Source organism: Aythya marila, assembly GCF_965140915.1.
Source record: "Aythya marila genome assembly, chromosome: 4".
NCBI lineage: Eukaryota > Metazoa > Chordata > Aves > Anseriformes > Anatidae > Aythya > Aythya marila.
The window spans coordinates 39485958-39558046 of record NC_139045.1 but is presented as its reverse complement, the minus strand read 5'-3'; the positions used below and the strand labels follow the sequence as shown (position 1 = coordinate 39558046).

Genomic DNA, 72089 nt, shown 5'->3' with positions numbered 1-72089 from the left:
ACTATAAAGGAAATTAACTATCCAGCCCAAACCAGGGCAATATTAGAGACAAAAAAAGAGAGAGGAGTGAACACGTTTGTATTCAACCAAAGATCACTAAAGAATAAGCAAAACTTTCAGTATATCCAAAAATTGCTTCCTTATTATAGCTGGGAAAATCCCAGATTTCAAGCAGTTTTAATGCAAAGATTATTGATCTTAAGAGTTAAGATACTGAACCTTCAGAATTAACTCTTAGAATGTCTCCGTGCTGAAGGGAGCATGAGCAGTACCAGCACAGAACACTTTCTACCTTCACTAGCTGTTCCTTGGTAATTGCACAAGCATAAACCCATAATCTCACACAAGGGAGTTTCAAGTCACCCTGTCACAACATCGGAGAATACATAAAAAGCCAACTCCAAAAGCTCTGCTGGAGCAAGTGGCAGACTGCATCCTGGGTCACTGCCTATGTGGATGAAACAAGGAAGGTCTGTGTTGACACCTGTGCAGTCATTTCAGGAGCTTGCAGGCTCAGCCTATACACAATTTTTTATTTTATTTTTTTTTTTAGATTTACACAAAAAATATGTAACTTATAGGCTTGAAGTTAACAGAACCCCATGAAAGTGAGAGAAATAAAAGTTTGCACGAGTAAGAGTTCTAAGATATACAGAAATCCAAGGACTACTACATGCAAGAGATATTTTTCCTTATTTAAGGAAATTTTACTTAAGACTTCAGAACAGTTTCGCCATTACTATGGCATGCTCAAAGCTACCCAGACAGGAAAAAAATACTCTAAGATTCCTGATACTGCTAACGCAGCACATTTTAAAAGGAAGGCGTGTAAAACCAGGGGGGAAAAAAGTGTTGTCTTAATTCAAGAAAAAAGCCTGAACAGTCTTTCTCCAAATCACCTACAGTCCTTTTTCTGAGGCAATACCAGGCCTGCTTCCAGTCTTCTCTTATAAGTACCAAAATAAACGTGGCAGGTAATTTACAATCCACTGTCATTACTACATGACTTAATGTACAGAATGAAGCTGATGAAAATAACACATTTTCCATTGCTCATGATGTGGTCAGAACTTCAGTAGTTTTAGCATAAAGCAACCTAATAGGATTGTGTGTGTTTAGGTGATTTTTCTAATAGCATAGAAATTAACACAAGGACCTTTAACAGAAAATATGTAACCCTCTGTAAAGGTTGTTCTCCGTCCCCCCCTCACCCAGCGTATTAGCAGCATCGTTTGTTCTAGAATGTCTTTGGACCAACCAGCTGGCTCTCTTACATAAGAAACGATTAGAGTTTAAAGGCTATTTGGGACCTACAGATCCCATTTCTCAGGAGGAGCTACAATCAGTTCCAGAAGGAAAAGAAAAGGGAAGATCTGTGATCTAACTTTAGATTTTTTTACCCCACAAACATATTTCCATAGAAGAGAAAGCTTCATTGTTTTACTGTATAACAAGACTTTGAAGGACAGAAAGAATACATGTAGAAAGAAGCACAGAAAGATACATGTATCTTTATGTTAAATCAGAGACCTAATCCTAGGAAATCGTTATAATGTGAAATTCTACCTTAATAGTGAATATTGAAAGCATTCAGCAACTTCCAGCATTTGACTTGCTATTTTTAAGCAGGAAAAATGTGTGATCAAGCACAGCACCACTTGCCTTTTTTGAAAATTGATTGCTCTGTCTTTTCACTGGTAATAAATATACTATCCTAACTCATTTACATAAAAATCTGGAACCAAGACAGCATAAAGCTCAGATGCAGAACAGCAAATCTGTGTTTGAGTGACCTTTATGTCTAATGTGCCCACAAAAACCTACTAACAAACAAAAGCTTTTTCAGGGCTGTCAGGTTTTGCTGACAAGTTTAGAAGGAATAAATCAAGATGCAACAGAAAGAGGTAGTATATTGATAGGAAAATATGAAACAAAGCACTCTTCAGAAGGCAGGTTAGAGAGAACCCAGCCTTATGCCAGCTCTCATCTACTTGGTTTAGTATCCAAGTACCTGAGACACTAATCATTTACATTTCAAAGAAAAACTAAAGCTTGCTGATGATCTTCCACAGAGTGTGGGTGAGAGCGCCTAATTCTGTGTGACCCGTATCCATGGAAGCAAGGAAGCACCTTCCAAGCCCACCCTCCTTGGCATCATTCGTGCTACATGAGCACTGCCTTTCCTCACCTTAAGTCATCACATTTACCAAGAAAAAAACAATTCAAATGGATTGAAAAAACTGCTTCACAAGGTCACTGGTACACCATTTTCCAGCAATATCTATACATCAAATGGAACTGAGTCTAGAAAACTTGTACAAACTACAGTAGGTTTCTCACCTGCATAAGAAGAAATGCAGAGGAAAAGTGGAACATTTCCAGCTGGTATGCATCTCTGCTTCACTAATTATTTCTGGAAGTGCTGTCAGTGGAACCAAAAGAACAAATGAGTGGTCAAACTGTTGAGGTTTGTCTGTTCTTTTCAATTTGGATACCTCTGCAGCAGCAGTTATCAACATACCCTCTAACTTCACCTAGCAATTTATTTCTCAAAGGAAGAACCAAGTACCTAACTCTCAAATTTCACTAATTTTACCTTAACACCTTTGGAAAAAAAGCACAGTTTAAGAACAGAAAACTTGTCAAGTGGGCCCAAATTGTCAATCCATTTTTCTTAAGACAACATTTCTAAAAACAGCATTTGGTCATGCTTTTTGTTGAACTCTAAATTGGCATCCAGTTTAGCACACATCTGAGAAAGGTCTGCTTTGGTTCAGTTTCTTGGCAGGTTTCTCCCTTGTTTGATGCTTAAAAGCAGATCACATGAAATTAGATCTCAGAGGCTTTCTAGGAGAATGAAACTATGTCCGAGTTGTTCTCTTAAGAAGTGTGGTTCTTTGTCAGACAATACAAAATCATATCTCCATATGGGGATAAAGAAGGCCACTCATTTTCCCTATTGCTCTAAAAGTATTAATTTATTATCCAGAATTCTTAGCTGGAAAGCTTCTTTTCCTGTACACTAAGAAATCACATATAAATTGATATAAACAGATTAAGGTATACCAACAGAAGAACACAACCTTTATTTCCTCCTTGGTTTCTTAATAGCTTCCAAAGAAAGCCTTTATTTGAGCCTATCCCTGCCACTGACAGCAAAAGGATGGACTTCTGAAACTTCAGAGTCCCATTAAAGTAAATTGGGACAATAACTGTATCTATTTTCTCCACTGCAATTTTAAGTTCCAGTCCTAAAATAGAGTGCAAGTAGGGTGCCTTATCTTCCCCAACTCAAGAAGCCCCTCAGTCAAAAATAGCCTTAGCGGACTCCATATCCACTTAAAGGATAAATGTTAATATTTGTTTTATCCAATCTGCCTTCCTCCAACTTCACTGCATTTAAAGACTACATCTGTCTAAATAATCATTTAAATGTACTTTTAAATAAAAGATGCCCTTTTTTTTAAAAAAAAAAAAAAAAAAAAAAAAAAAGGTGAACTTCTAAACTCTGTTCAGACTCCATGGAAGCAACCAAAACAACATTCATTTTTCCTCTCCTTCACATCTCCTTTTCTTTCACAGGAGTATCCCTTTTGGTTCCCAAAGTACTGTTCATATTCTGAACATGACCTTTTATTTCAACAGGTCTATTGGCTCCACTACTTTCAGAAACTAAGGTTTTCTCCCTGGCTCAACAGTGACTATTTTAATACTCTCTTCAGACTCTCTTCATTGCAATACTAATAAATGCATTCAGGTTTATGATGAAGAGAGACCGTACCAGACAAATGGCAGCAAGGTTACAAGCTCAAGATTGTGACCTTCTGAAAACTTGTTTTTCAGAGCTGCCTGATGGGGTGAACATTCCAGTGATGTTATTCATTGAAACAGGAACTCCAAACATTAGCCTCTTCTAAACAATGTCATTTTACCTTGACAACATATCATCATCTGCTTTCTTCTGCTCATCTCATAGGTCAGGAAAGAAGGGTGAACAATCTATCAGTCACAAATCCCCAATTTTAATGCAGATATTAATTGATATTCAATTTACATTGTGTATAATATTCAAAATATATATTCACATACATATACAGTGGCATTGAGACACAAAGGCTAAATATATCTGTCAGATAAAGACCTGAACTGGGATGTAGATATAATATTTTCAACTACAGTATGAAACACTAGTGAATTATACTTTGCTAATTCTTGATTTTTCTAAAGCCTTTAAGCCATGTAACCATTACAAAGTAAACAGCTTAACAGAACTTCCAGTTTTATAGCTCATTTGACTTCAGTTTGCAACAGTTAAAAAAAAAAAAAAAAAAAAGGATTATTTCATGTAGGTTCATTTACCCTGAATACTGCAGGCCTGTAATGATTCGCGTGCTTTCTTTTCAGAAGGACTATCCTCAACTTGGATTATACCCCACAGAGCTATACAAGGTGTCCTTCCATATGCTAACTTCCCTCTCCTGTCAGATATTTCACTTCCAAGATATTCCCTGAATGGCAGAAAGGACCCACTGTCATGTTGTCCCACACTGAGAAAGCTGATGCTGATACACTTCAGATGCATACATGTTTCTTATTTGGGTATTGCTGCCACCCAAATGGCAAATCTGCCTAATAGAACTTCAGGTATTCCACTTTTCTGCCTGAAAAGCAGACATATTCAGTCCTTACACCTTACATCCTGAAGTGCCACCTTTGACTTCCCAGAAGAGATTTAGAATTTCAGTTTGCTTCAGCAAAGAGAATTACAGGGTACATCTCCAAGCAAATTAATAACAAACCAGGACTAGGAAAACAAGGTCACAGTGTCTTCAGATCTGAATAGGATGCTTACAGCTTAGATTCCTGTGTTAATATTTTCTTTGAAGGCATGCTTTTAATTAACTATGGTAGAAAGAAGTGGATGCACCAGGTATGGACAAGTTTCATGTTCCCCTATGCGCTGTATGTTAGAGAAGTGAACAAAGTGAACAGAAGTGAAGGGAGTTTGGCTTTATGGCATCCTTTTCAGCTAATCCCTCTCCAGACCACTGAAGGAAGCTCATGCTAGGATACATCGTGAATTACAGAAGCGGTATCTCCATCTACAGAGTGTCCCAGCTCTCTATGGCTCTCCACTAAATCTATCAGATATCACCAAGGAAAGTTGCCAAGCTCATCCTACAGAACAGGGGACCACAAAAAAAGCAGAACACTTATCTACTTCATCTTCCTCTAGATTAACTCAGGTTTTACAATATAGCTCCATGTAACTTAGGTATGCATTTATATCACTCCTAGTAGACAGGCATACGTTTTCTATTATGTTCAGGTAAGTGGGTGCATAAACTGCTAACTGATGCTCTACAATACAATCATGTAGTGTATTTCTTAAGGAGGACTTCCCCCCACACCCCCTTTCAATATTAACATAACCTGTTTTAGTACCAGCTGCTTCCTAACAGGATCTAGTTTATAACTCAACTGGTACACCATAAAGATATTTCTTTAAAACATTAAAATTCAGTGAACCTGTGGACATGTATAATCTTTTAAAACTACTTTTATCTACATCAACCCTACACCTGTATGGCCTTGAACTGATGTAGTTAGGCAGTATCTCTGCTTACTGTTATATCCCATACAAAGGAGCCTGTAACTGAGCAATGGGAATAAGTGATATCTGGGACATTCCAACAATGCAGAGAGACTCTAAAGATCAGGATATAATAAACATCAGCAAGTTCACTGTCCATGTCTCAGTGTAAAACAACACAGAAAGTCAGTGAAGAAGATCCTACAAAATAAGCAGCAGGGCATATATGCAGAGATGTTCCCCAAGTAAATGGGGTTAGGCAGCTCCATTTGGGATTTGAGCTCTTCGCATCTAAATGTCATGTTCTCCAAGTCTGTCATTTAAAGACTACTGGAATGTTAAATCTGCTAATAAGGCATTTTCTTCTTCTACCAGAGGAAGATGATTTAGTTGTCCAAAACTGCACAATTTAGAGCCTTATGGCTAAGAACAACCCTTCATAAAACAATCCTTTAAAGTGAAATTAGAAGTATTTAGTATCATTTAAGCAAGCAGCTCTTGCCAAGTGTCTGACAGATCAGAACGTTGTGCAGTACACTTGACAGAAAAGCTAGCATAGCAACAAGAAACCAACCCAAGATTTAGTACTGAAGCAATTCAAGCACTGCCAAAGAGGATTGCACGAAAAGCGCACATTTTAACAGGGCTTTTAGGATTTTCATTCATGCATACCTAGAATCCCACAATTAAGGTCTAGCACGCTACTGTTTCATGAGCTCCTCAAATTTAGCCTTAAGACACATACTTAGGCTATCTTTAACAACAACAAAAGAATCTATATTTTAAAGAAGTAGAAAGATAACTAAAAATAAAGAACAGATCCATCACCCCCAAATGCTTGGGAACAATAAGAGCATAGTATGACTACCATGCTTTTACAGAGCTACTCTAATCTGAACAATTACAATGTTTTTCCATAACCAAGTAGTTCTTTCCTGTTTATAATTTAAGGGCTTGCTACACTGCACTTACTCCACATCCCTTTCCCACTCAGCCCTCTCCTTCCCCAGTTGTGAACCAAAAATACAGGCACATCATATTGTTCTGAAACCAGTTAGATTACCATGATTAGTCATTCAGATGTATATTGTTTTGCAGTGTCTGCATTAGGCAAATGCACTGATCCTGCACTGAAGTACTTATATAAATGCAAATGTCTTTGTTGGGACATGGTATAAACTGAAAAGGAAAATATAAACATTTTGGTGATTACAACAACAAAACATGTAAAGGTGAGGCATTGAATACAAGAGGAACAGAGCCGGAAATCAAATTAGCTTAAGGGCTTAACTACACCCTTGGAATGAAATAGTATGCATTGTGGCAGACACAAAGCAGACTCTGACAAGTCTAATTAATGAATAGAATTCTTGCATCTTTTACAACGGACCTTTAAACTGCTCCTGCTCAGCAGGCTCAAAGTGATTTCACTGGGGGGTACAGGGGCTAGCGAGCTGGAATAGCAGCTGTTTTGCTTAGCTCACCTCCCAGCATACCAGAATCCCAGGGAGTTTCATACCGCCTGCTAGCATCCCTCTCACCCCTCCCCTTCAAAAACAAACAAACAAAAAAGATAATCATAATATCCAAATGCAAATCCAGAGAACAGTTCACATCTCTATGCATGCTGTCTAACAAGCTTTCAGATACTAATATGGGTTTCACAGGTCTACTTCTCCCTCCCTGATCTCGCCCAGGCACACATCAGCAAAGTAAAACCTTCGCATGTTCACAAATCCCCATATTGATAACTATCTAAATGCAGGTCTGTGAGGAAGAGTTTCATGCTTAAGTTTCCATTCACCTATCAAACATTTTCTGAACCCTGTAAAAACTGCTAAAGTGAGACAGGTCATCTCAAGTTTATTAAAGCATCTGTGTGTTCCAGCATGGAGTTCAGGAATCTTGAATGCAACATTATTCAGCCAATTTAACAAGATTAGCCAGCCTGCTTTTTCCACTTTCTGTCATTTCTACTTCCATAACAAGCTAGCTTGTAGCTAAGGGAAGCCAAGCTCTTTTAAAGCTTTATTCTTTCACAGCCAGTAAAGTACAGCATTTACAATTGGGAGCTATCATGTCAGAAGCACAGTAGTTTCTCACGGGTCATTCAAAGTGTGCTACACAAACTGAAAACAAGAAAATAGAAAGGAAACCAGAAAGAAAGGAGACTAATTAACAGTTCTAAATTTTAGTTAAACTCTGTTCAACCTTCTGCTTCTCAGATCCAGCTAGACAGCTAATAAGCCTTGTGGAATTCTGCCTCTTAATTAACACACAATTATTTCTCCAGAAGGATTAGAAGTTGCACCAAATGTTCAAGAAGTCAGTTTCCACAGCTCAAATTAGATTACTGCCTACATTTGGGAGCAAAGGTTACTGCTCTATATTCTATTTGTAACAGACTTGTTTTTAAAAAAAAAAAAAAAAAAAAAAAAGGTGATCATATCCTTACGGAAGAAAAAGAATGCCTGCATTTTCATTGCGCAAAGCTTCCCTCTGTGTAAACATGTAATGTTCCCAGGCAATAATTCAGTTGTTTGACAGAATGATAATTAATGTATACCTTGGATGCTTACATTAACCGTTTGAAAGCAGAACAACCTGTGAGCAGCCACCTTTCTGAGGGCCAATCCAACATCTTTGCAGGCCAAGGCCCCAGACTCCCAGCTCCCTAGCAGGGGAGCTGATCAGCACAAGCAAAAAATCTAAACAAAGCCAAACCAGCTGCTCCAGCAGATTACCCCACTAACTTCCAGTGTGAACCACGTACTGTAACATAACTACGAGCTATGTAAATGGCACCTCTCTCGTGGCAGTCCACCTTCTTTGTTGGCTATTAGTCATTCCCTGACTTTTGGCTAAACTCATAAAGGCTGTTTCAAAGTCCTGCCTCAGTTTTGTGAGCCTTTTGCCCAGCAGAAGGTACAAGTTTTTCCAAAGACAACGTTGAAGAACTTGTCCTTAATGCAACAGTCCAAACCAAATCCTTTCTCTTGCTACTTTTTTCCATCTACAACTGTCCTCAAGCCAACACAAACTATCCTAGTCTTATGATCTTTCAAGTTTCCTGCTCAGTAAAAGAGCAGAAGGACTTCCTTTCCTCTAAGGAGGCTTCCTGCTGCTCCTTTTGGCTGCGACTTTGCCATCTAGGGCTGATTTTTCTTGACAATTTAATACATATTATCTCAATGCATCACTTAGAGTGCATCAAACTGGGAATGCTTAACAACACTAACAGATTAGACCAGCTTTAAACTTAGAAAGCTTTACTAAATTCATTCAATTGGCAGCAGCATGCTAATAATTAGTCCTTTTTCTTGTTAAAGATTTTTAGTGCAATTCAGAGCTGTCTGCCTTTCACACCTCTATCCTAAATGAGCTGTGAGTTAGCTCCGTGGTACGCATGCTGATGGTGGTTCTTGGTTGCAGGGAAGGTGACCAGGTCTGACCAACCGCAAGAAGAGTGAGAAAAACAAGGGCCCATTTCTCTTCTCTGCTTTTTTATTTCTTCTTTGATGTTCCTATCCAACTTGCTTATTACACTCAGGCCCTTCCAACAGGAGGCCTTACGTGCTTCTAACACTGCCTAATTTCATTTTGCCAGTCACCCTTGTGAATTTGGTCAGACAATGCCTTTATTTTTCAACTCTTTGGTATTTGGATGTTTCCTACATGTAAGTATACTATCTTGGTCACCTCACTGCTGGTTACATTGCTCACATACATATATATTGTCTAACTACGCTATCAGTGCTACAAAACACTTAAACTGGTTTTGGTTATACCATTTTAACATGTACCATCTAGGTTCAAGGCAACCTAGTATTAATCATATTCCTATTAACACACTTATAATTTAGAGGTGTCAGGGCTTTGCTTTAGCTACACCTACACGCACAACTCCTAGACTACATGGTATTCTACACATGATAGAAAAGGATTTATTCTACATCTTGCACTGTATGTAGATTACCTTCATATAGGCAAGGAAGGTTTCACATGATACGGATAAAAAGACAAAAGAGAACCAGTGTAAAAAGGATTTTTATTTTTTTTTTAAGACAATTCAAAGAAAAACAACCTTTAGATGACAGTTTTGAAAGCAGTATTTCTGATGATATATTCTAGACAGAATTAAGGACTGCTAACATACTTACATTACTAATACTCAAGAGTTATCCCCGCGTAACACTGATATGGTCTGCTGTTTTTCAGTATTAGCACCCTCACACCTTATTACAACCACAGACTCATTCCTGATACCCACAGAGCAGTAATAATGCTTCATCTAGTGTATTTTGTCTATGACCAACCTATGTGATAAATCACAGTAATGCTAAGCAAGCAAAAAATGCTCTTTTATAATCTATTTGGCATTGTTTGCTTTATTCCTTTGTAATTTCCCACACATATATGCATTTTGCAAACAGGTGCTATTGAAGAAAGAAGTCCTAGGCCCACATTTTGCAGGCTGTTATGTAAGTAGTCAAAAGTGTTTGAGATACTAAAACACTGTTTGTTCCTCCCCCTAGAGCACAGGCATGGCATCCAGATAACAGAATGTTCAAAACAGAATAAAAGAAAAATTGGTTCTTGGCAAAGAAATGAAACAATACACACTTATTTTGATTAAATTAAATGCATGCTTTCCATATAATGCTACTGTGGCTGATTTTTTACATATTTTTGTTTCTACTTCAACAGCATTATTGTGGCCTGCCAATAAAGCTTTAGCTTAAAGTCCTGAATCTTGCTGAGTTTGTCTAGAAAGACACCCAATGTTACTTTGAAGCCTCTCTGTACATGTGTACAGCTAGCATATGAGAATGCCCTCTGACAGATGCTGTATGCTTTCATCAACTATTTATCAGTAACGTCCTGAAGGCCGTAACCAGGTGTTATAATCACAAATGTCTTCCTTTAAGGACTGCCAATCCACATTTCTGACTACCTTCTGCCATCTTATTTGTTCAGAGAACTTTTTCTTCTCTCCCTTTCTGTCTGTGCATGGCAAACCCACTGCTATCACATTTGGCCTGTTCCATTAGGTCACAAACATCACATGCCCCACCTCAGAGGGAAAGAATTCATTCATACGAGGTATCAACTCCACACATATGCATGCATAACTACAGCTATCACTTCTCCAGATGATGAGGCAAGAAACAAAGGTGATGTTTCCATGCACTGAAGAGTCAAGTACAAAACATTTCCCCGCCTTATATGACAGGGGCTTTAGACAGGGAGAGACTCCTGAAAGCAGATATAGAAATAATCATATTAAATGGTTCCAAAATTTAATGGAAACACAAAGCAGACCCTGTAGAACAGACAATTATCCTCTCTCTGAGCCCGTATCTACCTCCAGATGTGGAGGTTCAAGCAAAAAAACAAACAAAAAAAGAAAAAAAAAAAAAAAAAAAAAAAACACTAGAAGAGCTGTTTGGATGTCAACTTCCAAAATAAGCAGAGATATACAATTCAAATGCCAAAGTAAAACACAGGACTCACTCCAAGTAAAACCCAACACCTACTCTACTAAGCTACTAGACCAAAAGTATTGCCCATGCAATTAAAAAAGCCACAAGCACAACCAATAAATCACCTAAGCCTGCCATAAAAACAGAGCATAACTTACATGCCCTAACCCTGTCCCTAGCTCCCCTTCCTGCCTGTGTCCTTGACCCTGCTAAGGCCACCACAGCCTGCTGACTACAGGCCATCCATTGTGAGTATACATCCAGCCTGCTGTAAACCTACAAAATTATACTTTGGGAGCCCTGGAGATGCATCCAGCAAGGTTTTCTGGCTGTTCAGTGCCTGGGGAGGCCTTACAGAACAGCAGAGGCCTCTCTGCTGGAGCTGTCAGCACATCTCCCAATCCTCAAGCTGACCTCCCCATGGCAGCACGCCCACCCTGGCACTCCTGGCAGCCAAGCTCCACATCCCCTTCAGCTGCCAAAAGTACCTGCGTGCCAATTCTACCACAGTTTCTGATGCTTGGTCACCTGCCACAAATGCAAGAGAGATGGATCAAGCCAAACAATTGACTAGAAAGGAAAAAAAAAAAAAAAAAAGAAAGAAAAAAAAGCATAGATGGAAGTCATCCCTGGGGCTCACCCCTTGAGAGGTATATTTTCTCTTCAGCAAACTGCCAGCAGTGAGGACTATTTTTGGCTGATAGAAAGGTTTCCTTTCTGAGCCCAATATACTGGGCTGAGAGAGGCTGCACATCTCTCAGGGGCTTATAATCTTCCAGGTGACACAAGCCCCAGGCCACACACTGGGGGGAGAGGATGCTTTTGAGCAGCTAGCTACTGGGAACAGGCACTGCCACTTGCACAGGGTCTTGATGCATCTCTCATGGTTGCTGCTATCCAACATCTCCCCAGGATGCCCCTGCCTCTTAGCCAACCACCCAAAGAGACAACAGCAACATGGAAAAATATACAATCCTAAAATAAATACATATTTTTTTTAAGTATTTTTTAAAGGGAAAAAAAGCCATAGCTGGAAATCTAGCTAGGTCAGCAAGACCTACCAAGTTGGGTTACCAGAGCTGAGAAAAATGGTGAAAGATGACAACACCAAGAAGCAGCTTCGTGGAACCAGACAGATGAGACCTTTCCTCCCAACTGATACCTACCTAAAGACCAAAACCCCTTTTCCCCCAGGTGCCTCATCAAGCTGCTACTTCCCTAGCAGCTTATAAAATCTCATCTACATTTCATGTGTGTTGATGGATAAATAATTGCTTTACACTTTACAGCTGCATGTACTCCATGTGCAGGGTGTCATTGTACCCAGCTACAGGCACCCAAACTACCCCAGAAGTGGAGCAATAACCACTTAACCTGCTGCCTGATGGTGGGGAGAAAAAAAAAAAAAAAAAAAAAAAAAAAGAAAAAGTCACTTTCCCTGATACAGAAAATGTGCTTGGCCAGGAGCTTGTTAGCATCACCATTAAGTGTACCTAAACCCTTCACATACATGAGAAACAGCTGAAACCATGGTGGGCCATCATGGCCTCAGCAATGAGCCAGGCCCCAACAGTGTTTGTCCTAGCATTGCTTGCCATGTAAAAGCAGGACGCCAGGCTCCTCCGTGCCTTGGGTGTCTACACAGCACTGATTTTACTTCAGCCCCAAACTGCAGCATAAATAAATGAAAAACCTGGGGGAGAGAGGCATGTGTAAGTAACAGGTGTGAAAGAAATTTGGTGTCATAGGTGTGAAGGAACATGGACACGGTGGCTTTGGTTGCCACATACAATAGAAATAACTACTGTGAACTGATGGTTGTTCTAGAGTTTTTAAAAATATGTACATATATATGCAAATTAGGCTCAACTTCCAGTTCTTCTTTATTTTTAAACATTGACCAGTACCTTCATTTAATTATATATGCTTTTAAAATACTGTTCATAAAACCTTTTTAAATTTTGATGGTATCTTGTGGGTGCTTTCCCATTAACATTTCTTAGACTTTCCATATAGTTATGATTTATAGCCTTATTCTGCAACCGCCCATCTGAGGGATTTTGAATTCACTAAGACAATCTGCATGAGTAAATGTTACTCATGTACATTAGTGGTTTCTAAGTCAGGCAATTAACTTACAAAGGTTTGCAGGCTTTCTTCATTTTTTTTCATACCATAGTCAGACACAGTATTAATATCCAGTACTGAGTCTAATAAGAATTCCATTACCTTCTGGGGTTAATAATGAACACAGCAGGGACAAAATCAGTATCACTGTTAACTATCATTAAATAAGGTATCTAAGCATCAGCATCATAGTGAGTGAAAAGCTAAGTGTATATAAAAAAATCTGTATTTGCCTACTTATCTCATTCAAATTCTAACCTTAACATTAAGCTTTGTATTTTAAAATTAGTAACACAAAAATGTATTGTACATGGTGAATTAAACTGAACACCAGTTCCATGCAATTGCAGAAATTTACTGTGAATTCTGAAAAACACAAGTAAACTTCATTTCATCCAGAGTTTCAAACAACTATTTTAGAATTATATATACATTTTTCCATTATTGAAAAAACTTGTTTGAATAAATTGATTTTCAATATGGAATTCTCTGAAAAAAATATTGTAAGTACAGCCATTTCAGCTTAAAAACTGAGTCCATTCTACATATTACGATAGCCAAATTAAATTTTACTGCATTCCTTCATTAGCAACATGCATCCATGTAATTAAAACACACTTATCAAATTGGAAGCAAATGCTATGGCTGGTCTAGCAAAAGTATGTGGTAGAGAGTTCAAGGCATGTTCCCCACTGGCTAACCTCAGGCACTTAATTTAAGTGTATGGGTGGATAAGTAGGCTCTGTACAATCTGTCAAGCCAGCAAAGAGAGACAAACCCAAACCACCTAAGTCTGAAGGCATCTCCACAAATGATAAAATGGTGGCAGAATCACATTATGGAGGACAGAAAGAAAGTCAGAAAACACCTCTGTTGCCAGGAGGGAGTCAAGTATATGGAAATAAAGTAGAAAAGGAAAGGATACACAGGTAGCTGAAAAAAGACAAAAGGGGGAGAGAAAAATGTCTGCTGTAGTCTTCTCCCACTTTCATCCCCACAGTTGAAAGCATGAACCTACAGGTTGCACAGGGCAAACAACCCAAACGTAGATACCTATGTTTCTGCATGGCTCTTCCCTGCATTCTTCTGTTAAAGCTTGATGGTGTAAGGAGTGGCACCACGCAACCTCCAATTAACCTCAAAATGCAAAAGTCTGCACAGTTCTGGTCTGAGAAGGTTTATTTATGGCTGACACCCCCACACACCCCCTTGGGAAGACCCACTATTGCTGTGACAGACTCTGCTCCTAGTAACTGGCAGCCACTCCAGTTTAAAAGTAGTCCTGCTGTTCTTAATGTGAACCACATACCAATGCTGCTATTAGTTATAGCTGGCATTTATTAGCAGTTTGAGATACAAGACAGTCCAAGTGCTTGGAAAGCACAGCCTCTTACAATAGGTTTCTTCAGAAGAAATCGACGTAACACAATGGAGAAATACAATAAGACTTTGCTTGCAGCTTTGTAATTTGATTTTTCTGAGGGATGGATCAACAGCTAAGATGCGCAGAACAATAAGATAAACTTTCTATATCTTCATCGATGATCTGGACGAGGGCATCGAGTGCACCCTCAGTAAGTTCGCAGATGACACCAAGTTAGGTGCGTGTGTCGATCTGCTTGAGGGTAGGAAAGCTCTGCAGGAGGATCTGGATAGGCTGGACCGATGGGCTGAGGTCAACTGCATGAAGTTTAACAAGGCCAAGTGCCGGGTCCTGCACCTGGGGCGCAATAACCCCAAGCAGAGCTACAGGCTGGGAGAGGAATGGTTGGAGAGCTGCCAGGCAGAGAAGGACCTGGGAGTGATGGTGGACAGTCGGCTGAATATGAGCCAGCAGTGTGCTCAGGTGGCCAAGAAGGCCAACGGCATCCTGGCTTGTATTAGGAACAGCGTGACCAGCAGGGCTAGGGAGGTGATCGTCCCCCTGTACTCAGCTCTGGTGAGGCCGCACCTCGAGTACTGTGTTCAGTTTTGGGCCCCTCGCTACAAGAAGGACATCGAGGTGCTTGAGCGGGTGCAGAGAAGGGCGACGAAGCTGGTGAGGGGCCTGGAGAACAAGTCCTACGAGGAGCGGCTGAGGGAGCTGGGCTTGTTCAGCCTGGAGAAGAGGAGGCTCAGGGGCGACCTTATCGCTCTTTTTAGGTACCTCAAGGGAGGCTGTAGCGAGGTGGGGGTTGGCCTGTTCTCCCACGTGCCTGGTGACAGGACGAGGGGGAATGGGTTTAAGTTGAGCCAGGGGAGTTTTAGGCTAGATGTTAGGAAGAACTTCTTCACTGAAAGGGTTGTGAGGCATTGGAACAGGCTGCCCAGGGAAGTGGTGGAGTCACCATCCTTGGAAGTCTTCAAAAGACGTTTAGATGTAGAGCTTAGGGATATGGTTTAGTGGAGGGCTGTTAGCGTTAGGTTGGAGGTTGGACTCGATGACCTTGAGGTCTCTTCCAACCTAGAAAATTCTGTGATTCTGTGATTCTGTGATTCTAGGACCAGACCATCCTTGAATACTAAACATCTTTTAAAATACTTGATTAAAATGAAATAGTTTCATAAGTACCACAATTTATCTTCCCACATAAATGAGAACAAAATTATTTTTAAACAGCTTGTAAGCAAATTTTTCTCCTCCTTCAGAAGCAAGGGTGGCTGAGGACTTTTTGAACAAACAAAAGCATTGACAGTGAACACCTGCAAGCATCTGCAGCCACATGTATTTCTCATTTACATCTTTATTTTTCTCCTTCAAAGTAATTAAAACCTCCCTTTTGCTGGAAGGCCTGCAGGAGAACTCTGTGGTGAAGTTCTTCTGAGGGACGACCAGGTCCTGAGGTGAACCAGCACCCTCCGGGTCCTCCATCGGCACCATTCTCTGTCGCGCTGCTCGCAGTGTAACCCTGCCAGTAAACCTCTCTTTGCCTGGTCCCAGCCAGCACGAGTGTCACGTGGAAATGCATTTTTCACTGTTCAAGGGGCTGAAACTCACTTTGTGCCCTTGAGGGGATGGCTCACCAGACTGATGTCCAGCCTGACTGACCAGGCCTGATTTCTTCTCTAAGAGTCAAGCTTTACCTTCGGTAAGTGCAACTAAATCTGGGAGATCATAACTATATATCTGTATGTCCATTCAAATAATCTGTTCCTGGACTGTCAGCAATAATAATTATCCAAGAATTACCAATTAAATCATACACTTAAAATTGTTTTCTAAAACCTGCTATTTTCACCTGAGAACTTTGACGGTGATTCTGTCATTATAGGTCACTATCACTTTCAGCATCATTGCATCCAAAATAAGTATTATGTTTTCACTTGGTCATTCACAGGACTAAATGTAGTGGTGGGATTACAACTTCATATTCTACTTTCTTAGTTGCTAAAGCCTTCTTTCATAATTTTCTCTCTGGGATTTTTGTGAATATGTATTTCCTTATTCTTTTATGATATCTTCTGTAATTGCTCCTCCTCTCCATTATTACCACTGAAACTATTCACTGTCTTTCCCTTTCCATTTTGTAACAACCTTAAATTCCTTCCCTGCCTCAAACTGTTTAAGGGCTCTCACTTTTGGTTTATATCAGATAGGCTAAAGCTCTAGTTTTCTGTTTTGCTTAATCCTAATTAAACTTCTGGCCAACATACAAGTTATTCCTATTACCTCTGTGACAGCCCTTGCTTTTAACTAATCCAAAAATACTCATTTTCCTATATATTTTGTACTGAAGGAAGTTGTCTTTAAAGATGAGCAACTTTGCTCTTCAAACACTTAATCAATGAATACCACGCAGAGATGTAATCTGCTTTCACACAGCCTTCAGTGCATCAGCCAAGGATGATGCGTTTTGTACTACCTATGAACCAGAAAGCTATTTAAGACCATTTAACCACAACAGGACATAAATATTCAGATTACAAAATAAATAAGTACATAGAGAAGATTTAAAAAATAAAAAAAAAAAGGAGGGGGGCAGAAAATTAATGCTGATGTAAAGCCAGCTGATTAAACTATATACTTGCTATACTGCCACCATTAGCCAAGCCCTGCAGTTTCCTGATGTTTATTACAGGATATGCCTGGACAAATCTTCTTTCATAAAGCTCTTTGACACAAAGACATTGAACTTTAAGTACCTTAACACAAAAGCAGACCTTTTAAAGGGGATTTACTTTTTATATACAAAAACAGCTGGAAAGGGAATAGAATGACAATGAAGTAAAACAATACTTACAGAAAATCAGTTAGTAAATCTCCATCTTCTTCTCCTTTAGACACAAAAGTGAACTCCATATGCAGTCAGTACCACATACACTATAGTCCTATTAAGCCCAGCATTTTCTACAAGATTAAGGGCCTGATCAAAAGAACACTGAAATCGCTGGAAATCTCACTATTTGCTTGAAAAACTTTTGGATCTAGTCCATATTGACTCCGTTAAGAGTAACTGCTCATAGCTACTCAGTTTAAAGCTACAAGAAAACAACTCTAGTTATAACCTCCATTAAAAAGGCAATAAAATGCAACGGGTGCTTTCTTTCTATTTACTTCGCTTTCTATAATTTTTTAAAATGGAAACTTCCAGCACTTTGCACCACAATCTAATCCAATTCATTTGGTCTGAGGAAGTGCACGGAAAATACAATGAGACACAGAAGTTTGGTTCCCTAATCCAAGATCATTATTCACAGTGAAACGAATTACTAATTATCCCTGTTTTATTTGTCAAAATATGTGCTTGTCAAAAATTATGGGGACAGCATGCCATACTGTTTAGAAAAGGTTCTCTGTATTGCTGGTTCTAGGGTCCTGGTCCTGTATTTCCTGTCTGTGTCCCAACAGCCTGTGGACTTTTCCTCATAATTTCACCTGTTCATTAAATGCAAGATCAAAGTTCTGTAACTGACAGTTTTATTTCCACTTTTATGTATGTGTGTGTGTGCATGTACACACATTACAGAGCAAAGTCAAAAAATGATGACAGCATCAAATGATAAAAACGAGGAATATGATTCCAAAACATTTTAACTAAAACATATGCTGGTTGCATACAGACCATTCCTAATTTCAGGCAAAATTTCTACTGTTTGCAGTAAGTGCCAGAGAAAATAAGTTTCTATCTTTCTTAGGAAGGAAGGAAGGAAGGAAGGAAGGAAGGAAGGAAGGAAGGAAGGAAGGAAGGAAGATGAAAAACCATGATTAAAGAACTGTTATCCACTGGCTGACAAACACACACAGATCTGTAGGACAAAGGAAGCCATATCTACAAGCAGGATCTCATCTTACCTCTAATAAAAATCAGTGCAAAAACCTCCAGCAATTTAAGTGGGAATAGAACAGATGCATAAGTTACAATGCTCTTATTGCAGAAAGGTTAAACCATTTTGTAAATCTTTCTCTACTGCTCTTGCAAACTGAAAGCTTTTACTGCCTAATGTCACATTTGGTGACCAGATGGTACTAAGGAAACCTCTATCCTACTGTTAAGGCATTTTAATACTTCTGCTAGGCTTTTTAGATCATTAATATATGATTAGCATCTACATGAGTAGGTAGATCATATACATGATAACTGATCATCCAGCAATCTGGATCAAGTTCAAGTTTATCATATAATCACAATTCTAGTATATTAGACAATTCAAGCAATATGGAACGTCAACTGACTTCTTCCAAGTCAAGGCAGATGCTATCAATGATCAGCATACAGTGGGCAACCAATAAACCTTGCCACTACATAATTAACCTATCTGCAAATTTTGAAGGCATTTGAACAAGCCAAACACATCTATATCAGGCTGTATTTTGGCCACAACCTCATTTTTGATGCAGCACTGTGTATTGGGTTTACGTGACAAGGTTTTGGTAGCAGGTGACCTCTGAGAAGAGTCCAGAAGCTAATAAGCAATGTTGTTTGCATCTCTGTGAGAGCATTTTTAAGAAACAGGAAAAGAAAAAAAAAAAAAAAAAAACTGCTATACAACGGCAGCTGGGAGAGTGAAGAGTGAGAACCAGCCCTGCAGACCCCAAGGTCCGTGCAGCAGGAGGGCAGGAGATGCTCCAGGCACGCAGCAGCAGTTCCCCTGCGGGCTGTGGAGAGGCCCCTGGTGGAGCAGGCTGTCCCCCTGCAGCCCATGGGTCCCACATGGAGCAGATCTCCACTCTGCAGCCTGTGGAGGAGCCCCCAGTGGAGCAGGTGGATGTGGCCTGGAGGAGGCTGCAGCCCATGGAGAGCCCTCGCAGGAGCAGGCCCTGAGCCGGAGCTGCAGCCTGTGGAGAGGAGCCCACACAGGAGCAGGGGCTCTGGGGGAAGCTGCCACCCGTGGGGGACCCGTCCTGGAGCAGTTTGCTCCTGGGGGATGGATGGACTCTGTGGTACGGAGCCATGTTGGAGCAGTTCTTGAGGAGCTGCTGCCTGTAGGCAGCCCCTGCAGGATCAGTTCAGGAACGACGGCATCCCCTGGGAGGGACCCCACATGAAGCAGGGGCAGAGAGTGACTGAGAAGGAGCGGTGGAGACAGGAGACAAAGCATTAGGGACTGACCACAGCCCCCATTCCCTGTTCCCCTGTACCTCTCAGGGAGGACGTACAAGAGGGTGAATGGAGGGAGATACTTTTAGTTTGGGTGAGGTTTTTTTGTTTCTCACTTCTCTAGCTTGTTAGTAATAGGTAATAAATTTTGTTAATCTCCCTATGCTGAATCTGTTCCGCCCATGACGGTAACTGTTGAGTGATCTCCCTGTCCTTATCTCAACCCTTGAGCCCTTTTCATTGTATTTTCTCCCTCTTTCCCCTTGAGGAGGGGGAGAGAGTGATTATGGTGGAGCTCAGCTGCCCAGCTGAGTAAAACCACCACACACTGGAAGCTCTAACATTGCACTGTTCAAACTGCCAAACCACAACAAGTTCCTGAGAAAAGCTCTCAGACTTCTGCCTTAAGGATGCCCAAAGAAGACATTTCTACCTCTGTCTCACTTTTCAGTAGGCAGGCTTATGGACAACCCTTCTCATATTAGGCTCTCATATGGTAATGAAGTCTGATTCCTGTATAGGATTTTCTTACTCATTGATCTAGTGAAGTATTTCACAGAAAAGAAATAATATGCCCATTATAAAGACTGAGGCATGGAACAGTAAAACAGTTTTTCCAAATCACCACCACTAGCAAAGCAAGAGTACATGCTGCAGTCTTTGGTAACACATCAAAAGTCTGTTTGCCATTCCCTGAAAACATGTAAGCTCTGGAAACTGTTTTATTACAGCAATCACTTCCAGAAATGTTCAGAAACAAATTATTACCCAGAAAGGTCATTTTGGCAGGATATATATATACATTTGTATATATATATACATACATAGTTAAATACTTTTTTTTTTCTAGCCACATTTTTTGTGGTTTTTCAAATCAGAATACCAGTCAGATATTATCCTCTCTCTCCCCGCATAGACCACAACATAAGATGGTTAAGAATATTTATTACCTGTTGAAATTTCTAAAAAGGGACATTAATACTTGAAGTTTTATATACACAGTTCTGTAGATACAGGGCTTATGATGATGCTAAAATTTTCTGAATTCTGGTCAAGGATTTTCAGCTGATATTCTTCAACACTGCCTTGTAAGCCTATAGTTAGATTGCAAAATCAATGTATACAACTATTATTTGGCTTTTCTCTCTTTGACTGCAATAAGAACAGCATTTCTGAAGCTATTTATTGGCACTTTGGTAATGCCATACATAAAGGCTATTTCTTCCTTCCTAATTGTGCTTTTGTTCCTTTCTGTGCTGAGCAAAATATGGCAAAGGATCAAAAGTATGTATCTTTTTTTTCTCCCCCTTTTTTTTTTTTTTCACAGCAAGCAAATTGAACATTATAAACTAGGTTTCCGATCACCTTCAGATTCTTTTTAGAAACTACATGTATGGTGAGACAGAAACTGTGGAACACAAGCTCTCTGGATCCCTACTGCATAACGTTACAGCCCCAAGGGAGAGCAGCAGACAACTTTCTAGCATATTATTCCAGATGAGGCTTTCCCAATTAAAGCCAATAGCAGATGACAACTAGTAATAGCAATAAATTGTTACAAAATATTCCCACTCTGATCTTGACCCCACCAGTTACAGGAAACAACTATTCCCTCTCACCAAGTGTCCCCCAATTACAGGGAAATCTATGATAATCACCAAAAGCCAGTAAAGTCTTGAATGCTCTTCAAAGCCCAAGAAATCCAAGCCTTCCTACAAGATTTCCACCAGCTTCCCACTCTACCCTAAATTACATGTATATGCCTCGTTCTTCCATTTTACACTTCCCACAACTTGAGCCCTTCCTGTCTCGCTTTCCTTTTCCCTCGTTTTTCTGCAAATCCCTTCACTTTCATGCCTAGCTAAAGCAGAGTTATCATGCTGCCCGTGTTACATTTTTCTCCACCAAATTGGCTCCTTCTTTAAGTCAGCTCTTTGCATTCAGGGAACATACTCTCGTGACTGTATGGCAGTGCAGATTACTATGCAACAGTGCGCAGCGTTGCTACTTGTATCTGTGATAGGCACAGCTCCGTTTTGCATGGGCACGATGCTGATTTTTTGCGATCCAGCTGCTGCCTCCCACAGCTGCAGGATTTGCCGGACCATCCCTTCAAAGCAGCAGCTGCTACAGCTCACAGCTCTCCATCAGCGCTGCCGTGTGCAGCAGAGGAACAGAAAGGCTGCTGCTGGCAAGGGATGCTCTCACTCCCCGCAGCACCGGGGCTCTGCACTGGTGTTTGGCAGCCAGGAGGAGCAGCCACCGAGCCCAGGAAGCCGGCACACTGAGCAGTACCACGGCAGGGTAGCCCTGCCCGCAGGGCAACGTTTTGCCTCCTCCCCTGCGTTGAATTAAAAGACATTGCCTCTGACTCGAGGCAGGATCCGTTCTGTGTTGGCCGTTGCTCCTGCTGAACTCAATGGCAGCTGCACTCCCCTCTCCCCACGCACACACATCTCGAAGCATTGTCGTTTCTTTCCAAGCGCAACATCAAGGTCCGTGTAATTACGTATAAGCATATGTATACAATTGTATATGCATGTACTACTTCAAAAAGATTTGCATAGTAAAGCCTGCAAATAGAGAGAACACCAGAATTAAAGGAAGCAGGTGTGATTCAGCAGCTTGCTTGTGGGCATGTTAGGAGACAGTCACATGTGCCTGCAGGCTGCTTTGGTGCATACCATGCCGGCCCTCCGCTCCCTATAAAGCTGTCACCAACTCCTGAGCTCTCCCCATCGTGCCCTGGTGCTTCACTAGCCTTCCTCCATTCACATCTAAAGACATTCAGCAGTGCTGTTACAGTCCCTCCCAAAACCAAGGACCGGGGGTACATGTTGCATACTGTAATGCACAACAGCACAGGGCACCCAAGATATTTAATTAGGAGATCATTCTTTTCCTTCCTGGTACCACCTGCCTCATGCAGTGTTTACTAACCAAAGAGGCTGAGGTCCTGCAGGCACCAGCCAGCCCTGATTCAACACCGCCAGCGCCGCTCATTGTGTACACTGATCAAACAAAAGCTTTCTTTCAACAGATCTTGTCCCAGCACACGCCTCTGGTACCGCTCGGGTCCCTCGCTCCAGTGAACAAACTGCAGGGCTGCTGGGCAGTGGGGAGGGATCTTTTAATACCTGTCATGCATAGGCATGTGAGAATCAACAGCACGAGTAACTTTAAAATCAAGTATTTATTATGTGACTTTCATACTTTGTTAATAACTTTTCCCAGTTTTGCTGAGTGAGGTGCACACCTCTGTGCCCGTTGCGGCGAGGTGCTGCTGAGCAGGGCAGGCTTACAGCTGCTGGCCACACACAGTCCCCAGAGGTGCCCAGCTCAGCAGGGGCTGCTGCTGCCAGCGGCGACCTTCTGCTTGGGTTTCTTGACTGAAAAGCTGGGATCACAGCACCACCGGGACCCAGCGTGCAGAGCAAATAGCGGGTGGGCCATTGAGATGTATAGCACAGACTACTCCCGCTTCACCTAATTAAGTAACAGTTAGCAGTTGTGAGATTTTCCATGCATATATAAAGCCTGCTGAAAAAAAAAAAAAAAAAAAAAAAAAGGTACGGTAACAGCTTTTTTGTTAGGCTACAGTAGTTTAGAATGATGCTGAAAAGTCTGGCAGGGTATTTACGTATGTGATTAGTCTTTTTGCTTGTAAGTCTAAACTTTTTTTTTTCTCTTGCTGCTTATTTTGTTGCACTTATGTTTTAGTTATTTCTCTGTGCTTTTGCTCTTGTGACTTTATTTTTCTGCTGTTCTGCATGTTTTCCTCCATATACATTTTTTTTTCCTCTACTTTCTCCTTTTCCCTGCCACCAGTGGGAGTAGTAAGTGTACACATGCTTTGAATCTATATCTAGCTCTGCAGATAAGTCTGCACAATCCTGGAAGTAACCTGAGTGAGAAAAATGGTGCTCATCCTCCACAGCAATTGTGTGGAACGTATCAACTCACGGGGCTGTTGTCACGCAGGCTGACCTCTAAGCAGGAGTTGTGAAAGGGTATGTCTAGTTCTCTTACATGCAGGTTCTTCAAGGACCAGCTTATAAGTCTGAGTGTGTAAACTGAGGCTTTTCAAGGACTCATCGCTTTCACGCGTCATTCTGAGAATGGCAAAAAGCACTCTTGAGACCTCCATCTGCTAAACTCGCTCTTCTAAAACATGGAGGTGGCAAAATTTCTGAATTGAATTCTGTCATGTTTTTTGCATGGACAAAATAATGTACCTTCCTCGATTATTGCCTCATACCTGACTAAACAGCTTTCCAGTTGGAACTTCCTCAATGTTCAAACTGAGGTGTGTAACAGTATGGAAAAGCTGACATTCTGCAACTTAAGGATGAAAAGCAAGCACCTGAGTGTGGTGTCTCATGGAAAGATTCAAACAGAAAAATGCAGACTTAACTATTGGTAGTGCAAGTAGCTCCACCTAGAATAGCTACAGAAATATAGATATGCAATCTTTTCCCAAGTGACTGAATGATTATAAACATCATTTTTCCCCTCTTACTCCTTTCCCTTCCTAGTCAATGATGTTGTTATCTGCTGTGTAGCTGGTAAGGTTACTCATGATAGAATTACACTGACAATTTTATATACATATATATATAACTGAGGCCCAAGAATGTAAATTCTTCTGGGCAATCTTTTTTTTTTCTATTTATTCTGTCAAGCACTGTGTGTGCAGTATTATGAGGATAAGAATAAAAGTTTTATGTTCTTAACTACCACTTTCAAGCTGAACCTCAAAACAAGCTATGCTTTAGTTCAAGGCTTGAACTTGCTGTTGAAAAGAAAATCAACAGAACAATTTTCTTTATCATGAGTAACTACATCTACCTATGGCTTTGAGTGTATAAGAAGAAGCTTAACAGCATCTCAAGCAACTGAAGTTTTTTACTCTGGTTTTGTCCTCCTTTGCACCAGTAATCATTCAAGCTTAGCAGCATTTGTTAAATTCAGATACAGGTCAACTGTGTTTCTATAAAGTTCAAAGAAATGGGTGCAGCTGATTGAGCCATATTGTAGAAAGAAATTTATAGAGAAAATAGTGGCTTGATGTTGCCTGGCTTGATACATGGGATAGTATTTTGCTTCTCAACTGATGCAATACCTGGTTTCTATCTATGCCGTAAACTATCTGTCTGAAAATTCTAGTTAAATGGTTGGTAATTTGCCTTATTAAAGTATTTTGCAAGAAACACCTTCTATTAGGTAAGTTGGATACAGAGCTGTCATCTCTCTTCTTCAAGTAAACAGATGAATTTTGCTGGGGGGTGAGGAGGGCAAAGAAAAGAAGACAGAAGCTGGCCTTAAATCCCTAAAGGATGCATCCAGTCCAACTCCATTCTGGACTGTGGTGCATACACTGTAATTCTTACTTGGAAGGACTCCTGGCACCTTCTGGAGAGGCTCCATCAAATCTGGTAACTGGCACAGTGCAGAGCATGTAATGAAGTAATACTTTGTCTTCATTTATTAAAACAGCTGTCTAAGGTCATAAATACGGGTTGTTTTTATCACCAGGAGTCCTCCCATAAGCATGAGGATGATGATTAACACCGTAGCTCTGAATCTGCTTACATCCACAGCCTCGCGGCAGATGCTTGGCTCCAGCGTTGTTTAAAAGCCATCAGAAAACATCTTGATCGCTGGTGACCTCTGCGAGAACTTTGGTGGCTGCCGTATTGATCTGACCCAAGGACTGCTCCTCAGGCAAACATGAAGGCAGGCTTTTTTATTGATTAGCCAAATGGTCTAGCCTTCCTGTTTTGTCTCCTCATTGGCAATTAAGAAAGAAATCCATTGAGGGAGTGGTGGCAGTGAACCTTTCCCTCTGACACAAATAACCTTAATCAGGCCTCTTAGTTAATTTCTGAAATTGTTCAGTATCGACCTCTGTTTGAAGCAGGATTTTCATCCTACAGCCCTATCAGTAAAACATACACATCTTCCTATTAGCAAAGCAGGCTTTTTCTAATGGTGACATCTTTTAGTTCTTATTTACAATCCTAATCACATCATTGATTCCAGTAATCTTTCCTGCAGTAAGCGCTGTTATTAATTGTCTCAAAGGAGGACATGGGTGGGGTTTATGTTTTTTTAAACAAGTAATAGCAATTTAAGATTTGGGGGGAGAGAAGACAGGAGGGGAAAAAATCCCAATTCTCAGTGTTCTTAACATCCAGCCAGGAAAGCCGTCACAAAGTTCCTTGGCCAAATAGTAAGGCTGATACCTAGAATGGGACCAGAAGATCATTTTGGTGACTCAACTAAACAGCTGGGAATTGCTTTCTACTCCAAAAAACGTGTTTTTCCAGGTTAGGAAAGCAATTGTTCAATCCAAAATGCAGCAGTTAGGCATTTCAGATTTACACAACTCTTTTTGTTTCAGAACAACCGCAACAGTTCATTTGGGTAGTGAGAAATGTAGCTTTTCCTCACCTCCCCCCAATAATCACTGATTTAACCCCCAAATGAATGCATTGATCCTCTGCCTTCATCTTCCCCAGATCTGTTCTAAACCAGTTCATGCAAGGGCACGCCTTGCTTGTCCTTCTCAGTGTCATGAGATACTTTAACCTAGGAAAAACTTAAATCATTGGGAATACTCACAGCTTATGTCATGAACACTTCACTGCTACTCTGTGATGAAAAGCAAAGGTACTTGGTTGTGAGGGGGGGAACCCTGGGCTTGGGGCACTCTAATGCAGCTGAATCTGGGGCTAAGCCCCCCATTTGACAGCTCCTCCTCCCCTCAGGCACATGCACTGTTTTTCATACTGGTTCTCTCTCCCAGTACACATGAATTAAATGCAAAGTTTTTTTCTCTTGAAGGAAATCTGTGAAATCCAGTGAGTGGAGACGCTAGGAAAGTTCTGGTTGAGCGCGAGTATCGTTTGTCATACGTTCTCCTTGCCAGGAAATGCCCCTTGGGCAGTCGTGGTGGTTGGGGTGCCAAGGCGGCACGAGAGACATCTGGCAGGGAGAAAAGGCTTTGACTTACCGAGGTGCTATCCCCGTCTGCACGGTGGATTTACAGACCTGATGTCATCTATTTACGTTTCTAAAGCGCAGCATGGAGCAAAACGCAGCGATACGAGAGATCGGTCTTCATTTGGCGAAGTCACTGCCAAATTAAATGATGACAGATGGAGATGCTAAAAGCCACGGTGTCACGGATCCGGCGAGAGCCCTCTGCTTTAGCAGCGGGTAAATATATAAACCTCAGCTGGTGCCTGCCGAAGATACACGTCCGGTTTAAAGATAGCCCTCGGACTTTTTATTTGATCAATACCCCCTATCGAAGAGAGCAGCGTCGAGCATTAGAACTAAACCAGTGTTATTAGAAAATGATATACTGCACATTAGGATGTATAATTCATGTCGCCTTCATTTGCTCAGACCATCGCGAAAATCCATAAATCATTTTCTCGTTCATGTATCGCCTAAGTGCAATTTGTCATTTCGCATTAGAGGGCTGCCTCAGATCATCGGGGCTTTTAATTCCGCGCCGAGGCTTTAACACAGCGCTGGCCGGGGCACCCCGCGCCACAAAATGGAGGCGGCGGGCGGGGAGCCGGGGGGGGTCGCGGAGCCGGCGGGCGCTGCGCGGGCACGGCGCCAGGAGGGGGGCCCCCCGTGCGCGCCCCCGCCAGGGTTCCTGCCCCGCCGGCCCGGCTGTGCCGCGGGGGCGCGCCCCTCGGGCACGCGTGGGGGGCGCCCCGACGCCGCTCCCCGGAGAACGGCCCCGGCCCCCGGCCCCGCCGCTTTGCCCTCACCTCCGGCTCCTCCGCCGCCCCGCCGCTTCCCGGTGCCCGGTTTCCTCGACGGGCGAAGGGCTTTTTGGTTTTATTAATTTGTCCCTGACGGAAGCCGTTTTACCGGCAAACGGCCCCGCCGGCCCCGCTTTAGACGTGCCGTAACGCCGAGAGGTGGGCAGGGGCGGGCAGGACGGCGGCGCCGGGGGACGCCTCTCCCCGCCGGCGGCTGACAGACACCGACGGGCACAGCGGGGAGACAGGACCCCGGTGAGGGCGTTGTGGGGGGGGTCGCGGCCGGTCTCGTCCCCCCCCCGCCACCGCCTCCTTCTTCCCCGCGGGGCCGCTCGGCGCCGCCCGTGCCGTGCCGGGGCGGGTGGGCGCAGTGCGGCGCTGCCGCCGCTGGGGGGCGCCCGGCGCCCGCCGTTGGTGCTGGTGGGCGGCCGGTGGCGGCGGCGGCGGCGGCGTCGCAGCCCCCGCGCGTGTGGCGGGGCCGCCCGTGGGCCGTGCCCTGTCCCGGGGGATAACCGCTGGCGGCTGTCATGCGATCTTCGGCAGCAATAAAATTGATTTTTTGGGGGAAAAAAAAAATGAATATTGACTCGGTTTTAATTTTTATTTATTTATTTATTTGCGGTCTGTGAAGTTGCGGGATTCCGCTTCGCCCCGGCTCGGCGAGGGCGCCCGGCGGGGAAGCCGGCACCGGGTTCACCTCGCTCGGCAATGAGCGGCTCCGGGAGCCTGCCCGTGCCTCCCCCAAATGCAGCACCCCTGGGAGCCGGTGCGGGGACATGAGACCGGCTTCCCTCCCCGCTCATATACCCCCCCCCCCCCCCGCCCCGAGCATCCAGTGCCGCCGGGGGACACTGGAAGGCTTAACGCGGGGGGGAACGGAACGGGCTGGGAGCTGGAAACACTGCGCAGATGGAGAGCGGGACTTTCCTCCGCCGCCAAACAAACTAATTAGTTAAGGCAGCCCCCGAGGGAGGAAAATTTTTTCTCAAGTTTCCCATTGTTTACGGTTTTTCTAAAAACGGCGTCGTGCCGGGGCGTAGCATAGGAAAGTTGGTAGCTGGTGGAAACTCCCTCTCCAAGGAGATGGCTGTTTACGGCTCTGTGGTGACGAGCGGTGTTTCCCGACCCTGCTCCTGCGGCAGGGGAATAGCCGCTCTCGGGGGCTGGCAGGCGGGCGGGCAAGCATGCCTATATTGCATTGCGCTCACTGCATGTATTGCACTGCATGCATTGCATTGGGTGTACTGCATGTACTGCACGCATTGCATTGCGCTGCCTGTGCTGCATGCACTGCCCGCCCGGCCGTGCTGCAGCCTACTTGACGTGCGCCGCGGCCAATGGGCGCCGCCCCCGGGGGCGGTGCTGGCAGCCGATTGGTTGGCAGGAGCCGGGCGCTGCGCAAAAACAGCGGAGCCGAGCGCTGCCGGCTCAGAAACTGCCGGCAGAGATCAGAGGAGCTGGGGACGGGGACGGAGCCGGGACGGGAGGAGAGCGGCGGCGGCAGCAGCAGCAAGCAGAGACAGAGAGACAGACAGAGAGGGGTTAGACGCAAAAGCAACGAGAAAGGAGGAAAAAAACTGACCGGCACATCCGTAAAAAGCAGGGTGATGGTGATAATGATGAGCGTAATGATAGCAATAAAAGAAGAAAACGAGAGACTGTTGATAGAAGAGAGAAAAATCTAAGACCTCTAAATAAAAAGAGGAGATCCCCGAGAAATCAGGGAATGAAAGTTTTGGGTAGCGAAGCTGTTCTCTGCCTTTTTTGATCTGAAATCTTTTTGCGGGTTTTATTTTTATTTTATTTTTTTTATTTTTTTTTAATTTCGCGGTTTCCTGCCTTTTTCTTGCATCTCAAGAGGGCATGTCCACCGGCTCTTCCAGCAGCATCTACCCCTCCAGCTCCCACCAGGAAGACAAACCGAGGACAATCTTGAAATATAAAAATTTCCTCCTTGGGATTTGCTGCTGCTGCTGCCTCCGCCGCCGCTGCTGCTGCCGCGGTGCAGTGCCAAGACTCTCGGAATAAATAAAAGCGGGCTACTGTTTATCTATAGATACAGCCAGCTAATAGCTATTATTAGTTGGCCGTTTATTCCGAAGATCACAGATGAAGTGGGGACGCCTGCCTTCTTCATTTGGTCAGCGTGTGAAACAATAATACTCGTAACAAATAGGAGGGAGATGGGGGAGAAAAAGATCTTAACATGAATCAGAAGAAATAATACCTAGCATATCCCCCCCCCAAACCAAACCCCCCTTTCCTTTCCCCCCTCCCCCGATCCCCCTCTCTCTCTCTCTCTCTCTCTCCCCGCACGCTCGGAGGCGCGGACACGCACAGACACACTCACACACACAGGCAAAGGCGCACACACTGCGCTGTGTGCTTTCGGAGGAGGAGGTGGTGGTTTTCGGAAGAGGAGGAAGAGGTGGTGTCGGGGAGGGGGGCTCTCTTTCCCCGCTTGGAGATGGTCGTGCTATTCCTCCTCGCCTTGCTCTGGATGGTGGAGGGGGCCCTTTGCCAGCTCCATTACACGGTGCAGGAGGAGCAGGAGCATGGCACGTTCGTGGGAAATATCGCCGAGGACCTGGGCTTGGACATTACAAAACTTTCGGCTCGCCGCTTCCAGACGGCGCCCAACTCCCGCAGCCCTTACCTGGAGCTCAACCTGGAGACCGGGGTGCTCTACGTGAACGAGAAGATCGACCGGGAGCAGATCTGCAAGCAGAGCCCCTCCTGCCTGCTGCACCTGGAGGTCTTCCTGGAGAACCCCCTGGAGCTGTTCCGGGTGGAGATCGAGGTGCTGGACATCAACGACAACCCGCCCTCCTTCCCGGAGCCCGACCTCACGGTGGAGATCTCGGAGAGCGCCACGCCGGGCACCCGCTTTCCCCTGGAGAGCGCCTTCGACCCCGACGTGGGCACCAACTCGCTGCGCACCTACGAGATCACCCCCAACAGTTACTTCTCCCTCGACGTGCAGACGCAGGGCGACGGCAACCGCTTCGCCGAGCTGGTGCTGGACCAGCCGCTGGACCGCGAGCAGCAAGCCGTGCACCGCTACGTGCTGACGGCGGTGGACGGCGGGCAGCCCCAGCAGCGCACCGGCACCGCCCTGCTCACCGTGCGGGTGCTGGACTCCAACGACAACGTCCCCGCCTTCGAGCAGCCCGTCTACACCGTGTCGCTGCCCGAGAACTCGCCTCCCGGCACCCTGGTGCTGCAGCTCAACGCCAGCGACCCCGACGAGGGGCAGAACGGCGAGGTCATCTATTCCTTCAGCAGCCACATCTCGGCCCGCGCCCGGGAGCTCTTCGGCATCGCGCCGCGCACCGGGCGGCTGGAGGTGAGCGGCGAGCTGGACTACGAGGAGAGCAGCGTGTACCAGGTGTACGTGCAAGCCAAGGACCTGGGGCCCAACGCCGTGCCGGCGCACTGCAAGGTGCTGGTGCGGGTGCTGGACGCCAACGACAACGCGCCCGAGATCAGCTTCTCCACCGTCAAGGAGGCGGTGAGCGAGGCGGCGGCGCCGGGCACCGTGGTGGCCCTCTTCAGCGTGTCGGACCGCGACTCGGAGGAGAACGGGCAGGTGCAGTGCGAGCTGCTGCAGGGCGACGCGCCCTTCCGCCTCAAGAGCTCCTTCAAGAACTACTACACCATCGTCACCGAGGGGCCGCTCGACCGCGAGCAGCCGGGCGGCGACGCCTACACGCTGACGGTGGTGGCTCGGGACGGCGGCCGGCCGCCGCTCAGCACCAGCAAGTCCATCCAGGTGCGGGTGAGCGACGTGAACGACAACGCGCCGCGCTTCTCGCAGCCCGTCTACCAGGTCTTCGTCAGCGAGAACAACGTGCCCGGCGCCTACATCTACGCCGTCAGCGCCACCGACCGCGACCAGGGCGCCAACGCGCGGCTCGCCTACTCCATCCTGGAGAGCCAGATCCAGGGCATGTCCGTCTTCACCTACGTCTCCATCAACGCCGAGAACGGCTTCCTCTACGCGCTGCGCTCCTTCGACTATGAGCAGCTCAAGGAGTTCAGCTTCCAGGTAGAGGCCCGCGACGCCGGCGAGGAGCCGCGCCCGCTGGCCGCCAACGCCACCGTCAACATCGTGGTGGTGGACCAGAACGACAACGCGCCCGCCATCGTCAGCCCCGTGCCGGGCCGCAACGGCACCCCGGCGAGGGAGCTGCTGCCCCGCGGCGCCGAGCCGGGCTACCTGGTGAGCCGGGTGGCCGCCGTGGACGCCGACGACGGCGACAACGCGCGCCTCACCTACAGCATCGCGCGGGGCAACGAGGCCAGCCTCTTCCGCATGGACTGGCGCAGCGGCGAGCTCCGCACGGCGCGCAGGGTGCCGGCCAAGCGCGACCCGCAGCGCCCCTACGAGCTGCTCGTCGAGGTGCGCGACCACGGGCAGCCGCCGCTCTCCTCCACCGCCGCCATCCAGGTGGTGCTGGTGGACGGCGCGGCCGAGCGGCCCGGCGGAGGCGGCGGCGGCGGCGGGCAGGGAGCCGGGGCGGGCGCGGGGGGCGGCGGGGCAGGCGGCGAGCACCGTCCCAGCCGCTCCGGGGGGGACGCGTCGCTCGACCTCACCCTCATCCTCATCATCGCGCTGGGCTCCGTGTCCTTCGTCTTCCTGCTGGCCATGATCGTGCTGGCCGTGCGCTGCCAGAAGGAGAAGAAGCTCAACATCTACACCTGCCTGGCCAGCGACTGCTGCCTGGGCTGCTGCTGCTGCTGCCCCTGCTGCAGCCGCCAAGCGCGGGCCCGCAAGAAGAAGCTCAGCAAGTCGGACATCATGCTGGTGCAGAGCTCCAACGTGCCCAGCAACCCGGCGCAGGTGCCGGCCGAGGAGGCGGGCAGCTTCGGCTCCCACCACCACAACCAGAACTACTGCTACCAGGTCTGCCTCACCCCCGAGTCCGCCAAGACCGACCTGATGTTCCTCAAGCCCTGCAGCCCCTCCCGCAGCACCGACGCCGAGCACAACCCCTGCGGGGCCATCGTCACCGGTTATGCCGACCAGCAGCCCGACATCATCTCCAACGGCAGCATCCTCTCCAGCGAGGTAAGGGGGGAGAGGGCCCGTCCCCGTACTGCTCCCCCCGCCGCAATTCCTCCCCCCTCGGGCTCCTCTGTCCCCGCTTTTTTTTTTTTTTTTTTTTTTTTTTTTTTTTTTTTTTGTTGGGGGGGGGGGGTGTTTTTGCACCTCATCTGCCCGTCCCCTGCCCTCACGTCCAGGGGTCCTCTCCTGGCCGGGGGCTTGCTGGTGCTTTGCAGGGGGCTGTGCCTCTCTGATAACACTGGGAATAATCACAGGGAGAAATATGGGGACTGCACTTTTAGTGTTTCCAAACCCTTTCCCAAACCTCTTCTGCCAAAGGAAACCCCCTCCTCTGGGACCATTACAATCTCTGCAGTTAGCAGGAACTTTAAGGGATTTGTGAGCTAAAGTTTACTCCTTGACTTTTCTTACCTCTGCCTGAACAGCCCTTTATAACCTAAAGCTGAACTCTCAAAGAAAGGTAGCGAGAAGGAGTTTCTGTCAAATTACATGCAGATTTAAAGTTCCCTCTTGTTAAGCTTGTTCTCTGTATTGTGTTGCCTAGCGTGTAGAGAATCTCCATCAAAGCGTATGCCATATCATAACTCCCCTGGTAATCATTTACTCAGCTAGCTCATACACACCCTTGGTACCCCTCTGCTTGTGTCCTAATGAAAACACTCTCTCTTAATGTGAATACTGTAACCTCAATGCTGTCCAGTCTGGCAGAGGTAGTTTGAATGATGTTTTCTAAGGCTGGCTACATCTTGAAATAAAATGTCTAGTGTTGGCTTTTAAAGTGGACTTTTCCTTGAAATGTGTGTAAAACTCTGTCTCCTCTTGCCTTTTTGAGGACCCGAGGGTATCTTGATTTATTTTCTCCCCTAGTGTGCAACAACTAAACTGTCTCTGCCTATTTTTATATGCTGGAATTAAAAACAGACCAAAAACTAGATTCCAATAAGTTTTCCTTAGAGCAAGCAGTACACAAGTCTAGAAATAGTTGCGCTGATTTTGTGGGAGTCCTTGTGATGCTTGACAGCATGCACTGTGAGAAGACATGTGTGAATCTTGTCTCAAAGAACTCAGGGAAAAAAATCCCTTGTGCTTTCCCATATGTGTGAAGAAGAGGCGAGGGCTGGTGGGTTTCTCTCCTTACGTCCTAGAAGCAGATTGTGTAGGCCTACTTGCAGTTAAACATTACCATTTATAGTGAATATTGTGAGCTGCTCTTCTATATTTTCTGATGCTGGCTACGGAAGTATCAAGAGATCAAATATTTCCTAATATTTTCTTTTTCCTAGACGAAACATCAGCGTGCTGAGCTCAGTTATCTAGTTGACAGACCCCGACGGGTAAACAGGTATGAACTTAATCGTGTTTTCATAATGCATGCTTTAGCAAGTGTGAATGGGATGCAGAGATGTGTTTACTGCAGACATAAAATAGTAGCAAAGCAGTGGGGAAACGGATGTATGTAGACGCATTAAAAAATGCTATCAACTAAATGAGTCTGAATTACGGCTTTTCTGAACTCTTTTCAAAATCATCTGAAAAGAGAACAAAATCTCATTTCGTGTATTAGCCTAAAACGTGCTTTAAATACTTATGAATCCTTCTGCAGGGTGTACCAGATAACACTGGCCTCTAAGTGATAATTTAGCTATCCAGCTTATGTAAGTGATACCAAATTAATTATACCGATTACACGAAAAACATGCAGAGTGCTAATGCCTGCTGTCCGTTTCAGCTAGACTAGCAATGTCCGAAAACACAAGTTTTGTTTGTGGTGGACAGAGTGCCTCTGCAGAAGCAGTGCAGCAAGGCAGGAGTGGGTGAATGCAGCACCGTGTTTGGCCATGTGATGGCAGAAGAATGTTTTATGACTTCCTCTTTCATGTTTATTCTAATGTAAGGATGTTTCTGTGTCTAGTTCTGCATTCCAGGAAGCAGACATAGTAAGCTCTAAGGACAGTGGTCATGGAGACAGTGAGCAAGGAGACAGTGATCATGATGCCACTAATCGAGGTCAATCCTCTGGTAAGTCTGATAAGACAGTGGAAATAGTCAATCTTTAAGTAGGGAGACTAGAAAGAGCAGTTACCTGTAGGAATATAATATAAGACTAGCATAAAATAATGTAAGTATATTGCATGGAAGGCTGGGTTTAAGCCAGCTTGCCACTATGGTGACCTACACAAGGAGACAATTTTGAATGCCATGCATTCAAGGGGCAAAACTTATTTTATTGTTTTGGTCTGGGGGCAGGGGGAGTATTAGTGGCTGTAACAAAACTTCCTCCACATTAAAGCAAAGTTATCAGTATGTTTTCTAGTGCATTTTTTTCCCAACAATGGATTTGCAGGATTTCAAAGCATTAGGCAACTTTGTTTAGTAGACACTTCACAGCAGTGTGAAGTGCAGGGGGAGTTCCCAAGGCAAAGAATGAGCCCAGTGGCTGAATGACAGCCAGACTGTGAGGATTTTTGCTGGGGATCAGTGGAGATGCATTGGGTGTTCTGAATGGATAATACCTTAGCATTTTTAGAGGACTGTTTTTCAATTCAAATTAACAGACCATATAGTGTAAGTGACCTTCATGTTAATAAGGCTAAGGTATTTTTAAGCATATTTCTTTCAGCGCTAGCAAAGCAAATAAATGCTTTGAAAGGCTACGATATAGCCATGATACGAATCACCTAGAAAACATATACATTGCAGTGTTATTCCTAGGCGTATGGCTTGCTATCTTTGCTCTCATACTGTCAGTTTTCCTTTGAAAGGGACATTGTTTAGAGTCTGTGCATTAGAATTCATTCTCACTCCCACACTGCATTTTAGCCAGAAATGCTTTTGCTTTCCTCCCTACTGCAGTTTCCAAAGGTCTGGTATGCTTTGAATCAGTGAAGTGATTTCTTTCCCCTTGTTTTGTCTATGCCTTGTCATGTATTAGGATTTGCTACAAGTATGTCATACAAAAGACTGCATGAGTTTCTCCACTCTTCTATTTTTATTTTTATATTTTTGTTTTATTTTTATATTTTATTTTATTTTTCCCAAACTCCATTTTAAAAGATTTCAGGGCAAGGGACCGTGCTGTCATAGCAGTGCAGCATCTCTTGTGTGCTGTTAATATCCTCTATGTTCCTGATGCTATAGTCACTGTCCCCTTAACGATGGGAAACCCAGGAACCAGGGGAAGAGGAGGCTGCTACAGGGCCCCTTTATATTGCTGCAAGTCATTAATATGCAGACCTAATGAGACTCGAGAAGAGCCAAGAGTCTCCGGAGCTCCCTGCTTCTTGCAGGGCTTCATGCTAAGTGAACAGAGTGTCTATTTTGTGTCTGGGAACCTGACAACAAACCAGGTCTTGCCAGAAGTTTACATCTGAACACAGAGCCTCTTTCATTTTTGGCCTATATATGGCGTATGATTTATTGTTGTCTTAAAAAGCCATGTATTTAGCCTCCCCCCACCCATTCTTTTGCACTGTTTTTGATGCAGCAATCAGTGCTACTGAGTTATAAAAAGCTCCCTCTCCTCCTGCCCTCCCCACATTCCTTTTTTTTTCTTTTACGCATTTTACTGCAGCAGTCATCTCAATGAACATTTCAATCAGTTTAGTCCCTCAGCATAATGAACCATAATAACCAAACAGGAGAGAAAAGAATAAACATCTGCAGAAGGAGCTGGGTTTGACTGACGGTGGGAATATAATCATATAGTTGCACATAAACTGAAAGCTATTTTCTTTTAGATGCATCCAGTGCTGTTATTGTTGTGCCTCTGCTCTCTATTCTTTCTCACAGTTTTACAAGTAGTCTATTTCAGATAAGAACACTGGGACTGTTGTCAAACTTGATGTTAGTTCTTGACTGGGTAAATTCCTTATTTTTCTTATTTCTATTTTACTGAATTAGAGGCAAAACTACAGTTTCAAAATATTTTCAAATCACTCAGTGGTCTGATGTGATTTATGAACTTCTGTAATGTAAATTATGATTGCAGATGAGGTAATGAGTGCTGACAGTTAGGTTTGGTCAGCTCACAAGTAACAATTTTGAGCTGAAACCTCAAACACGCAAAACTTCCAATTTAATATATTGGTGCTGTGCTTTCAGGGTAATTTGCATGAGCAATTTTTAAAATGCTGGTTCCCAATAAATATTTAAATACAATTCTCTAAAGAAATTGCTATCATTTCCTACTAATGTATAATACAGATTTTCTCTAAGTTTTGGGCTCAATCGTGCTATCACAGTGCAAAGAAAGCTCCCTTTGACCAAAGTGATGACAAGATATTTTGATATAAAGACATCATTCTTGCTATTACCTTTTTGTGATTAATTTTATGAAAAAAAATGAGCATAAATCTTGTTTGATTTTGAATTACTAGAGGAAATTTCTGAGGGAATGCCTTCTCAGTTTCTCAGTTACTCTAGTGCTTTAGAATCAATTCTATCTAAATTATTAAAGGAAAACACAGTTGTTGATAATGCTTTTTTTTTTCCTAAGATATCACCTGATACCATGCAGACTCATATTTGTTTTCAAAAGCATTGTATTTGTGTCTGAAAACGTTTAGTCAAACATTCTCAATGAAAAATAATACTTCCTCCCTACCAGTTTTAGTCAGCAACATGTTTTGCTTGCAAAACATCTTTTTTTCCTTTTCTGTGCATGACTTTTGTTACTGTCACCGGTGAAGAATCCTTTGGCACACACATAGCTATTCTGTAGGAGTCCATTGCTAGGCTAGCTGGTTGTCAAAGTTGTGGTGAGTTATTAGTTGGAAAGGTAATCATGCAGGATGAAAATCTAGCAGTGTCATAGAGTTCTCCTCCACAATTATTTTGCAAAAATTCTGAACTAAGCTGTTCTGTGTGTCATAAAATGTCCCATTGTGTTTTCAAATAAGATTCTGGTTCATCTTTTAACAATGTATATATTTTCTTGGTAGTGATTTAATCATGGTTTCTGGAAAGTATGTGAGGGATTCATATTGTTCCCATTAAGGTAGCACCTGAATGCATTATTGTTATCTGCATTCTTATCTACCTCAATATCAATGAACTAGGAAAGGACTGTCATCTGCATTTAGCAGAGAATGGCAAGGTACTCAAAAGTGTTCAAGAGCCTAATATTTACTGATTGAGTGATTATTTCACTGAGGGTGGTAAGGATCTGAGTCTTACGGAAAATGGCCTTCCTAAGGTCACGCAGGAAGTTTTTGGTAGATGGAGGGAGGGGTTTCACAAATCCAAAATGGGTGTTATAATTACTCATGTTCTTCTTCTCTGGCTGAAAATTGTTGAGACAAAAGCTGTTATTTTATTGTAGAACAAATGCAACACTACTACCTATTATTAACACACTGTATTTCAGTCATGTTCTGTAGGAGTCATTTCTAAGCATGAAGTTAGTTTATTTCCCATGGTTGATTAAATTCTTGGCCTCCCTTGTGAAACTGCTGACTTGGGTGCCAATTAGTACTCTGTGTGTGTGTGTGTATGTTTAAATTGTGTGATTAGACACCTGTCCTGTAAGATTTGGACTCACGCCATCAACTTATTTTGTATGGTTGGTCACTAGCTACTCAGTTTTCTCACGCTGAACATGCAGAGTTCTTTACAATATTACCTTTGTTTCGCTGTCTTCACTGAATTGGCATGATTTCTCAGATGTACTTCAGGAAGGAGTATCTGAGACGTGAAGCAAAATACACATACTGTAAATCACATATTATAAAATGCATCAACTTTTTTACAATCTACTTGGTGCGGTACTGCACTGGACAGTATGTATTGGTGACTGCCTGAGAGCTAAGATCAGATTTCCGCTATTGAAATTTATGAAGGGAATTGATAGTGGTCTAACATGCAGGCACAGGGTGAAACATTACCTCACACCAATTCAGATTTAGTAAACCCCAAGAGGCGTTATTGCTGGGATGTAGAATAGTTATGATATTTCACCATTCATAGGGACAAGGATTTGAGAAGTCACAAGGAGAATTTTGGTGATAAAGGGACAGAAGGGAAAAAAACAGTGTTCCTTCTGAGCCTATGCAGAGTGACAGCTAAATCCTGTTTTGAAGATCACTTGGGCTAACAGTCTATCTTGGATAAAGTAAGAGTGAACATTAAAATGGCTTATAAAAGCGCTTTGACTTGAACTGAGTTTTTTTTTTTACTTTTTTTTTTTTCCCTTATTTCCTTGAGCTGCATGCTTAATAATGTTTACATCTCAATAGTCCAGATAGGGCTTTCAAGCTGAGATTTGGAAGAGCTGAATATTGAAGATGTTTAAGTCTTTTTTTTTCATGTTCTCATGCAGATGAAGTCAGTTTTATCCAAGGCAGCACACCAATTACTTAGCAAGAAAGAATGATAATAATTCTGTTTCATGAAGTCCATTTCTTCAGTAGATAAAGTCTTCCACAAAGGAGGTTAAAATCATTATCCTTATTTACAGACAGAAAACATGAATCACAGGGAAATGACTAACTTGCTCAAGGGTAATCTAACCAAATGAGTAGCCGAGATGGTAAGGGAGCTCCAAAAAGGAGTTCTGGTTCCCTACATCACATCTATTTGCCATCCAGTCCTTAGAAAGTTACTACAGAAGAAGCAACAAATGCCATTTAATTCTAAGGAAAAGTCAAATTCATGAGGAAAGACAAAAGAAAGGTACACATTGGGGGAAAAAAAAAAAAAAAACTCTTGATAACAATACTACAAAAACATTAAAATATTTTGCTTTTTTTTTTCTTTTTATTACATTGTTTACACAACAACATATATATGAACATGTTCAATTGTTACTCTAAAGGCTTGGTATATGGCTCTTCTCTCTTAATTACATTAAGAAATGATAAATTATTTAAAAATGGTTTTAGGCTTAATTTTCCCTTTGATCTTAAATTGTCTTTCAAATCAAGTATAATTCATGAACGCAAAAAAAAAAATAAATTTGATTTTCTCCTTTTGAAATACAAAAAGGAGGCAAACTTGGACTATGCTTTAGAAAGGGAATGCTACCAAGTAGTATTCAAAGCACCTGAGGTCAGGAAATTCAGATGCAGATATGCAACTTATTTAACTCCTTTCTTAGTTTTTTGTTTCCTTTGAGGAAGGGGCAGGGGCTCTTTTTCCTTCAAAATCTGCAAAGTTAGGTTGTGCAAAAGCTCATATTGCCCACTGGCCTATCCAGATAAGACTTGACCTTTGCTTTTATATGTATGCTGTATTTGGAATAGCTCAATGCTTATCATTTTTTGGTTCTTTGGTGCCCTATACTATCTATTTGTATCTGCAAAGGACATTTGAAATTCATAATTCAGAGCCACCTTTAAAATCTCTTTATCTACATGCAAGGTCTAATATGATAACTAAGTGGAAAATATAAAGGGTTTTTCATTAATGTGGATTTGCAATTATGATGGATAGTTTACTTCAGACTATATACATAAGCAGATTTATGAGGGAGATGAGATAGAAGTGTCATATTGCTGAACATTTATTTTTGTTATAAATCAAGAATATGATTCTTGGTGAATAAAGGAGTTCTGTGCTGAATTTCTTACGTCATGTAGTATGATATACTCTTCCTTCCTGGAATCTAGTGAACAGCCTTTCCTGCCCTGCCACCCACCCCGTTTTTAATGCTTTTCTACTAAAAACAGAGAAATCTATAGTATAGCCCACAGGAAAAAAGTGGAGGAAGAATAGCTCGTATCATAGTCAATGTAAATATACATAGGTGCCCAGGGATTCCCAAACTAGACTGATAATCTGAATTTATTTTCTGTTGAAATATTAAAGCCAAAGGCTTAGTTCTGCACCCATTAACCTTTTAGGGAACTCTGTGGCTGATTCAAGTAGGAGCAATACCCAACCCAGTCCTCTCTGAACAGCTGTTTGCATGGTAATCAAACTTTCTAGCTACTTGTTAGCAGTGGATGTTGAAATCTGGATTTTTATTTTTATACTTACATTTTTATTTTAGAAGTTCTCAGCTTCTCGGGGGGGTGGATTTGTCATACAAGCTTTCAGTTGGTATCTCCTACATTCGTTACTTCATTTATTCAAAATCCTGATTTAAGGAGGCTGTAACATCTCCTTTGTATGCTGTTACATAATACTATTCGGCGCACTGTCTTAGGGAAGCAGAATTCGAAAAGGAACTAAAAATTAATTTTTGGATAGAGACATTTTGCAGTTTAGCAGCTGATGTGAAAACAAAATAGTAAAATGGAGGTTAATTTTCCAGGGGAAATAAAAATTCACAAGTAGATAAAAGAATCTATCTTTGAATATATCTTAAATACAACGTTACTATAATATCTTTCTCCCCACTGACAAAAGAATGCAGTTTAATATTTATCCATAAATTTTTCTGTCTTTCTTCTGCTCTCTTTGATAAACTGTTGAATGAATATGGTCATTGGTACACTGTTACCAAAATGCAACTGTAATCAGTTCCCAATTAGAAGCAAGGTTATTTCTTGTTTACATGTAATTTTGCTAGGAAATCTGGAAAAAAAAAAAAAAAAAAGAAAGAAAGAGAGAACAAATGTGCTAAACAGCAAAGAAATATGAATTCTAGAGTATGTCTTTTCTTGCATAAGAGAGATTTTTATTCAAACGCTTCTGTATATAAGATACACATGTGCACATATGCACATGGTTTTATAGACATAGCAATGTGTTCATTTCTTTCCAGGAAACCTTTCTTTTCAGTCGTTAGCTGCTACAGAATTTAGAACCATACAATTTGTACACCTTGCATGATGATCTTCATCTGATTCCTTAATCGTATCTACAGTTCACGTTTGCATTCTTCAACAGTTCACTGATCAGTAATTTATTTTCAGACTTGTGCATGCCAATTATCAATGTGAGGTTCTAATCGAAGCTGGACCTAGCATTGTATATGACTTAATTTAAAATTTAAAAGGGAGATTTAAAAGGAGATTAATCTGAGGTAAAAAGCTTTTTTTCTTAATTTTTTCCCCTTTTATTTTTGTCTGCTTAAACGACTGCCTTTAGATCTCAAGCACTTGTTGATAGCTCAGAAAGAGTCTTGCTGAAGAGATTGTTTTGTGTAGTGTGAAATCACACAGAAATATTACTAATATAAATCAAATTATAGTTCAAAACAGTGGTAGCATTCTTAATACTAAAGCTCGCATTGGAGATTGAGCTAACCAAGTCTTTCACAACGTTGGCGGGTGAATGAGCTACAATGCATGAATCTTATTACAGCTTTTCAATATTTTTTACCATTTCTCTTGCAAGTTGTCTTTTTTTTTTTTTTTTTTTTTTTTTCCAAATTCTAACGGAATGCCTGTAAATGCAATGTTTGTAACATCTAGTTCAGTTTTGACATATATCTATTCTAAGACACTAAGCGATCTTTATAAGTACAAGAAAAGGATATTTCTTTGCCGTACTGCTTTTTTTTATGGTGTTGAATAACAACTTGGAGACCTTAGTATTTATTTTCCTCTATGCCTGTGATTTCATACACCATTCCTCTCAAAACAAGTGTAATCCAACAACTCAGTGAATCACTGTCAGGAAATATTCTTTTGGACTGCTGTTCTTAAGATAATCAATGGAAGCATAGCTTGTCATTGAAATCTTAATAGCATTAAAGGATTTGTAAGCAAACAGTTTTGTGTTGGCAGGGACAGGTGTTTGCTGATATAGGGGAAACATTAACAATTTTGTCGATAGTATCCACAGCCATGTCACATTGGACTACAGCTACCTTTGTACTGCTAATTAGAGTTATTTACTATAGGATTCCATCCCATTACTTGGATGACTAGATAGTAAGGACTGCTTTGGTAGCAGTGAACACTCTCTCTGAAAGAATGATGTAATGATTGATTTAGTAAGCCATCTTGATCACTTAAAAGCTGGATTCCTACTCTATAAGATCTGCTTTTCATACCAATAGGTTCTGTCTGCGTGCACACATGCACGGCTAGTTCCTTTATAAGACTTACAAATATTTCACTTTCATAAATGAAATCTGTGATTCCTCAATCGTGTCATTTCATTTCTTTGGTCAGAGATAAGTTTATGCAAAAACAATTCCTTCACTTCTTAAATGTGTATTTTTGACTTGAAACAATGTCTGGAAACACAGACGTTGCCAACCAATCCTTACTGAAATAGGTTCTAAAAAGTAAGATCGGCAAGCTGTTTTATGAGGTAGAACCATCAGTACCCTTCTTGTCCGTGTGTGTGTGCGCATATGTGTGACGTTCTAGCATTTATTTACACTTACTCAGTAGTATCATTGACTTCTGAAGACTGGACAATCCGATTTTTTGGTTGACATGGAGGTAGTGGAAGAAGTTCTTAGGAGATTTATCTTTTTTCTCAGCATAGTCTTTCTTATCTGTCAGCAGCTGTTCACGATGCTGAAGCTTATATCTGTAGTTTCTTTTTCTCTCATGCTTGCAGGCATGGATCTCTTCTCCAATTGCACAGAGGAATGTAAAGCACTGGGCCACTCAGATCGGTGCTGGATGCCTTCCTTTGTCCCATCTGATGGACGCCAAGCTGCAGATTACCGCAGCAATCTGCACGTACCTGGCATGGACTCCGTTCCAGACACTGAAGTGTTTGAAACACCAGAAGCCCAGCCGGGGGCAGAAAGGTCCTTCTCCACCTTCGGCAAAGAGAAGGCCCTTCACAACACTCTGGAGAGGAAGGAGTTGGATGGACTGCTGTCTAATACACGAGCGCCTTACAAACCACCATATTTGAGTAAGTACTATTCACAAGGCTGTATGAAAGTGTTCCCTTTGCAGGAATAAAAATTGTCTCTTTCTGCTATTCATAATAGGAATAATACGAACACAATTTTTAAGCAGTGGGGAAAAACGGCTTCCCTTGGAGTCAGGCACCACTGAGGAAGGCATCATTCAATGCTTTTTTAAAAAAGACAAGACCTTTATTCTTGTTATTATGACATGATTGTCAACAACAAAAGCATCAGATGATAGCATTAGTGGGGGAGTTATTCAAATTTGTTTTCTACTGTATTATTTCCAATTTTTTCATGGTTAGGTGGTTTAAATATAGACAGGGTAACATTTTTTTAAGAAAGAAAATTAAGTCAAATACTTTTGTTTGTTTGTTCTGTTTTTTTCCTTTCAACTGTACTAGGAGCTTCTCATTTTTTCCTCTTATCTTTTATATTGAGCAGTACCTTGATGATTATTATTTTAAACTAACTATTTACATAGTTAACATTAGGGGTTTGGAAGGAAGAAGATAAAACTTTTTGCCTTCCATCTGATCATCTTTCAGCCTATGTAATGTCAACTTCTGTCAGTGTTCCTCAGTGCCTCCTGTCTTGTTCCAAAATCTTACCTCTTTGGTCAACTTTTGACTGTGGTTTGGTGACATGAGTGCCATAGATCTCAAAAAGACTTGTAATTTTGTAGAGTCAGGCAGATGTAGAACTCTTGAGTACTATGTTGATCTAATAGGTCTTTCTATTTAGTAGCCTTCTGTATTTTATTAGAGACTGTAATCTTCTTGACTTCAAGAATTTATCTTGATGCTTATCTCATCCAAATAAGCCAAAGACATTGACATTGCACTTCTAACTCTTTTCAAAGCATCAGAAGTCTTTAAGGACAGCAGATCAGGGGGGAAAAATCAATGAATGGTATTCATTTATTTATTTTTATAAAGTATTTATCAGTTCTGAAAGGTACTGCACTGGCAGTTTTGGTGTATGAAGATCTTCACTACAGATCATTCTCAGCACAGGCAACACAGTTCTTTCATTTTAATTAGCTGTGTCTGGGAATTTCAGTCTCTCAGAGAGGTCTTACCATTTCAGTCTTCAGATTTGCTTTACTGAAAGCTTTTAAATTAGGATAACAATTGTGAGATGTGGAAGCCATTCCTAAAACAAAACAAAACAAAAAAACCAACAGCAACTAAAAAAACTGTCCTAAGGCAGTCAGCTAAAATACCAAGTGTTGATCATCTGGTCATACTCTGAAGACCCATATGAAGTTTCACATAGCTACGATGTAACAACTCATATCTCTATCTTTAACTAACTGGTCTAAGCTGTAACTTAGCAATACTGATTTCATATCTATCACATCAATTAAAAAAAAATTAAGGTTTTACAGCAGTCCAACAACAACAGAGTTCTGATGCAGTATGTGCATTACAATAGTGATTATATCTGGTGACATCATGTAATAATGATTTTCTTATTCATTCTATAGGGATTTGAAATTTTGCTCAGCTAACATAAGTAGTTTTGTTGAATGTGTTTACATATGGACATTGTTCCACATTTTATGCTTTCCTGGTATAAGTACATGAAGAATAGGAGGTAAAATGTTTAATATAAACAATATAAATGGGTGGTATTAGATAATCCACATTTGAGAATCCAGATTTAATTTTGCCTTTTTTTTTCTTTGGACCTTGAAGCAGAAACTGCCAGAAAACAGAGTAATATTTCTTTATTTTCCGTTAATGAATAGTTTCTTTAGTAACATTTTAGATTGAAATTATATAATGAATAACAGGAGAAAAACAAATAAAATGAGCCTAACAGTTGTAGCAGTGAGTAAATAATTCATTATTAATAATGTGTTCAATGAATAAGGCAAGAGGAATGTGTAAGGGGAAGTTGATTCAGGAAGGAACTTTAGTTGAGCCACTGAGTCACTACAACTTTAATAACATTTAAATTCAACTTCTTAACAAAAAAGATTGTATCAAAACAGTTTGTCAGTAGAACAATTTTTTCAAAGAAGCGATTAAAATGTATGAAACAAAACCCTCATGTTCAGCAAAAATGCTGTATAAAAAGTTTCAGCATGTATGAAAACAGCTGTATGTAAAAGAAAATGACAGCAAAGAGGGAAAAGTATATTGAATGGTTCAAAAGCTATTCGAACTGGAAAAGGTATTAATTAAAATGATCTGTAAAGACCAGATGTTCTAGCCAGTAAATTTTAGGATGGATAATAAGAAAGGTGAGGAACTTCTTAGAGCAAATAGTGAAAGTCAGGAAATTATATACAGACAAGCTTTAGGATGTCAAATATAAGAAGTCTAGGAGAGAATTGGTGGGTCTCTCAAGCCACAGTTGGTTAGGACAGGAATGTTGCAGAGAGACTAGACTGTTTCTTTGAATTTGTCTTCACAGGAGGAGGGAGAGAGAGAGGGAGAAAGAAAGAAGGGCATTTTTAGGAAGCTGCCCATCCCAGGTAACCTTTTCAACTAAATGTGCAAGATTGCATCATGAAAGAGGATGTTGATGAAAAAATAATAGGAAGAAGCCAAGGGTTTATATGTTTCTTTAATAATCAGTTTTTAACAAAAGCTAGTGACATTTTTTTAGAAAGTACTAGAAAAAAGTTGTAAATTTGAGACTGGTAAGAAATGCAAAAAAAAAAAAAAAAGACAAAAAATTGTGACTGTGGGGTTTTAAGAACAAGGTAGCTGGCATCTGTCCAGGAAAACAGCACAGAAAGATCGTCAGTCTATTAGAATTTTGACAGAGTGGGTGAGAATTAATCAATATAGCATATCTGAACTGTCAAAAAAAAAAAAAGCCTTTAGCCTAGCTTTTGTGTAGTAGAAGCTACTAAAGTAAGCAAGTGTTGTTGCAGGGAAAGCATTACCAAATTCTGTGTGTCTGAGAGACAGAAAAAATTCATAAGGATAAATGGGACACTTTAGCAGAGGCAGAGTTCTCCTAGCATCTGTATGGAGATCCATGGACTTTAAAGCATTAATTTTCTAGAAAAGGAAATGAACATAAAAGGGACAGTATTTGCAGATGACATAAAATGATTTAGGTCAATCAGGTCTCTAATAGACTATGTATGTCCACATAATTCAGTGAAGCACGAGCTTCTGAATTAGCTTGTTCTGTAAATGGAAGCTGCACAACAACGTCGGCACAGAGGAATAGCTGAGAGGACTTCTTAGTTTGAGCTGTGCCATGAGTGCAGTGGGTACAGATGTGAACTGATAGCTCGATGTAGATCTCTCACTGCCCCATTACGAGCCTGTTTGCTCAAGGTTGCATCTGCCTGAAGATTCCTGCACTGTGTTCCGATGGGCACCTTCAATGCTCAGCTTTAGAAAACACAAACAAGGATGGCAATGAGAAATTTGACCTCTTCTTGAGTAAAAAGACCATGGAACGAGCCCCTGAAAAATGTCCCCCGACGTACAGAGCTAGCAAGTAGGAATGAATTGTCAACTTGTAAAAAGGAATTGAACTGAAAATACACTAAGATAAACTATTATAAAACCATTACACAAACCATACCATTATGTTGCTTTAGCCAGTGTATTCATTCCATAGAAATACTTAGCATAATGGTGAAAATACTGAAAATATTTCTGTGCAAAGCTTAACGCTAATTAATTTAGACAAGCTATGATAGGGACGTGAATTAAACAGGAGAATGAATGAACGCAGAGAAGTTAAGCTAGGCATCTCCATTTTCAGTTAAAAAAGAGCAGCATAGCAACTGAGGAGCAAACGTCATGAAATGGGAAGATAATACACATTTGATAAGTTGATATTCATTTGGCAGAAATGCTAGAGTAATCTGTCAAACTCATGGTTATGGGGGACAAATAAAGGGCTTCATAGTGGAGAAGAGGCAAGCAAGAGGTCTGCTTGTTTGTTTTTTTTGAGGCTTAGGTCATTAAATACTTAGGTCATTTATTACTTTGGGAAAGACCCTCAGGTGGGAATAGTATGATTAGCACCATTTCTTTCATCTCACTAGTGTGTTGGTCGATAAGTAGCTTTTAAATTATTTTCCTGTGTTCTTTTTTTTTCCCCCTGTAATTGTGGATTGTTCTAGACATGCATTTTTTTTAATAATATTTTAGAGCTTTCCTAAAAGCTATGCACTGACATTTTTTAATGTAATTTTCTTCCTACTAAGAGGTTAGGATTTTTTAATATATGAAAATATTCAGATATTGCCATAATACTTTAACTGTATTTGTGTAAATGTTTATTTTGCTCTAGAAATTACTGTGGCATAGATTAATTGACTTTGTAAGCAAGTTAAAATAAGCTACATAAAGGCACAATTTACTGCGCAGGATAATAGCGTCCATGCCAGGAGATACTGTGGAATAACAGTTGTGTTCCAAAGTAGCCCCCTAATGAACTCTGCAATATTTCCTACGTACATGGAAGCATCTTTGCATTCACTGCTGAAACGAGAAAATTATCATGATAATAACTACAGCATCAATGATGCCAACACCATCAATGTATTTTATGTATGAATCGGGATACTATCATGTTAGGTATGACGGGGAGAGAGAGAGAATTAAAAACTGATCCTTTCCCCAAAAAGCCAGCAGCCTATGTAAGGTGAAATAGAAGAAACAAAATCACCTTCTTCAGCTAACCGTTTTGTATTGGGTTGCTACCTTTGATAGATGTACGTAGGTCTAGGTTTACAGAGACAAATAACTTGCATTAGTCTTGTTTGTATCATCCAAAAAATTTAAATGCAAGCTTGTGTTCATCCTGTGTCTCTGTCTCTTAGCCTGGATAGCCATTGCTTCACTCTGCAGTAGAGGTGCAATGAAGGTCTGTGCATGATCAGGGAGATTGGGCTTGGGTCTCAGCAGAAGTGTAGAAAGTGTAGACGTAATCCGAGATTCTGGTTCTACAAAATCTTTGGCATCTGCTCGACTGGTCGTATTCAAGTCAGCTTGCTTTACAAATAAAATTAAAAAGCTTTCAAAAGTCTTTGCCCAGTTGAATTTAGGAATGGGACCATTAATTTATTTCAAATAATCTACCACAGAGATACCACAAAGAATGGTTTATCTTACAGTCATTATCCATCTCTCTGAATTAGACTAGAGCAAATGACATAGAGGACTAGAGGAGAAAAATGTTCTTGTCTTTATACCAGGACAAGAAGTGTCTTACAATCCTCTGATTGTTTTTCAAAGGAATAAAAAAACATGTGTAAAGATTTTGGGGGGGGCATTTGACATCTTTAGGATCACAAAGACTATTTCTGTGTGGCAGGACACATAACATAATTTTCTGCTATTATTTAACATAAATATATGAAAGATGTATTAAGCAAGAAGTCTTTGCTGTTTTGGAAAAGTTTCCCCAAAAATTAAGCAAATTACCATTTTGTACATTTAATATAATGGAAGAAGAATTTTCTTCTTGTTTATTTGCATCTTATTGCTGGAAATCACAGCTGTGATAGACATTATAGCATTGCATTTGCATAAATGTAAATAACAGCTATTTTGAATGGAACACAAGTTTTTAAAAATATCAATCCTTTCTACATTTTTGTTTTTTAAAATTAGTCTATTTAATTTCTAATACAAATCAGATAATCTTGTGAGCCCGCTAGTCCCTTCATGAATACTTTTTTCAGTTTCCACGTATTTGAAGTAAATATGCACATTAGTAAAAGCAAAAAAATTATTTTAAAAAATAATTAAATCTTATTGGTATGAATAAGCAAATGATATGTACACAGTGGAAGAGTTGTTCATTTGTGAACAGTAGTTTCATGTTCAAAACTAATGTTAAAATTTTATCTTTCAACTTTAAATCTGACTTGCAAAGCTGAATATCCTGCATATCCCATTACAGACAGTGGAACTCTTATCTTATATTGAGGAATTTATCTGCATGACAGGGTACAACTCTCATTTCTGCACAAATGAGAAAGATTTTCTCCATGCCGAGCTGCTCACAAAAATGGAGGCTGAGTTGAAAAGCCAGCATGTAATGCTAATAAATCTAATTGTATACTTTTTATGCAGATAATTCTATCTGCAATGAATGCTAAGAGATTTATTCGCTTACACCTAAAGTTTGCCAGTTCAGATGCATCTCTATCAGGTAAATAAAGTTTACAAAAAAAAAAACAAAACACTTTTAAAAGGTAATATTAATTAAAATATAATCAAAGGAGTGCAGGACTGATGTGTTTTTAGTCATTATTGTAGGCACTGTGTGGTCTTGAATAAACCACTTAAGATGATTCACTGTTCAATGATTATTGCATAACTTCTGAAAGGCATTTTTATCTTATGTTCATGACTGGTTTGCATTCTTCAGCTGAATGTTTTCCTCTTGCAGCTATCACTCAAAAGGAAGAACTCTTACAGGGTATTACAACAATAATAAAACAGAAATAGATAATTCAGAAAGCAAAATTAGAAATGAATATATAAATATGCAAAGATAACTTGGCTGTAGCCCAATAAAACCTATAAATTACTTTTTTTTTTTTTTTTTTTTTTTTTTTAATAAAAAAAGGATGAATGTAAGAATAAGAAATAAGCATTCTTTTAATTTTAAAGCACAGGTATTAGCTGTTACATTTAAATACTATTTCCTTAAATCCTTTTATTTAACTGTGGTCTTAGAGCTCCCTGTGTAACTCAAAACATTGATTGAAAAAAAGTACTTATTTGGTTTACGTAGCATCTTTTATCTAGGAAGACTGTAGAGCTCTTTGCATCTGTAGTGCAGGAAAATGACTGAAGAAAGTTAAAAGAATTTAAATAACTTACTTGAACGAAAGTTGTACATTTGCTTTGTCTTAAAATATACATCTATCCAACTTTTTTTATTCTAATAGCTGTAGAAGTTTATATTTGCTAGTTCTGATTGGATCACATAGAAGCCTTGTATGTCTCAGACTTGTTCTATATTTATTCATTTATGTCAATTTTGAGAGTGCTTTTGTCTACTGTGACTTATGCCATCTCTGTAAAGTTTGTTTTGTGTGGGTGTTTTGGTTTGCCTTTTGTTTTGTTTTGTTTGTTTGTTTGTTTTAAGTAATTCTGTTTTCTGGATTCCTACTCGTTGAATATGGGAGAAACCAGCAGAAAAATTGTTTGAAACTTCAGGAGTTATTTTTGAGATTCTCATCTTTCAAATTTAAATCATATCTCAAAAGTAATTTAGCCAGTTATGGATATGAGTTTCTGTAGAAAGCAATGAGATGTTTGCAGTTAAATTTTTTCAGAGGCATTGAAGTTATTTATTTTTGATAGGCAAGTTCTTTTCAGTATGAATAAATGTTGTTCTTACATGCACAGACCTTAATGTGATGGCCAGGAGTTGGAGTATTGAATGTACTTCTAATCTTGTCTGTGTGCAGAGAAGTCTTTTCCTCTCTGCTTTCCTCTCTTACAAACTCCTTGGGCAGCGCAGCAGAGGAAATTATTCTTATTTCATGCTCTTTTCCTGGACAAAATAAATTTTCTGCTTTCATTTCCACTGCCTTAATTTTAGAGGGCATCCCTTCTTAATTTTTTCTTGACCAAAGGACAAAAAATAGGGAAAACCATTTAAAGAATGAAACAAATAGGAAAAGAAGGGACAGCATCTATCGTGTTTGAACAAGCACACTATAGGGATCAGTGTTGCCATTTTTCTGGCAAGCCTGTAAACAGCTCTATTTGTACGCTAGGCACTGAGAATCCACAGTTTCAGGCGAGCAGTAAGATGACTGCTGGTGGGATGTACCTGTCAATGTATTTAATTTGTTTTAGAAACGTGGTATGGCAAAGTCAGAAGAGTGAAAAATTACATATTTGGTAGCTTCTTGTAAGACAGAAAGGAGGAGATGGACGATCAGAATATAATTTTTAACTTCTATAGCTAGTAAATTGCTGGAAGAACTACATATCATGATTAATAAGCAATGTGTTTTCACTAAAAATTCAAACTGTGCTAAAATAATTTAATCTCTTCATTTGATGGGATAATAGTCCTTATTGGTTGAAGAAAATATTGTGGACATGGTGAACTTGATTCTTAAGTTCTGCCTAAAAATTATGTGCATATATGAGTTGCAAGAGTAAATCAATCATTTCTTGCATACACATGAATCTTTTACATGTGTAAATGGTATTATATTACATGATATTTTCACAGGAGTGATTTGGTTAGAAAAAATGGTTGCAGACTAGATTCACTAAGGAAGCTATAGGGATCATGGACTCCTGTTTTAGTAAGTAAGCTGAGTCCCCTGACTTTATTTTTTCACCTTCAACATCATGGTTACATTTAGAACTGGAAAAGGATTTATTATGAAACTGCTTAAATACAACTTTTTTTTTTTTAATTCATAAGGAATTTTATAGATGCTGATATCGTAGATTGATCTTATGTCAGAGTAACATTCTGTCACTTTGTCACTTTCTTAGTCGCCTATTTGTGCTTTAATTTGACATCCATCTATTTTCAATTTGGCATTTAAGTGACAATTGAATGTAGCTGCATATAGCAGTGGTATTGATAGGGAGTGAGATCTGAAAAAAATCTTGCTCACAAACAAATGCAGGAGTAACATTTTTCTGCTCAACTTGAGATAAAGCGCTGTGGTTCTGTATTTGAAGTATATTTGATGTCCAGTATGGCTTATTGCTTCTAACTAATTAAAACAGGGTCCTTCCCAACTGGGATGTTATGGATGATACCCTTGCACTCTCCGCAGTGCCTTTGGCTTGTGTCTACTAGCTCTCTTCCCTAACAAGTTCTGGGCATGGTGTATGTGAGAATGAGGGCCAGGGACCATTCCTGAAAGCAGATTGAATGTGATCAGAGTATATAGCCCCCATATATGACTGAGAAGTTTTAGTAATGTGGACATAAATCATTCTGTTCTAGTGGTATTGTAACAAAGAATAGTCAAGGGCACACTGCATTAAAGGCTAGAAACTGTGCCAATATGTCTTTTTGAATAAGAGAAGTTTTGAAAGGATTGCAAGAAGTTTATATGATGTACTTAAATATATTATCTTGGCAAACTGGAAAGAACTCTCTGAAATCTGAGTGCTACTCATGAAAGACAGCGTAAAGTACTGTGCTTAGTTCAATGGGAAATAAAACGTTCACAAAAAGAGAGGGCATGTACCTGCCAAATCCTAATACTACCAGGTAAGAGAGGTGGTAGAAAAAACATAATGACAAAGATAAATTAGATAGGAATACATTGCATGATTCTGATGTAATACTGTAATGCATGTTACCTAGTGTCAGAACAAGTAAACTTAATTATTTCAGGCACAATTCAATGTGATTAATCTAGGCACCTCTGAAGGCCACCAAATTGCAACTTATATATGTATGCTTTTCACTTGAATCTATAGAGAACTTAGGCACTTAAGAACAATTTAGAAGGACTGTGTTATATCTCTCTTCTTCTTCCCAGTGCACTGAAAATTCTAAGTCTCATTGTAGTCAACATTCAGTGTATTCTGCATTGCTTAACTCTCAAACTGACATGCTCATTTTCAGGCTTGTCAGCTTAAAGACGTTTTAGTGTGGATTTCAGGAGAGTACAATAAAATGTTGAGTTCTGAAAAAAAATGGAGGAAGGAGAAAAGATTTGAGGAGAAGTGATAGTTGCATACAAATACATAAGCAAATCCTATTATTATTTTTTTTAAAGGAATCAAATACAGGTATTACTAAGGATAGTACCAAAAGTATTAGGTTAAAGGGAATTGGGAAGAAAGTTAATTTGCTAGGAGAACACATGCAATTAGAATGAGTTGATGGAGAATCTTCATAGGGAATTTGTATGACATACATCATAAATAATTTAGGAGTTATTTAATCCATCCTAATACAACACATAATTATAAGAACTCTTAAAAATGAAATGTTCCACGATTCTCTGACTGCAAGGTGATGTCATGTATCATCTTTATTGTTTTCAGGTAGATAATACAGTTGTAATAATGTAGAAAGATGGAGAGGCTTTCTTGTTCTTACTCTGTCTTGTGCAAAAACTGACTTTGTTGTCTCTATGGTACATTATAGAATATACCTTAGCACTTTCTATACTGCATTGTAGTAACTAAAAAGCATTGTTTTGGCAGTAAATAATGGGAACCAGAGATAAATCAAATCTGACGTGTACTATGTCACTGGGCTGTTCCTAGCAGTGAAAAAAATTTGTCAGCATTTAGCACAGAAAATAAAATAAAAATATCTTATTGCCACAGAACATTGATGACAAAAAACATTAGTTGATTCAAAAGAAAATCCCTAATCACATACTTAAAGTAATATATATGTTGATTAAGGCCAGTGCTTAAACTTAAGTCTATTTCTGAGGATAGTGCTAAACATTCCTTTATGTGAATTGGGACTTGAATACCAATTCTTAAGAACTGTAGTTCTTTTTTCTTTTTTTTTTTTTTTCCTTTTTATTTTCCAGAGACTCAGCTGAGTCCAGGTAGAATGTAAATCTCAGGGCACTCAATCGCACCAAAGAAACATTTCAATGACTGTCATGAAGTGTCAAAAATTGTATCAAGAAGCCTGTTTGTCATACCGAAATATTCACAAAGACATGTTCAAAGAACTCCTGGTGGTGTCAGCATACTTCCAGAAGTACATGGGCACCAAAGATCAGAAACATCTCAAAAATAGGGAAATAATTTTACTAAGCATGTATTTTCAGATCTTGAAATGAAGCTAATGGAAGTGGCAAGGTTCATCAGTCAGAAATTTGGGCAATAAACTTTTTCCAAAAAAAAAAAAGGAATGGTAATTTGTTTAAGTTGTTGATAGACAATTCAAAACTATGTTCAAATTTGAAAAGTAACACTTGTATTTAAGTGCAAAGGACAAGACCCTTTCCCCCTTTTCATGGAAAAGATAATATTATTTGTCATATTCACTAGATTATGGTCAATGCAGTATCCACCATTGTCAAATTTGACTTGGCTGGGAATCAGCGTCTGTTGAATTGATTTAAATGAATACGGGCAGGGAAATGTATAATGCATTTAATGCAAGACAAAAGGAAGGACAATGTGTGTGGTCACATTGCTTACTAAATGTGAAAGAGGTCTTTGGCATAATCATCTTTGTTCCAGAAGTAAAGACAAATTCTCGAAGGATAGATTCCAATGGGCTGTGGAGTGTGCTTAAATAAAGGCAAATACCTTTCCAGCAAAGATTCACTGCAAGAATTGCTAAACTCCTGCATTTTGGCCTACTTCATTTATTCACAGCCTGAAGACCTAACACTCACAATTTATTTTGATTTGAGGTGAAATCTGAGTAATTGTGCATGTCAGTCCAAATGGTGCTAGTTTATTTTAGAAACTATTTATATTTTGTGTTTTGCATATCCCATAAAGAGTATTTCAGTCATGAGTCTTTATTAGAGACAAATTCTGTTTATATGTTTGCATGCAAGAGCTTCTTCTTGCCTCGCTTATCTATCAGCTGTCAGTAATGGCCAGACAGAAAGTGGCCTCATTCTTGGCTAACTCCCTTGTAGGTCTGTAAGAGTCTTCAAACTTATCACATATTTTACATATGCATGTATACATAAGCACATAAACAATGGCCACTAGAACCAACTGACTCGCTGACATTAGGGCAGAGTTGGCCTTTTTTTCTTTTAAGGTACAAAAGTAAGTATGTTCCATTTTCCATTTTTTTCCAACTATTTGATAAAATGCAGAGTTAATAAAAACACATAAAATGGGTAAAATGTAACATGGGCATCTAGAACATCAGTTACTTTGTGCAAGTGTGCTCTACAGAGTGCGTAGGTATGAAGCACTTAACTCTTAACTAAGGATTTGGTAGAGAAAAAAAAAAGACTAATTCATGAGGAAAAGATATCTGATAAAATTATTATTTTCATATTTGTGTACCAAAGTACAATTGGACTGGTTAAGTCAATCTCTTATAATGCCATTAATTGAGTTTTCATAAATTTTACTAGCAATGCTTAAAAATACTACTTTGAATAATAGTTGATAAAAAAAAAAAAAAAGACTTCATGGATTGCAAAAGATACTTAATTGAGACCTGCAATGACTGGAATACTTTTTTATCCACAGAACATGGGTCGCAGCAGAGTAATCTTCCCCATCCTACATCCCCCAGCCCCAGCCGTGTGTCTCACCCTTTACCTGGATACACCACTACAAAGGGTGAGGGAGCTATAGTAGTTACTCTGCATTCCCGTTCACTTGTTGACTTCTTTCCAAAAATGTGGTTGCTGATTAGAGCAACCAGTGGAGCTAAATTAGAGCTCCACTGAAACAGCCAGGTTGTTTTGTATAGGATACCTTCTACCACTACCTAAATTGCGTTTTCTATTCAGTTGGGCTGAGTCAGAACAGGAATGTTGAATTTGCAGCCTGTTGCTTGTCACTAGTATTTGCCGCTCCTGGCTCTGTCGGTGCCAGTGGGACTTAGTGAAGGGCAATATTTCATCCAATATAATTAGCATATAGACAGTAAAGCAAACCATAAAAATATGAAGAAAGTTAAAGTTAATGCAAATTTAAAACTGACATTGCCATAATGTATCTGAGGTAATTAATTGCTTTAAAAATTGTTCTTCAAGCACAAGGTACTCCCTGTACAGCCTGAGTAGCTGGGCTATTTCTTAGTGGTATACAAGGAGATTACAGCCCTCTGTAATCTGTATCAGTTGCATGGGGGCCCCCTGATCTGCATAAACATGACATTGTGAGGCACACATCTTATGCAGAGGACCCTAAAGAGAAAAAATGCATTGAGTGCTTGCATAGAAGCCTATCTGAACGCCCACGGGAAGTTAAATAGCACTTGGTTATTGTGCTAGCTTAGAGAATTTGGATCTGCAATAGCAAGATGACAGTTTACATACTGTTTTTTTCCCCCTACTCTCCAGTTACATAGCTTTATTTGTTTTAAAGAGGACTCTTCTAGGTTGAAGTGTCTTCTTTCTCCTGTGTGGAGGGGGATCAGTGATGTTTCCACAACAGCAGCAGCATATATGGCATTCCATACCCTTTGGAGATTTTATTAGCTAGGGATTCATTGGGATCTTTAGACGGTTGGCACTTGGGGGAACACTGCAGTCGTTCTGTTACTGCAGATATAATACTGTGGGACATTATGGAGCTTCTAAATATAGTACAGAGAAAGTGACAATAGTTATAAAAGGTACAGCATGTGTCTTCTTTTGCTGCTTCAGTTGCCAGCAGTGGAGGGAAGCAGTGGGCCCTTTCTCTGTCCTAGTTAAATTATCTAGCAATGCTAAGCAGGAAAACTCTTTTAATCAGAGAGTTTGAAGGTCTTCCAAGTACAAACAATCCCTTCTAGGGATTGCCAGAAGAGGAAATGTATATAACTGTATTCATGGCTGTAAGTAGTCTGACATCAAGTTTGGATGCAATAGGATGATTCACAACCGAGTGAAAGGAAGATATAAGGGCTTTACAGTATTTTCTGTTTGTTTCTGATCCATAAGCTAGGAATAATCATTGCATATTTTATTTTCTATTTTCTGTTTCGTACGTTAGTGTTTTTCATTTCTTTTTCTGTTCATCTACCACTGATCTCTTTACGTGTCTTCTCTCATCAGCCTGCACAGAACTAGCTCACTGCTGAGACTTACTAATGCGTATGGAGGGACAATTGAATCTTAATGTATTTTTGCTGTGTTCTATTTCCTGTTTTTATTGAAATTCTATACAAATTTTATGCATTAAGCATTCTTACTGTAACTCTCAAAACCTTTGTTAAGGTCTTTGGAGAAGAATCAATAGTCAGTACAGCATAAATCACGTACCCTAAGAATTTTAATTGGAATGCTTGTGATTATTTAGTCATCTTGTTCGTCTCAAACACTGTTAGAATATATTTAAAAAAAAAAAAAGTATAATTACATTAACGGAATTAGGAAACAGCTCATCATTAAAACCCTTTTTCTAACATCCATACTCGCACAGACTTGAAACTTCCCTATGCACTTGGTTTGGGAGTTTGCAACAAGAAAGAAAATAGGGATGAAAGAGAGAGCTGGGATCTCAGAGGAGAATTAGGCACCAGAAATTATGGTGTTCTTGTTCCAGCTCTTACACTGACTCTGATACTTCCATTTCTATAGCGTTTGCCATCTCTGGATCTCAAAGTGGATTATAAAGAATAGTGATTTAAACCTTCCTGCACCTCTAGGAGATAGGTAAGCAATATTATTCCCATTTTACAGATGGAGAAATTGTGATGCAGAGAGGCTTAGCGTTTCTTCAAGTTTACTTATGAGCACACATGCATGCACACACACAGAACCAGAAATAGACCAGAACTTTTACTGCCCTTTGTTTTAAGCGAAGTCCATCCTCCTTTCCGTTTAACCTCTCTGACTTATATTCCCCATCTGTAAAAGGACGGAAACTGGTATAGGCATGGAGAGATTTTCTTGCACATAAATTTCTGAGCAAAAACAAGAAAAACAAAAACAAACAAACAAAAAAAAAAAAACGCAGAGGACAAAATTCACTCTCGAAATCCAATGCATTTTGTTTATTGGCAGATATGTTAGGTTTTGGGTCAAGTGTTTTTGTAGGTGGGGAGAGCACAGGTGTTCTGCACCCTGACGAGTAAAATTTAGTTATTTTTATAAAGTGGCTTGATTATTTTGTAATATAAGAACATTAATAAAAAAAATAATGTATTAAAAATGTACTGATTTACATGGCAAAATATTAAACCCATCAAGTAGCTCACTCTCTGTGTTATGCAAAAGAAAATCCTAGACAAACAGATTTTGCTGTGTAACTCAGGTGCTAGGTCAGTAACCCCAATGCGCTGTGGCAGGCAGGAGGAGGAGGAGAGCAGTGCCGCATGTCCGTGTACATAGATCCCGTGAGAGTGCTACTGTGCCTGTACTGCAGTATGAGGTCCTCAATGGCAGACTGCAATCTAGATACTCTGCTTACCTATTTACAAGAGAAGTGAGATTACTAATGAGCTTTTGGAGAAGGTGTTGAAGATCAAATATAGATCTTGTTACTGCTATTACTATTACTGGAATTATTGTTTCTTGTTATATTTTAAAAAGATACTTATAAAATTGTCTATAAACTCGATTGGTCTGATCATATACAGCAGCAAAAGGTCATGAAGGTTCTGTCTCATTAATCTTAACCAGTGTTAAAATCTTGCAGGAGCTTTTAAAAATCCTTTCACATTCATCTACTAATTTGCTACAGAATTGAAACATCGAGACCAGAATATATTAGATGTTTTAATTTTACTGTTAATAACACATCTGGCAGGTGTCTCTATATTGAACAAATAGCTTACAAATAAATGTTTGTCACATTTTTCTGCATGCATCCTATGGGATAGGCAGGCTAGATCAAAAAAACACATAACACCCATGTTAACATTTTCCTGTAAGTAATCCGACTTCATTGTGATACAGTAGATAAATTGCATATATTTACTGGTGAATGTATGTATATAGTGAGTAATATGGCTAATGTATATTTTCATTAAATGGAACGGAGACTGGATGTATTTGTGTAGTTCGCATGCAAGCATCAACATGTATATATGAATAACTTAATTCAAGGATTCATTATGAAGTTAAGATTCCTATTATTTTAGTTGTAACACTTCATGGCCAGAAATATACTGAATTTCAGGTAGAAAATTCGGTTGATTTGGAGCTAAGGTAAAAGCTGATTTTATTATTGCAGCTTTCCTAAACAGTAATAATGATGATGCAGATGATGGTGATAGCAGTAATAACAATACTTCAGCAAGTGAGCGAGTTCCTCGTCTCGACTTCATGTGTAACTGAGATCAGAATTTAACCCAGGGTCTTTCTGAATGCTAGTACAAATCATTTGTTACCTTTGCTCCCAATTACAGTTAAAATAGCCAATGTCTTGAGGTAATATAGCTAGCACAGCTGGTGGATTAGCTGGTGGGTTTGCTAATGCATTGACCTTCTTCATCTGTGTAACATGAGTTAATTTACAGGCTGACAGTAAATGCTGAAATTTGAATTGTAGCACTAATGCACCATTTTTTCATCTCTCTGTCAAACCAGACTAAAGGGTCATTTGGTGATGAGGATAATGGTTCACTTTGAAAGGGAATGAAAACCGGCTTCTGAATCTGGGGGATTCTAGATCTTGCTGCAAATAACAAGATGAACTAGGAAAAAATAGGCTTGGAAATTCCAGTAGTAATGAACCTGCGAGTCTGACTATTTGCCATGTTCTTGTACTGGTGCTGCATAGGCACACTGGAATGCTTGCCCTGACATGTTAGACAGAATAATAAAACAGCATGTGAAGTTTGGTTTTCAGACTATCAAGCCTCAAAAAGACTTTTCTCTGAAAAGTGAATCAACGTTAAACTGTTTGCTACAATGGGAACATTAAGCGGCAGTTTGTGACAAGTTTTGATTGTTTCTCTACACCCTAAGAAATACTAAACCTAAGAACTGTTGGAGACTGATTTTTTTCCTTTTTCTCTCAGAAGTGTCTTTCTTTCTTTTCTGCAGCACGGAAAAGGATATGCTAGTCACTTCTACAGGACTTACCTGAAGCAGCATGATTTGCACAAAAGTCGACCAACAAAAAGCATCAACTTTCAACTTCATTATCTTGGCCATCCAGTTCTGTCTAACTGAAGGATTTGTGTGCTGTTGGAGACATCATGGCCAACAATAGGACCTAATTGCTCTCAGCAGGCCTGAGAAATGAGTTGAAATGTGTAGAACTGTAGAAACTTCAGAGGCAACTGATCTTGCCTCTCTGATCAGTGTGTGCCTGTTTACAGCACTATATATCTTTCTCTCTCCAAAATGTCACTGAGCCCTTTAGATGTTTATATTCACCACAAGAAGCCAATCGTACAGATAAAAGAAATGTGCATTATAAATGCAATATCACTGTTTTAAACTTGACTGTTTTATATTATTTTTGTGTGATCAAGTGTTCCCCAAACTATTCCAACTTTACAAGAGAGATTGTGATCATGTTCTTTTCACCCGTGGGTCTCAAAAATGTTGTTAATCTGAGGACCCACAAAATTATCAAAGACATTCTGTAGTTTATACACCGTGTTGCAAAGTGTTTACTGTACTATTTCAAAGCTTCTAAATAAATATAAAATATATATATATTATATTATATATAATTTTCCGAAAAATGTGGTACAACTTAGTTGATTTTTAAATGGATTCATACAGTCTACACCATACACTAAAGTGAGAAGGTAATTCAGGGTTCCTAAGCTATCCTTGCTGAAAACAAAAATAAAATAAACCTTTAGTAGTACTTCCCCAATATTCGTATTTTGGTCAATCCTGTTTTTCTTGTTTAAAAAAAAAAAAAAAAGCTGTAAGCAACAACATTTTGTCTAAAAGTTGTAATGATTTTTCAATGCCAAAGATGCAGCTGTCAATATTACCAGAATGAGCGCTATGTACTATCAGAGGTACAAATCACTCTCCATTATTTTGATTATATTTCTATGGTTTTTAATTTGGAATCACAAAATCTTTTATAAGGCTCTATAAGCTCACCTGTATATGTTGTTAAAAAGAACACTGGGTGTCTGTACATTTTGCAGTGTAAAATATAATGTAAGTGAAGTTAAGTATTTTAAGAAAATCATCCCAAACTCATAAATATGCATACATACATACACACACACACAAACGCGCGCATCTCTCTGACATAGTTTTGTGAAACTATACAAATATACTGCATAAAATATTTCTCTTGTGGCTAGGAATAGTTATTGATAGTTCAAATTACAAAGGCAAAGTACATGCCAAACTGTTGACTCTTTTATCACAAGGGAGTTTTGAAATTAGGAACATGGCACATTCTCAGCTGACCCTTCTCCCATGGGAGTTTAAAAGGGGTTGGCTACCATCTCTACTGGGAAAAGGATTAAGCCCTTGCATATAATCTTTATGTTCTGTATCAATTATATGGTTTGAAATGGTATCTTAGAGCATTTCTTTTCTATGAAAGATTGAAAATGGTAAACTTTCAAAGGTAAAGTTACAAGTTATGTTCGTGTCCATGGAGCTTAAGTACCATTTACTAAATGCAAAAAGCTAGTAAAATGTTTTTTCTTTTTTTTTTTTTTTTTTTCCCTTTTTTTGTATTTTTTTTTTCCCACTGTATCTTAGTATCTGTCAAATATTGAAAACAAATGATACAACACTGTATTGTCAAACAATGTCTAGCCAAATTTGAACAAATGCCTAGGGACAATCCAGTATTAAGACAACAAAAAAAGCTCTCATTGATTGCAGTTGAATTTGGATCATGCTGTTACGTATGAATTCTGATATCCCCACCAGTGCTACCACAGGATAAATGTGTGAGAAGCAGATTTTAGCCACTACTATGTGGTTATTGAGTCTGGTTTTCTTCCTTTTGTCATTATTTTTGTTTGTTTGTTTATAATGCCAGTTTCTAGAAGCTGGATAAATTATTCGTATGGAAACCATCCGGCTAAGGAGCCAAACAAGACTCCTGATCAATTTGTGGGAGCTCTCTGTTCAAACAGCTGGACTGAGCTCTGGAGTTAATTTCACTACTCTTACCAAAATATCATTCTTAAACACTTCTAATGCATATTTCTAGCACATTTGTGTAACTATAAACTATTTGGGGGATCCTTTTAAAAATGTATATGCCATAGAAAACACACGAACTAGTGCCAAGAATGGCTATTGATTTGAGCAAACAATAATAGTGGAATGTTTCTCTAGCTGTAGGTAGTGGGGCTTTTAGTCACCTACATGCCTTGTTAGTTTTATGAAGAACAGCAATGAATTTTTTGACATATCCTTCACGTAAAGCCTGTTAAATTGTTGTTTCTGCTTTAAAAGCAAGTCTTTGTCCTCCATGGAACTGTTTTTTCCTTATTTCCAAGTATCTCTTCAGTTGTAGACGCATACTGGCATACTGTAATGTTTATTTTCAGTCTTTGGGAAGGAAAAAAATATTTGTTTTCTTTTTTCATAGTCAGTGAAGTATTTTTGTTTGATAAAACTGCCTTCACATTTGCATAGATTTTTTTTTTCTGAAAGACCTAACCATATCAAACCATGTCATTCATTTCCATAACTGAACTCCTTCAGTGAACTATGTATGTAATATACACATCTTCATATGTCCTTTCCTTTCCTTTCCTTTCCTTTCCTTTCCTTTCCTTTCCTTTCCTTTCCTTTCCTTTCCTTTCCTTTCCTTTCCTTTCCTTTCCTTTCCACAATAGAGACTTTGGTCCATGTATACACAAACATCCTTCTGAGTTCATTGGGAGAGTCTCAGAGGGAATAATGATAGGATACAGAACTGCAGAGGAACAGAAAGTTTTTAAGTACTACACCCTAGGCTCCCGAAATATTTAGACTTTTGCTGATTTCCCTAGATCACTGTGAGTTCCAGTATGGTAACATTTGATGACATGAGGTTTAAGCCACATTAGAAAATGGTACTTAGCTGTCATGTCCCAAGAGAAGTTCTGAGAAGTGTGTATGTCAGGAAAGGTTCAATCTCTTCCCTAATTATATGTGTTAGTGGGAAAGATACCTGATGCATCTATGCATCTAGCCATTTCCCACTGAAATTGAATTGTTCAGCATCTCCATGTATTTCATCTGTCATGCTACTAGGTGCCTGTCTGCAATGATAGGTATGTAAATGCCTTTAAACATTAGCCTTTTGTATTTGCCTCTTCCTTGAAGCATATGTGATACAAATGTCTACGGATTCTGATTTCCGTATCGGACAAAAAGCAAACTGAACTTGTGGGAAAATATTTAGATTGAATATTACAGAGGAATCTATATCCATAAGCTGAAATAGGGAAGGTTCTGAAACCACCTTCATTAAAGGATTTCATGAATATTTCAAAAAATACCTGTCAGGGATGATGTAAGTGTACTTAAACTTGCCTCAAAGAAAAGGCATGAACTAGCTTCTCAGTCCTGTCATTCCATAATTTTCCTAACAGGGCATATTGAGCTTTGGAGGATGTTATCTGTACACAGCTGTAGGAATAAGGACATTCTATCCTTCAATTAGGTATCAGAAGCAATATTTAATGTTTAAATTTGCATAAAATTTATGAACGTAATAGAACAAGCTGTGTGAAGAACTTCCTGTGTCGTAAATTAAAGTTTCAGCACAGGACAGTGTTTTATAAAGGAAAAGAAAATGAAATCAGATAAGTTTTGTTTTGTTTTGTTTTGAATTCCTGATTTAGATATGTAGCAATGGATATCTAAGCAACTCGCCTGTTCAGTTTCTTCCAAATCAGTGTTTAGTTCCTTCCAGACTGATTATTCCCAAACTGAGAAATACTAAAATATTTCACTTTTTGAAATAAAATTTGGGGTATTTAGTGTAGGTTTTTACTAAGCTGCCTACTAAGAGAAAAATAAAAATAAGTATTTCCAATAATATATTCTCAGCTGATTTGAACAAGGTGTAGTGATTTTTCAACAGTATTGTTGCAAAACTAAGTGGAATGACAGTGCACAGATATATATAATTTGTAAAGATTATGCTTCCTGCATTATAGTCACTATATATGTGTGTGTTGGGGGGGTATGTGTGTGTGTATATAATGATAGTTCAAAATCTGGTAAATTGCCACTGGATTTTTTTCTTACAGGAGTACACTCTTATCAGTAAAAGCAAAGAGAAGGGTAGAAACACATTTATGATATTAGAAAATTAGACTTGTCCCTTAGTGTAGAAAGGAGTTTTGTATTCGGTATTTGAATTCAGCCCCTTCTTCATACATTATACCCACAATCAATTCAGCATTTGATTTTAAAAATTTTACCTGCTCATAGTAGACTTTTTTTTTCTTTTTTTTTTTTTCTTTTTTTTTTTTTTTTTTCCTTTAAAGTACTATCATTCCTCAGGGTAAAAGGTGGATAAATAGATAGTCTTCCTAGGCTGATAAATTGTCATTGCAATTTTTGCAAGGCTGTTAAATATTTATATGTCTTGTATGGAGAAAGCTGATCATATCCTGCCATTGTTCCTTGTTCAAGTCTTGAGTTCTGTGGCATTGGGACTTTTTAATTAAAATCTATACAAAGGCGTAGGGGCCAAAATGAGCATCTTTGATATGCATTTAGTCATAGCACTTTGATTGCAAAGCATTAGCATCAGATCTCTACGAAGAACAGGAAGTTGTTCGTTCTATTTGAAATAAAGTAAAAGGCAGCCAGTAAGACGTTATTATTATGTTATGCTATGGGAAATTCTGAAACAATTAAGTCCGTTGCACTGATCCCTACAATCAGAGCTCAAATTTGTCTTAAAGAACTCCTTCACTTTTTTTGTCTCTAATCTGCTAATCTGTCTTGATATGAAATGGATACATATATACAAACAAATACACACATCCATTAAAATCCATTGCTGAGCATCTGTGTTTTTGTAGATATCCTCATATGTAAGAAATGAGCAAGAACTAACTTGGACAGCTTTCTTGAATTGAAATTGTTTTTGAAGTTGAATTTGTTAATAAAGTTCATGATATTGTATGTTGGCTGAGACATCAGGAAAAATGAAATCTATGTGGGTGTAGTTCTCCAGAAGGCAAATGCTTCATTTAGGAAGCATCCTGTCAAAAATGTGTAAATGTGAGTGCTAGAAATCTTGCTGAGTCAAGATGAAACATACTGTGCTAAAACTTTCTTGTTCTCTGTGTCAGCACTGATTAAAATATCCTCTGGATGTTAACCACTGTAGTCATTCTGAAGACACCAAAAATGGCAAACAGGGTTCAAATAATGTTTACCAATCATACTGAAGAGAGACAAAGACAAAAAGGTGAATATGTATTAGAATATTTATTTATATTTTATATTACGTTATACAGTAGGGAAAATTCAGTTAAGCCAAGCAATTAATGAAACAGTATGCTTCCAAATATGTGCATTTCAAAGATTAAAGTTCGCCTCATGATTAGATTAAAAGCATATTTTGGTTAACTCATCTTTGAGTTGCACTAAGAGCGAGGAGTAATGTATTGTATAACAATGCCTTATGAGAACATGATAAAGTGAATGTAACCATAACAACCTTAAGTTTTAGAAGTCTTGGATTCAAACATTCAGGTTGCAAAACTGCACTGTATTTTATATGCATCAGAGCCTAATTCCATTAAAGGCAATGGTCCAAGCCGCAGTGATTTGAAGGAGAGCAAAAGGAAGTTCTCATTTCTTTCTTTATGCACATGCATTTTTAAGCAAGAACAGCTTGCAATAAAATTATTTGACACCAAAAAAAAAAAATGGGAAACTTCACTAGCTCTGCTTTTAAGAACCTGTGCAATGGAGTTCTGAAATTTGGATGTTGCTATATGTCAGTTTAAAACAGACATCTTTCTAGTGATTTTATCTTAAAGCAAAATAATGAAATATGTTAAATGACATCTCTGTTCAGATTTCCTAAGAAGACCGAAACAGAAATGCAGTCCTGAAAAGATATATTCGTGTTTTTAAAATGCAAATGGGCAAAGAATTAAAAATTCATTGAACCAGAGTATTCTCACACTGCCAAACCTGGTGGTTGAAAATGTGAACAAAGCAAGCAAAGAAAATACCAGCCCCAACAAGTAATGTTTCCAAAAGTTTTGCTTTGGAAGGTAACAAATTTCCTAATCACATCATCTCCTTTCAGGCCTAGACAGAAAGATGTTTCCTATCAACGTTTCTGGTCCCACTTTTACTTGGAGTACAGACATACTAGAGGGTCTCCGTGTGTGGGCAGGTAGGAGTATTCCTGTTCGACGAGAATAAAAAAAGAAAAAAAAGAAAAAAAGAGCTGAATGAACCCTGATGTCAAAACTAAGTATTAATTACACCTCCATCACTACAACTATTTTACATATGTATCAGATTAATTTAGAGCAAGAACTTTATGGGATGCTGACAGGAGAGCAGTGGTGTGGGACTGTTCCACCACAAAGAAGACAGAGAGTGTTCAGCTTTTCCTAGTCTCACAGATGACATTAATTGGTACTTAAATAGTGCTTTGTTCAGGAACATAAATATCATGAAAGAGAAAGATTTCACCATGAGAGCAATATATTTGTTGTGGCTTATGCTATCTGCAAAAAAAAATGATGAATGCAAGCAAACATTATCCTGCTCAAACCCCTGAAGATGAGGCTAAATGATGCCCTTGGAGCTCACAGCCATTCAGTTTTTGTTAGAGGCTTGGTTTGATTTATATTCTGACTGGCAACAAAGAAAGAAGCCAGAGAGTGAGTGCTGGAACTAGAAGATAGTTAATTAATACAGTCCAGGGAGAAAATGCAGTATACCTTGTATTGATATAATTAAACCTCACTGAGCTTCTGGAAAAAAAAAAATAATAAAAAAATAACCAACAAAGTTGCTCCTTGATACTCCATGTACACATCTAAATTAAAACAGTCACAGCTGAGTTGAAAAATAGCTGCAGGTGATATATCATAGTCTTTCTTACACTATTGCCAGGGGACAGCGGGGGCCAGCGCCCAGCACCGGGCACCTCCTGGGGGACAGGGATGAGCTGGGGGCAGGGGTCAGGATCAGGCCCAATGAGGGGGATAGAGGTCAGAGACAGCATATGGAAACTTATATTAAGCTTGCCGTTTTTAAATTTGGTTATTAAATTGCTGTTGTCAGGTCTTGTGTTTCAGTCTCAGGTTTATTTCATTTTATTTAGCAAATCTGATCCAAGAAGTAGCACTTACACTAGGGAAAAGCAGGAAGTTTACCATTTTCTTTTTTACCTAACTCATTTCCAGACCTCCACAGTTCAGCAATAAGGGTATGAAAAGTCATAACAGAAAGTATTTGAAATCTGCACGGTGTTTTACTGGGCTGAGGAAATTTCTTTCCTGTTTCCATTCTATCTGCAGTAAGCTGGAAAGCACCATTTGCACACAGACTCATCAGGTTTTTAATTCTTCATTTGCAGAGTGAAATCTACAAACTCACTGAACACACTGCTGATGTGCACAGATCCAAAACTTTAGGAAATAATAATAATACAAAATAATCTGTCTTACTTTTCTCATCCAAAAAAAAAATAACCTTTAGCAGTGGAAAATGTATGCATAGCTGGAAATTGAAAAAAAAAACAAAAAAAAAAAAACAAAAAAACAAAACAAAAAAAAAAAACACCATTAATTTCCAAGTTAGATTTCTATTGACTGCTGTTCTGTGTGCTTTATATCCTTTATTAGTAAGCAAAATATACTCCAGTGTTACAACAGATGCCTGTATCACTATCCTTATTTTACTGAAGCTTAACTGAGAAATTTCATAATGCAGTTTATTGCAGAGGCGGGAATAGAACCTAGTTCCTAAATCAAAATAATAAGAAAACCCACCACCAACAGTGATTATAATATAAAATAATGTAAGCCCACATGGGTGCTACAATACTGAGATCTCCCCACATGCAGGTTAATGAGCTAACTAGCAGTCTAGAGAGCAATATGCAATTTGGTGCCCTTGGTCTCTCTGTCAAAAGAATATGTAATTATTCTTTGCAAAATGGGACAGCTTCAAAGACAGCAATGAAGAGCTCTTCATCTTTCCACTCAGAACCTAAATCCTTCTGGATTTGATGATTAGGGAGGGCTGGGAAAAGAAAATTGGGTCTAGATCCCATCGTATAAAAGAAGCATTTGTCCTCAGGGGCCAACGTCATGGGTGAATACTACTATCAGTATGGTATAAAAAGGGCCTCCATCAGCACTTCTTTCTCTGGCAGTTTTCTGTTCAATATATGTCTTCTCAGAATACCTAAAAATAGGATCCTTCAGAAAACCCATGATGTTAAGGACTACGTACCTGAGATTACCAGAGCAGGTGACACGACTTCTGGAGTATTTTTTCAGGATGTGAGAAAACTGTATTCAGTTCTATGTCTCAGATAATCCAATTTAGAAGAGTTTCTAAAGTATTATCTCCCATTTTGCTTTTCCATTTTACAAATGCAACTTTTCTTGGTGCAAGAACTAGGCATATGTGGCACCTTCTACAGATTATCACTCATTAAATATAGACTCATTTGGTTGCTCTCCAATGAGTACTTAATATTTTATACAATTTTTTATTCTGCTCAATAGGTATTTCTAGCTGGCACGCAGAGTGGTGCTAGGCACATTACAGAACCATTAGAGATCTTGCCCTCTTGCCTAAAGGAGAGGGCAAGAGAGCAAACCATGTCTGACGTGTTAGTCATGTAGATGAATGTTTTATTGGAAAATACACAAGGCATAATGGTGGTAAGGGCAGTCTAAAAATCTGATGCTAAAAGAAGACATTACTGGGAAGAACTTAGCTGGTATTTGCCTGGCGGATGTTGAAAAGTTCAGAGATTCTGGACAGTTGGATACATTCCCAGAAGGTAAATCTTTCCTAAGTCATCCTATAGAGATCAACAGAATTACTGTATCAGTTAAGCTGGGAAACAACACTTCTTCTTCAGTGTTTCCCTGGCATAAGTATCTGCACATTATAAGCTGGATATATATATATTAAAATAAAATAAAATAAAATAAAATAAAATAAAATAAAATAAAATAAAATAAAATAAAATAAAATAAAATAAAATAAAATAAAATAAAATAAAATAAAATAAAATAATAAAATAAATGAGGTTTATGGAACTGCTGTTATAAAAAGAGGATTTATTCACCCTTCCAACTCTGGAACTACTCTGATGGCCTCAGACATCCCAGGGCTGTGTCTGATCCCAGTTCCCCTCACTTCAGGCCTGATGCTGACCTGCACCAGGGGCCAATGTCCCAGCCCTCAGCCCCTCTGTGCGCAGACAGTGAGAGGCCATTGCTCCCAATTCTCCTGCAATCCCATTACCAATACATGCTTGTCCAACCTGTTCTTACAGACTGTGCTGCTGCCAGGCACAACATGTCTCTGTTGTAGAAGAGATACTCCAAAGAGGGTGGGAAAAGGAACATTTCATTTTGAGATGGGGTTTTATTTTGATAGTTTTATTTCCTTGCTGCTGTGTTATTGTAAACTACTAGAGTATTTAGACTGCAGAATTATAGCTGTTTCAAATAAATCAAACATTTCCTGTGCATTTGTTGTCAGTAATGTTCCTCAAGGTCCTTTTTCTTCCTTCTTGGTCTTGATCTGCTCTTGCAAAGAAAAAACTTGTACCTATAACAGTTCTGTCTCTCCCTTTCCCCAGTTTTCTCTTCCTCCCAAGATACTTAATTTGGCTTGTCAGTAGCTTGAACAAGTAACGTAATTTCTTAGCTGTAGGAAACAAATGAAAATAAATTTATTTGAAGAATTTTTCTGCTTTTTTTTTTTTTTTTTCAGTATGCAGGTGAAATCCTCCTTCAACTCCAGTTTATTCTAAATAATTGGAGAATAGAAGTAGGTTCTCAGTCCAGTGTGTATTTCTGTGATGCTAGTCTACTACAGGTGGACATCTTGCCCTGCTGGGTCCATTGTAAAAAAAGGTAGACCAACCCATTAATCAAAATACCAAACATCTAGTTAGAGATACAGTTTTATAGTTCAGTAAATATACATAAAAAAATCAATGAATGCAAACTGAATTAAAAAGTGAGATGTTGGGTTGTCCCTCTAAAAGTTACAGTACAGAACTCAAACTAGTTGAAAAGAAATGGCATAATATTAAGAGTATATCTGAATTAATCCCTTTGTGCTCCCAATGTAAACTGGTTATAGCAGAAGTCTGTCAATTTTTCAGCAGCCCCCCAGACTATATTGCCTCTAGGCAGTATTGCTAGAAGTGAAGATCTCTCCCTGCTCCCATCCTGCTCCCAGGACTGGTGTTCCCCTAGAGACTTTGATAGGAATGGGACAACAGTGACTGTTCTGCCTTGTTGCTGGGGAGTTTCCCTCTCTGGATCAATTCTGTATTTTAACACCCTGTTCTATTCCTCCTGCACTTTCACTCACATACAGAAGCTCAGATGGGAAAAAATAGCTTACCTAAAGGATCAAAACCTCAGAAAGCATTGAACCCTTAAATAATATGGAAGATCACAAGAAGCCCATTCAAGTTAGAAGAATCTGCTCGTCACCTTGAATTATGTCAGCACCATCCTTCTCTTTATTCCCCGTAGAGTGTCTGGAGTCAAAGACAAAATGGCATAACAAATGACACTCTGTGGCCTGCTGCTTTCTGGCTGCCATTTGTATGTTAAATCACTAGCAGCTGTCATGATCAAAAAGAGTGGGAAAGTCGGTGTTGGAGGGGAAGCACACACACACACAAATGAGGGCTTGATTCCTTAGGGGAGGAAAGCAATATGAAATACAGATGGAGTGTTGTAGACAATACAGGTGATGAATGAGTAACTCAAAATGTTGTGAAAGGAGCGCGGGGTAAGTGCTTTATAAGCATCATTTACATATCTCAGTACTTCTGTACAAATTTGTATTGTGCATTGCCTCTCAAAAAGCAAATGGAAAATGCCTTTAAATGTCAGGTGTTTTTATTAGGATTGTTTATATGTTCTTATGCTGTACAATAGTTACTACAATTAGCAAAAGTTTGCAGTCTGAGAAGGTTACAGCTAGCCGTCATATCCGTGGCACTGTGCCACCTGCACCTTAGCACAGTGAGCTCTCTTCATTTGAGCTTCACCATGAAGGCACTTTGTGGTTCCCTTTCTTTGGATGAGCAGGAGAGGCAGAGCCCCAGAGAGCAGACCATCAGCTGGTCCTTACCTAGGCTGAGGAGAGGTTCCTTCATAACTTGCAACCAAAATTAAATTAAATGTTGAATGTATTTTTAATCTGAAAATACTTTCAGATTTACTTTTTAATACTGCATCTCCGAAGCCTGATTTTAAGAATTTCTGAGCAGGTATAGTGAATTTTTCTTCCTCCCTTAGCTGCATATTTATGCAATCCATGCTGAGCACTGTTTTTCAGGTAGGAACTTATGCATGAAATAGCATTGAATTCCTCTTGTTTGCAGATTGGATACCTTTCAACCGATTGAGTCTCACCTGCTACAGCTGTTAGCACTTGACTAGAAAGTGTCTTTCCTTGATGGCCTGTCACTCTTCAAGAGAGATCCTTCCCTTTTGTTCATAATCTCTGCACAGCATTGCTTTCTCTTTGTTAGACGGATCACTTCTCCAGAATTCACAATCTTTAATAAACACATCATCAACAAAATGCTTTCATCTTTTCTTTAGATTTTGTAACATCTCTAGAAATTATTTTTCTCCTTCTGCATGCTTTGCATAAACTTGTCAGCAAATCTGTTTACATCATTCTCAAGGAGCTGAAGTTTTTATCTTTTTTTTTTTTTTTTAATCTTTGTTCTTCTCCCAGCTCAGTAACTATTCATCAGATGACTTGCAGTCTTTGGCACTGTTTTTTTAACCACTCACCATGACAATTGAATTGATCATACATATGCTCAGGGCTCAGATATCCCATTGCTATCATCAGCATAAAAGAAAAATCTAAGATATAGGGTTTTATTATATGCAAAATACCTATAGCAGAGTTTTAAATTCAGTCTTTAGCTTTACCATTGTGTTATACATTGACATAATCCAATATCCCCATGCAAAATACCTGTAATTTGTATTATATGTTAAAATGTATACATTTCATAAGAATTCTGCTTCGTATTGCAAGTATGTCATCTGTTGATGAA

The 72089-nt window shown here is 39.9% G+C and overlaps 1 protein-coding gene across 4 annotated transcripts; it reads left to right on the top strand.

Moving 5' to 3' along the window:
• The first annotated feature begins 29842 nt into the window (after window positions 1–29842).
• Window positions 29843–60623, top strand: PCDH10 (protocadherin 10). Of its 4 annotated transcripts, XM_082758662.1 has the most exons (7): window positions 29843–32576; window positions 33857–33915; window positions 34486–34592; window positions 43032–43337; window positions 55467–55559; window positions 57509–57583; window positions 59462–59785. In XM_082758662.1, the coding sequence occupies exons 1-6, from the start codon at window positions 29973–29975 to the stop codon at window positions 57541–57543; spliced, it is 3204 nt and encodes a 1067-aa protein (XP_082614788.1). In that variant the 5' UTR covers window positions 29843–29972; the 3' UTR covers window positions 57544–57583; window positions 59462–59785. The 4 variants fall into 4 exon arrangements, with proteins under 4 accessions (XP_082614788.1, XP_082614785.1, XP_082614786.1 ...); XM_082758659.1 differs by lacking the exons at window positions 55467–55559; window positions 59462–59785 and adding an exon at window positions 59921–60623; XM_082758660.1 differs by lacking the exon at window positions 55467–55559.
• The last annotated feature ends 11466 nt before the right edge of the window (window positions 60624–72089 follow it).

Coding starts and splice junctions, on each gene's coding strand:
- PCDH10 (XM_082758662.1), top strand. CDS start 29,973: ATGGTCGTGCTATTCCTCCTCGCCTTGCTCTGGATGGTGGAGGGGGCC. Junction 32,577..33,856: donor GCAGCATCCTCTCCAGCGAG/GTAAGGGGGGAG, acceptor TCTTTTTCCTAG/ACGAAACATCAGCGTGCTGA. Junction 33,916..34,485: donor AGACCCCGACGGGTAAACAG/GTATGAACTTAA, acceptor TTCTGTGTCTAG/TTCTGCATTCCAGGAAGCAG.